Source organism: Onychomys torridus, chromosome 12, assembly GCF_903995425.1.
Source record: "Onychomys torridus chromosome 12, mOncTor1.1, whole genome shotgun sequence".
In the NCBI taxonomy this organism is placed as follows: domain Eukaryota; kingdom Metazoa; phylum Chordata; class Mammalia; order Rodentia; family Cricetidae; genus Onychomys; species Onychomys torridus.
The window spans coordinates 28,890,801-28,962,889 of record NC_050454.1 but is presented as its reverse complement, the minus strand read 5'-3'; the positions used below and the strand labels follow the sequence as shown (position 1 = coordinate 28,962,889).

Below are 72,089 nucleotides of genomic sequence, written 5' to 3'. Positions count from 1 at the left end.
TTAGCTTTACTGGGATCCTCAGTGGACATACATGATCTGGATGCAGGTAGGCAATTTCCACTCTCCTTCTTGTCCACCACTTCCATCTCTCCAGTTTCCTCTCCAGTTCTGTATAGAGCACTTGTAAGGGCCTGTCCTCTTCCTGCCTTCCCTCCTGCCCTGCCTCCTGCCTTCCCTCCATTCCTCAGGGACTCTGCCAAACCTTGCTTTGCTTCCTCACCCAATACATTTGTGTCAGCCTAATACCTCTAAAAATTCTCTACCCAGGATCCCCAGTGGCCACGGGAGGAAGAGGGAAGGGATGGAAAAGGGAATCTCAGGTGCTGAAAACAAGGTAGAAGAAATAGATACCTCAGTCAAAGAAAAGGTTAAATCTGAAAAAATTCAGGCACATAATATCCAAAAAATAATAGCAACAGAGAAAGGAGAAGAAACCAAGGTCAGAGGCACACAAAATATTTTCAATAAAATCATAGAAAATTTCCCTAACCTAAAGAAGGAAGTACTTATCAAGGTAGAAGAAGCATATAGAACACTAAATAGACTGAACCAGAAAAGAAAGTCCATTTGGCATATAATAATCAAAACATTGAACTTACATAATAAAAAAATATCAAAAGCTGCAATGGGAAAAGACTAAGAAACATGTAAAGCAGATAAATTAGAACAGTGGTTCTCATCCAGTAGATTATGACCCAAGGTCAAACAACCCTTTCACAGAGGTCGCCTAAGAGCATCTGAAAACACAGATGTTTATATTATGATTTACAACAGTAACAAAATTACAGTTATGAAATAGCAACAAAAATGATTTTATGATTGAGAGTCACTGCAATATAAGGAACTGTATAAAAAGGTCACAGCATTAAGAAGGTTGAGAACTGCCACTTTAGAACACCCGAATTCTCAATGGAGACTCTAAAAGCTGGAAGGGCCTGGACAAATGTTCTATAAACTCTAAGAAAACACAGATGCCAGTTCAAACTACTATAACTAGCAAAACTATCAATTGCAATGAACAGAGAAAGAAAATATTCCCTGCTAAAACCAAATTTAAATAGTATGTATTTACTAATCCAGGACTACAGAAGGTGCTAAAAGGAACATGTCATTTGAAGGGATTAACCATGCCCAAGAAAACACAAAGAATTTATTATTATCCTCAACAAGTAAATTAAAAGGAGGGGGATCAGGGCAGGGGAACCCATGGCTGATGTATAAAATTTAAAACACATAATAATAAAGAAAAAAAGTTCCACCTCAAAAAAAAAGGAGGGGGATCCCCACTATAACAACAAACAATAGGAATAAATAAACACTGCTCATTGACTTAACAACATTGCCCCCAATTCCTCTCAGAAGAGCACAGCCTAACATTAGATTAGACAACAGTAACAGAATTCATCTTTCTGCTGTATCCAAGAAACACATCTTAACTTCAAGGATAGACATCACCTCAGGGTGAAAGGATGGAAAAAGATATTCCAAGCAAATGGACACAAGAAGGAAGCAGGTATAGCCATTTTAATACTAGACAAAATACTCTTCAAACCCAAGCTGTCAGAAGAATACTACATATTCATCAAAGAAAAAAGGTTCAAAGAGGATATTGTAATTCTAAATAGACCTAAACCCCTAGCAAAATACAAGCAGTCATTAAAAGTCTCCTAAACCAAGAAAAGAAAAAGAAAAAAGCCCAAGGCCAGATGGTTTTAGTGCAGAATTCTATCAGACTTTCAATGAAGAGTTAACACCAATACTCCTCAAATTATTTCACCAAACAGAAACAGAAGGAACACTGCCTAATTCATTTTTTATGAGGCCACAGTTATTCAGATACACAAACCTCCTAAAGACCCAACAAAGAAAGAGAATTACAGATCAATTTTCCTTATGAACACAGATGCAAAAATACTCAATAAAACACTTGCAAACTGAATCCAAGGATACATCAAAATGATTGTTTACCATCACTACTTGGTCTTCATGCCAGAGATGGAGGAATGATTCAACAATGTAAATCAATAAATGTAATCTACCACATAAACAGACTAAAAGACAAAAACCACATGATCATCTAATTAGATGCAGAAAAGGCCTTTGACAAAATCCCAAAACCCTTTCATGATAAGAGTCCTGGAAAGATTAGGGATACAAAAGACATATCTGTGGTAATATTGTGTTCCTCAAAATATTGTGCACCCTAATAAACTTATCTGGGGTCAGAGAACAGAACAGTTACTAGATATAGAGGCCAGAAAATGGTGGTACACATGCCCCTAATCCTAGCATTCCAGAGGCAGAGATCTGTCTGGATCTCTGTGAGTTCAAAGCCACACTGGAAACAGCCAGGTGTGGTAACAAGAGCTTTAATCCCAGGAAGTGAGGGCAGAAAGCAGAAAGTTATTTAAGGCATGAGGACCAGGAACTAGAGCCTGGTTAAGCTGTTAGGCTTTTAGCAGCAGTTCAGCTGAGATTCATTCAGATGAGGACTCAAGAGGCTTCCAGTCTGAGGAAACAGGATCAGCTGAGGAATCGACAAGGTGAGGTGGCTGTGGCTGGTTCTGTTTCTCTGATCTTTCAGTGTTCATCCCCAAAACCTGGCTCCGGGCTTGTTTTTTTATTAATAAGACTGTCTAAGTTCTGTGCTACACATATCTCAACATAATAAAGGTGTTTTGCAACAAGCCCACAGCTAAAATTAACCCAGAGAGAAACTCAGAGCAATTCCACTAAAATCAGGGATAAGACAAGGATGTCCACTCTCTCCACACCATTCAATATAGTACTTGATGTCTTAGCTAGAGCATAAGATAACTGAATGAGAGCAAGGGAATACAAATAGGAAACTAAGAAGTCAAAATATCTTTATTTGCAGAATATATGATTGTATATACAAATGGCCCAAAAACTTCACCAGGAAACCCCTACAGCTGATAAATACTTTCAACAAAGTAGCAAGGTACAAAATTAATACCCCAAAATATATAGGATTTTTATGTACAAATGCCAAACAGACTGAGAAAGAAATCAGGGAAATAATATCTTTCATTCTAGCCTCTAGTTACCTGGGGTAACTCTAGCAAAATAAAAAAAAAAAAAAGTATGATAAAAAGTTTAAGACATTGAAGAAGATAATAGAAGATGGAATGATTTCCCAAGGTCATGGATTGGTAGTATTAATATAGTAACAATGACCGTCCTACTAAAAGCAATCTACAAATTCAATGTAATTCCCATGAAAATTCCAACAAAATTCTTCACAGATCTTGAAAGGACAATTTTCAGCTTCATATGAAAACACACACACACACACACACACACACACACACACACACACACCCGCAAGCACACACACACGTACAAAAAGGATAGGTAAAATGATCCCAAATAACAAAAGAACTTCTAGAGGTATCACCATCCACATTCTCAAATTGTACTACAGAGCTATAGTAATAAAGACAGCATTGTACAGGGATAAAAACAGACATGTTGATTAGGGCCACTAAATTGAAGACCTAGACATAGTCAATTCACCTGTGGACACCTGTTTTTTGTTTGTTTGTTTGTTTGTTTGTTTGTTTGTTTGTTTTAAATAAAGAAGCCAGAAATACACATTGGAAAAAAGATAGGATGATCAAACTGGATGGCTTCATGTTGAAGAACCCAGATAGAGCCACACTTATCACCTAGCACTACATTCAACTCTAAATGGATCAAGGACCTCAACATAAGGCTAGATACTCTGAATCAGATAGAAGAGAAAATGGGGAATAGCTTTGAACTCATTTGCACAGCAAAAAGGCTTTCTCCTCATGAAATTGAAAAGCTTCTGTATGGCAAAGGACAGCATCATCTGGAAATAAATGGGAAAATGCTTTCCCTAACTAAGAACTGGGCATCAAGAAAACAAATAATTCAATAAAAAATTGGGTACATAACTGAACAGAGTTCTCAAAAGTTGAAATATTAATGATTGAGAAACATTAAAGAAATCTTCATCTTTAGTCATCAGGGAAACACAAAACTACTTTGAAATTTCATCTTATACCAGTTAGGATGGCCAAGATCAATAACACAAATAATAGCTCATGCTAGTGAGGATGTAAAATACGAGGAACACTCATCCATTCCTGGTGGCAGTGCAAACTTGTACAACTACCATAGAAATCAGTGTTATGGGTGCTCAGGAAGCTGGGAATAGATCTACTTTAAGACCCAGCTCTACCACTCTTGCACATATGCCTCAAGGTCTCTACATTCTACTATAGAGATACTTGCTCAACCAGAGTGGCTCAATTGCTGCTCTATTCATTATAGCCAGAAACTGGAAACACTGAAGATGTCCATCAATAGATGACTAGATCAGCAAAATGTGATACATTTACACAATAAAATATAATTCAGATGTTTAAAAAATATATAGCAAAATCTTGAAATTCACAGCTAGAAAAAAATCATCCCAAGTGCAGTAACCTAGACCCTAGAAGACAAATATGGTATGTATTCTCTTATATGTGGATGCTAGCTTTTGAGCCTTTGCTAAACATGCTACTATTTGAATAACCACAAAGGTTAGCTATAGGTTAAGGAACTATGTGAGAGGAAAGAATCTCCCAAGAAAGGGGAAATAGAACATGTAGAGAGAAACAGGAATGAGAGGATTAAATGGGAAAGGAGAAGGAAGAGGATTTAAGGGAGGGAATATGGGGAGGGACAGTGGTTCACAACCTTCCTAATGTGTGACCTTTTGACACAGTTCCTCATGTTGTGGTGACCTCCCAGCTATAAAATTATTTTCATTGTTACTTCATAGCTAATTTTGTTACAGTTACAAATCATCATAATGTAAATATCTGTTTTCTGATGGGTTGGGGAGGGTTGTGACCTATTGATTGAGAATTGCTGCTCTAAGGGCCATTTAAAGGCTTATACAGAGGCATACTATAGTAGAAACTTCTCAAAATAGATACATACATCATGGAAATCTGAATGGAATCACCAAATCATGAAGGAGACAAAGCCCCAAATAGACACTTCTTCCACCAAGTGAAATTTCCAGTGCTAGGATTAGGTTACATCTGAGTGTTTGGCCAATGGGGCCTTATAGAAACTGGTAAACAACTCAGAACATTGCTAAAGCTATTGGTAGCTCTCCATAAACTAATGGCAAGGCTCTATTGCTGAAGACAACACCTACATGACCCATTGAACATATAGAAGTCAAGCTATTGGCTACTTAGGGTCTTCACCCCTATTGAATAGTGTTCAAGGTACTAGAAGTTACCCTGCATGCTACCAGAGGAGAAAGGTAAACACCAACACTATTACAAACCCTTTGATCTGCAATGCTAACATCCTTGCTTGATATGGTGGTGCAGTAGTGGGCCAACTGTTGTAGGCATAACCAACCACTATCTGATTGGATTTAAGGCCCATTCCATGAGATGAAACCAATACCTGACACTGCTTGGGTTGCCAAGAAGCTGAGCTTAGAAAGGCAATGGACCTAGGGCAAAATCAAATATTATATTTTTTTTGCTAATGGAACATAGTGATAAAATGACTTTTAACAACAATCTGTTCTACCCATAGATCAGTTTCTCAGTCAGTTCTCATCAGAGAAGCTTTCTCCTTCAGTAGATGGGAACTGATAGAAAACAACAACTGAATTTTGTTCAGACAATGAGAGACCTTGAAACATCCAGTCCTAAATAGGATGTATCTATCAGATCCCTCCCCTCAGTGCTAAAGAAGAGGAGGTGGAAAACTTTTAAGAATCAGAGGGCATGGATTATACCAACAGTGTCCTCCAGACACAACAGATTGATGTACATAGGAACTCACATGCATTGGGCCTGCACAGGTCCAAACAAGACAGAGTTCCAGAACTGAGATGGGGAAGTAGACACAAGCTCCCATCCCCAACCAAAAAGCTATCTTGAATTAATGACCACTTACTACAAAAAAGTTGGTTTCTCTAACAGAGTCTCACTGGCATCCATACATAAGGGCAAGCGTCATGCCCAGAAGTAGATGGCCAACACAGAAAGAACTAAATGACATTTTGGAGATTCTTTTGTGTGTGTATGTGTGTGTGTGTGTGTGTGTGTGTGTGTGTCTAATATTGCTTTGTTTGAACATTTTAAGATTAAATTAAATTAATTAATTATTATCTTATTTGTTCTACTGATCTTTTGCTTGTGTGTTGTAATTTCTGATTTTGTGTTTTTATGGGTTGTGTGTGTGTGTGTGTGTGTGTGTGTGTGTGCATTTTTGTGTTCTTTCTTTGTTCCTTTTCTGTTTGTTTCTTTTTTAGTTTTTTTCATTTTGTTTCATCCTTGTTTGTCTTCCCTGTTTGTCTGTTTTCTTAGAGAGAGAAAGAAGGCTTGGAGTTGAAAGGGCTGGGAGGTCAGGAGGGTCATGGAGGAGACGAGGAAGAGGAAACCATAATCAGAATATATTACATGAAAATTTATTTTCAACAAAAATAATCCTGGAATATTATCATTAAAATGCTGTTGCTTTCCTTATTCATTGTGATATTATTGCCTTGTTGGATGATTAGTTACTTTCTCCCATCCCACAAGTTCTCTTGGTGTCATTGATTGTTTTCTTCAGCATGAAGAAGCTTCTTATTTTGATATAATTCCAATTGTCTACTTTGATTTTGTTGTCTATCCTTTTAGAGTCTTATCTAGAAAGGTCATTGTCTACACTGATGTCTTAATCTTATAGTACTTCCCTTGTTATCTTCTAGTAGTTTTGTAATTTTAGTTCTTCCTTTTAGGTTTTTGATCAATTGAAAGTTTATTTAAATCTTATATGTATTAGTGTCTTGCCTGAATGTATGTCTATGCACACATTTGTATGACTGGTGCCCACAGAGACCAGAAGAAGGCATCAGATACCCTGGACCTAGAACTGATTTTATAGATGGTTGTGAGCCCCCATTGGTACTGAGAATTAAACCCTGGGCCTTTGGAAGAACAGCTAGTGCTCTTAACCTCTGAGCTGTCTTTCTACCTCCATGTGCCTGTATTTTAAAATTTGGTCTAACCATTGGTGTCATTGGGAAGTGATAGAACCCTAAATTTAGATAGGGCCCAATGGGATTTCTTTAGGCCACTGACAACATGCTTTCAAAAACTGAGCAACTCTATCTCTTTCTCTCTCCTTTTGCCTTCTTGGCCAGGAGGCACATGATTTTATCCCACCATGATTTGCTACCACAAGCCCAAAGTGATGGGACCAAGTGAGAATAGACTGAGATTTCTAAACTATGATCCAAAGTAGTTTTTTCCCCATGTGTTGTTTATCTCAAGTACTTTATATAGTGATAGAAAAATGGCCAATAAATTTTTGTATGATGGTCTTGTGTCCTACAATTTTACTAGGTTTACTTACCATTTCTGTTACATTTTCTTGGTGGATTTATTAGGTTCCCTATGTATAAGATCATAGCATCTCTGAACAGGGATAATACTTTCCTATCTAAGTGCCTTCTATTTATTCTTCTTGCCTGATTCTTCTGGCTGAGACTTCTAATACTACATAGATAAAATGGTGACAGTAGATATACATGAAGTTCCATGAAGTCATGTATGGCATCTATTGATTTATACACTGTACCATTCTTATATCCCTATAATAAATCCGGCTTGATCATGGTATATGCTCCTTTTGTGTGCTAGTCTTTAGTTGAGAATTTTTAAATCTGTATTTACCAGGGATTCTGGTTTTTGATGGTTTTTCTACTTTTGGTTATATCTTTATCCTTATCTGATTTTCTTATCAAGGTAGAGGTGGCTTCATTGGATGAGTTTGAGAGAATTTCCTTCTTTTCAACTTTTTTTTTGGGGGGGGATTGTTTTAAAACTAGTGTTAATATTACTCTCATAGTTTAGCAAAATTATCAGTGAAAATATCTGGTCCCAGGGTTCTCTTTTTGTGGATACATTTTATTACTAACTTAATCTTGTAACTTGTTATTGGCCTGGTTGAGCTTTTAATATCTCCATAGTACAATTTTGTAAATATATGCATTAAGAAAGTTATTTCATTTAAAATTTCAAATTAGTTGACATGGAATTTGTTCATAACAGTACCTAACAACTCTATGTATTTTAGTGGTATCATTTATAATTATAATGTTATCTGCACAGTAGAATAATTCATATGACCTAGCAGGCTGAACGTCACAGAACAGGACACCCAGCTCCTTGATGAACCAAGATGTCCAAAGAGGACTCCACTGTTTCTTGGAGATGTCTCTGGGCATAGCTGCCAGGATGCTTTGAGGGACTGTAAGAGGTTAGGCAGAATCTCTTGTTGCAAGACCATGGTACTCAGAGTCTCCAGAGGGTAACATACAGTAGTGACTGGTGTTGGATAAGATACATTGGCTAGTCTGTTTCTCTGGGTCAGTGCAGTTGTGTGAATTCATTGCTGTTTTTCCAAATAGGCTCATGGACTGTTAGTTTCTCCAATAACAATGTATCATCCCAGATAATGCTCAGAAGGTAAAGGCAGTTGGGAATTAGGATGATACACAGAAGGAACAATAGAGCTGACAACTGTTATCCTGTGTGTTTGTAGGCATAGGAAAGAGCTCCTAAATGAGAATTCATGTTGAAAAACAGGAAGATATATGGAGAGATGGGATCAGGGACTAAGACTAAAAAGCAGAGGATGTATCAGAAGTTGGGTTTCCTTGAGAGAAAAGATGGGGAATTTTATATTGTTTGAAAAAGGTGGCATATGATTTTGCAGTAGTAAGAGACTAGAAGCCACTACAAGAGAATCAGAATCATCTTTTGGCAATAAATTAGAACCCACTGGCAATGCATTGGCAGTCAAATGCCTCATTCATAAAAACCTCTTGTCCTTGATGCTCTTCACCACAGGTTGATCTCTCTTCTCTTACAGCTCCTTGCCTGAGTTTGTAACATCTTTACTGAGTCCAGAAAATTCCATAGCATCTCTAACTTTAGAATCAAATGGAACTGAACAAAGTTTGACTGGGTAGGTGCAATGGGAGACTTAATTTGTATGAATGAACATATCTGTGCGTCAAAAATAAGTAAAACTTACGTTTTTCTAAAGGTGAAAGCTTATACATAAAATTAAAGCTCTTATATTGCTCCTCTTAAAGTCTTAGCTGATTCAACAGTAAATTTATGGCATTGAAATACAAATAGTTTTATTGTAAAATGTCAGATTCATTATTTCTCAGCTATTTACTTTGAAGTTTTATCGGCTTATTTTTATAATCCTCTTGAAAGCAAGGGTTTACTGTTTGTTTGTTTTTTTTCTTCCTTTGAAATAAATAAGGAAACAAGATTTCCTGGAGAGTCAAATAGGCAGACAAACTCTTTTCTGGTAGAGTAGAAATTTCTCATGTTGTAAAATGACACTTCATTTGAAAGTGAGTATTTTCATTTTAATGTTGATACTAAAAGGAAACAGGATTTTTAAGGTAAATGTGCTTTTTCCATTAGAAACTGTCTATACACAACAGAAGGTGCACCCAACTAGCTATAAAATTCCAATGGCTCATATCTAATGTTTGTAGCTTCAAATTAAATGGTACTTGTACTATTACCAAACACATGAATGCCTCTTTACTCTGGTAAAAGATAATAGGACTTCCTGTGGCATTTTGCTGAGATTGGACGAGAGATTGCTTTCTTCTGTACTTTGTTATTAGAAAAAGAAGAAAAGGTTCGGCTATTTTTCTTCACTGATTATTTTAATTCGGTGTCACTTCTAAATACCTGGAGACACTTGAAGACTCATTTCAAGGTAATTTAAATGCACTGCTTAATTAACAGTGGAGAGGTAGGGGATTCAGAACAGCTAGGAGGAGGCACTCAGAAGTTAGAAGTGTAGATCCTCTCATTGTTGTGCCTTTTCATCCGTCTCCTGTTGACATTGAACTATTTTGTTCCTCACATACCTGTTAGATCGGTACTGCAGCTCTAGGCATCGAATCCATGCTTAGAAGGTAGAGACTGGAAGGAAAGTAACAAGTTACAGGAGCTGTCCTCCTAATGGATTTCTTTTCAATCTCATTGTTTAAATGGTGGTGGTGGTTGTTTTTCAGTTGGATTTCAGAAGTTTACTAGGGGACAGAGCAGTGAAAGAGATTGAACATACTTTCCACTGTACTTTATTACTTCCCTTAGACTCATAGTTATAAGTAGGAAAGGGTGGGCCTGTGGGCATTGTGGTCAAAGTGCCATATTCAAGCGTCAGAGGATAAACATAATTCAGATGACTTCCAATTTTCAAGGAACTTGAGAATTTCTGGCTGGCTTGCACTTCCCACCACTGTCCCAGCATCCCTTCAGTGTGGCCACCAGCTTATATTCGCCTTTCCAAACATTGGAGGACTCCAAGTCCTGCCTTGAACGAGACATGGCCACCTCAGTTGTCTTTCCTGAGCATCTCAGTTCTTGATTTAGCTGGAAGTGGTCACACCCTGCATAGGACTGAGCAGAGGAATTCTACCAGCACAGAAGAGATGGCAGTGGTGCTTTTCACATTGTCATTATATACTTTACCCATCCTACACTAGTAAGTTGCCTTTGAATGGTTTCCTGTTTACATTCTTAGTCACAAGCTGGCTCCTTTTGTTAACCATTAGAATTATACCGGTGTACCCTTTCTAAAATATAGGTCTGACCTCATGATTAGCTCCTATGTGTTTAGTATGAGTTCTAAGAATAATCATGATACATTCCTTCCACATCTTTCCTGCATTTTCTCTCCCATGTAGCTGCTTGGTAGCATCACTTAAGATTTATGTTTCAATGAGGCTGCAGCTTAGCTCCGTTTTCTGTTATAATATCTAACCTCCCCCTACTTTCTCTGTTTTTCCTTCTGGGTCAGTTTCTCCTTGTTCTTCAAAACGGATGTTTTGGAAGCCTTTTCTAAGTACCCTACCCCAGCAGGCTCCAGCACTTACTGGCACCTCATGAGAGCTCTTACTGCTGTTCATGTTTCTACATTGTGATTTATTTGTTTCATAATCCACCTGTCTTTTGGTACTAGACTGAACTTTTCAAGATTAAGCACTGTCTGGCTCATCCATGTAGAGTTTATGACCCATAGGTGATGTTCAGCTTGTATAGTTTTAGTGGTCAAACAGATATCAAATTTGCTGCGTGACAAAAACTTAGTCCTGTTTCTTATGAGGTCAGGATAAATCTGAGGTACTTGTTCATGTGTCTTAGAATCTTAACATTTTCTGACTCTAACTCAGGAATAGATTCTGTATACAATTCAGGGCTGCAGACACAGAGCTTTATAAACAAAAGTTATTTGGCAGAATTGACCCTGAGTGCTACAGAAATCTCACTGGCACAAAGCAAACATGATAACCACTGTACTTTAGAAGTGATTCACCGAGCTATGCCAGTAGTTTTTCTTTGCTTATATACCAGGCAGTCAGGTTAGCAGCAGCATTAAATCCTAAGGACAGGAAGTCACTAATCTAGGTGTCCATAGGCAGGATGCTTGCTGGAAGCAGTCTATTACAGAGCTTCACTAGATAGAAGCTCTAAGTCATATACACAGCTAGGAATGAGTCTTTTCAAGATTGGTTTGAGCCTGCTCTGTCCCTCAAATCTTTGATTTTGATATTCAGTTACAGTTCACTCAGCCTCAATATGGAGATAGAAGGAGGGGTTTTCTACTTCCTGATTTGAAGGAAGGAGACAGTGATTAAGACAGGAATAATTAAACTCACATTGGGAAATGTGGTGCATTGGATCTATCACTAAGCATTCCATAGGTGTCTTTGTATGTAATGCTTTTGACCAGCATAGGATGACATTCTAATGTCAGAACTGGGTGATAATTGCAACAAATCACGCGAAGCATCCTATGTCAAGTGTGGCCTGATTCCTCAGCTTCCACATAATGATGAGCTCCCTCCTGTGATACTTTATTTGTAGGATTTGGGACTGTTCATTGCTTCAGTTGAAATCCTTAAATCTACATTATCAGACCCAGAAAGTAGTTGATTTTGTTTTTAAAAAATGTTATGTAGTAAATTAAATTCTCAATTTTGTAATCTTATAGGATTCCACTTGTGGTTTTGGTTTCTGGGGAAGGGAGAAGGCACGCTTTGTTTTGAATATGGGAACCGCTGTTTGATGTTTTTCTGAGTCTCCTCTCTTATACTACCCAAGCCTATAGTGTAATATCCCTTGTCTTCAATGCTGGTTCCTCGAAAATGGCCAGGGATCTTCGCCTTCCAGAGACTATCCACTTCTGAGATTCTGTAGTTTGCTTTCATTCTTTTGCCATTATCCATCTTTATACTTCATCCAAGAACAGAGTTTCAAATTCTTCTTTTTTTTGTAACCTGCGTTTATTTAGCCTTTCTTAAGCGTACATCTTATTCGGCTTCCTTGCTGCAGAAATACTGTTTGTTCTTGTCGTCCTATGGAATTAACATCCCGTTACATACCATTCTGTTAAATTATTCACTGAGCGTGAGGGAGCAGAAACGCAAAGAAAGGAGACCTTGGCTTTACCCACATATTTAGTGTGCCATTGGCATTATCGACATGTTTTAAAGAGGGAGAGGTCACTCTTTTTAACTCTGAGGCTTCACATTTGTACACACTCAACACTTCTCCTAATGGAGTCTTCAATTGTTTCCCGCTTTTACATGCCTGACAAGGTGCCTGCTGTCTACTTTGTTACCAGCTGTGATTTCCTTTGTCTATTTTTCTTCCTGTGATTTTACAGCATCTGTGCTTGCTGCAAACAAACAGAAGGGAAGGAAGGAAGGAAGGAAGGAAGGAAGGAAGGAAGGAAGGAAGGAAGGAAGGAAGGAAGGAAGGAAGGAAGAAAGAAGCCAAAACCCACTCTGTCTGACTATATTCCTTCTTGCGCAGAACACTACTGTGAAGGGTTTTATAATTGACCTTCCCCCATCCCCTCCCCCACCAAGCAGCATTTTCATGCATGATTAGACTCTAAACTGGAAAATGGTCCTTGAAGGCATAGAGCCACATCTGAAGCAGGCTTTATTTCCAGAGACCCAACCTTACCTGAGAGGGAATGTATGAGCAAGTGTTCAGAGGGATCCCATGTGTGCCCTGTAAGGAAGTGAGGATGTAAAGGTGCAAATGCAGCTCAGCAGGGGTGTGACCAGGTAAAGGCTCAGGCTTCACCCTGGAAAGCTCTGGACTGCAGAAGGGGTTTTTGCATGAAACCTGCCACTGCTGTAGGCAGTGGAGACGTGATCCAATTCCCTGCTACTGCTTCTGCCACACAGTCACCACAGTCACAGGCTTCTGAAGAAATTTGCAGTTACCCGAACAGGAAGTAACTAACAGCTGGAGAATTCACATCCGAAAGCTAAATTGATTAAAGCAATTGTAGGGGACCTGTGCAGGTCATTAATTGTCTCCTAATTAGAAAAAGATCAGAAATTAAATGAGTACCTGTCCTAGTTTAGGGGTTCTATTGCTGTGATAAAACATCATAACCAAAAGCAAGTTGGGGAGGAGAGGGTTTATTTGATCCTCATCAACTCCAGTCACAGATAGTTAACTGTGAATGAAGATAATCAAGGTGGACCCTGGAGGCAGGACCGGAGGCAGAGACCAAAGAAGATGCAGCTTCCTGGTTTTCTCAGCTTGCTTTCCTATATAACCCACCCAGGTAGTACCACTCACATTGAACTGGGCCCTTGTACATTAATCACCAGTCAAAAAATGCACCACGAGCCTATCTGGTGGTGTATGTTTTCTCAACTGATGTTCCTCTTCCCAAACAATTCTAGTTTGTGTCAAGATGTCAAACAAACAAGCAAGGAAGAATGATTTTTTTTTTTAAAGGTATGTTTATTGTACTCAATTTACCAGTCACAGTTGGTATTAATTGTTACTTGGGTCCTTAACTTATTGGAGGGTGATTAAGAAAAAAAAAAAGCGCAGGTCCCAGCTCAGCTGCCACATTTCTAAGTGTCATCATCAAACCCCAGCTCACTTACAAAGACCAATTTCAGGAGTCCTCCACTGGACTCTCCACAGGGGGAGCTGCAGCAAAATCAGTGTAGACCTGACTCAGAAAGACTCACAGACATCTCGGTGCCCACCTTCTATAATAATGCAAAGTGCTCACAGTTAAGAGTCCGTACAGTAGGGGCAGAGTGATGGCTCAGGGGTTAAGAGCACAGACTGCTTTTCCAGAAGACCCAAGTTTGATTCCCAGAACACATGTCAGCCACCTCACAACCACCACCTATAATTCCAGCTCTAAGGGAATTCAACATCGCTGGATTCTGTGGGCAGCAGTACCAACATATGTCCGCATGCACGACAGACAGACAGACAGACAGACACACGAGTAAACCATATGGTTTACTATACAGTAAACAATAGATAGCATCTTGTTTCCTTAGTAGCTATCTCAAGAAGTCAGGTATACAAACAGAAAGAAAACTGGAGTTCCTTTGGCCCTAGGAAAATTTTGACCCGTGTACTCTTCCTGCAATTCTAGGTGCTGTGGTCCTTAGAGCTTTCAACTGAGCAAGTGGCTGTTCACTTTTCTGGTTACCAAGAAGACAACTGTCATCTTGCATCTACTTTCTGTTCTTGTTTCATTCCCCCTTGTTGCTCTACAAATATGCCTCTCCATCTTCCCCAGAATGCATCAGCGTGGACTCTTAGCCTGGGTCTCCAAAGCAAAACAAAATAGACATCTCAACCAATAGATCCTAAGGCAATAATGGTACCCCCTAGAGATTCAGACTTTCAGTGTAATGTATGAATCCCCTATGTGGTGGAGTTCTGCTGTAAAAACAACATCAGGGGAGATATTTGCATAGAGAGAAGGCAATCCAGAGTCCTCTTCTTTTGTTCTTAATTCTGTCTAAACAAAGTCAATACTATTAAAATCTAAGTAGATGCTAAGGAGAAATCCCCAGGATGCTCCAAAGAATTTTCCTTCTGTTTCCATTTATTTTACAAATTGGCTCAGTGCCATGGACCCTATGGAGAGACAATGACATTTTTAAAAATGCAGAGGAGAAGGAGGCATCTTGGAATCTGCTTTTCCTCAAAGGAACTCAGAAGGTTGACTGGCCACGAGATGCATGAGGTACAGCTCTTTTCCACAACAGAGCTGCTGACTTGTCCAGCTGGCTGGAGACCAGTACTGGCTTCGTGTCACCAGCGGGTTCAAGACTCTGGTCTGCCCCCAAGTGATGTGTGGCATCACTATCATCTGGTGCTGACAGCTTCTACTGCTTCGGTCTGTAGCTGTTAGGATGGGCACAAGGCTAACTGTTCTCTCACCCTTATGTCACAGCTGTGGAAAATAGCCTCTGCTTTCTCCTCTGTCTGATTGCCTTTAGCATCTGGATTCCTTTTGCTCATGCTCTTTCCAGAGGCTGGTTTCTGCTTTTCTCCCTCACATCTGGAATCTAGCCAGAGTATACCAGAACAAGCTGTTACTAACATGTGAACCCTTTTGTAAGCGTGCTGATTGCGGCTTGGACAACCAGTTTTATCCAAGGTAGAAGCTTTCTGCTGCTTTGAGGGGGAAAAAATAAATGTCTAAAAATAAAACCTAGGCATAAAAATAGGGCCAAATACTCATTAACTGCCTCACTTCACTGAATGCTGAAACTATTTCTATAGTGTTAAATCAAGCTTTTATGTACTTTATTCGTGGTACTTTATCTTAGATGATGATAAGTAGGTTACTGTAATTAGTCATTTTATTCAAAATACATGAATTAAATTGTCTCCAGGACCCAATTTTCAGCTCATGCTTATGCTGACCCTTGGACTGCTTATGCTGACCCTTGGACTGGAGTACTTGTGTCCATGAGTCTTTGAGAATCTGCATTTTTGGCTGCTGTGGGGGGAGGCTGAAGAAGGACTCCAGCACTGAGTGCTTACTGTGCAGGGGGAAGAATTTAAACCTTAGTCTTGGTAGTTGGATTTAATTAGGATAATGTCACTTACGTATTTTAAGAATCTGATTCTTGACTGTTGTGTTGACAGTGAACTATAAGGAGGCAAGGACAGACAAGGATTATCATCCAGGTGTCTAGTTTTAGTTTCCACTTAAGAGACAGTAGTGCTTTGGTGCAGCAGGATGTTGAGGGAGTGGGAAAGAAGTAGACAGCAGACAAGTCAGTGGACTTGATATGGGGCTTGAAGAACTGGAAGAAACAAGCTTAATTTTTTTTCCCTTTGCTTAAACAACTGGAAGAATTTGAGATCAGTTCTTGGGATGAATACTTGAGGAAACCCATGATAATTCTTACCGTTTAGTTTTATTGAGAGAGGAGTACAAAATAATGAAAAGGTGTGCATACCCCAGGCTCACGAAGACTTTGTGAAGTCTGCAGAAGAGCACCAGGTTAAAAGACTTCGGCTCAGTGGAAAAGTTCCAGAATCCTTGGTTCCCACAGCACGCAGATCATGGAATAAAGGAACTCGCATACAGAGGCAGTGGTAGAGGGAGAAGAAAGGCTGGAACACTCCCTGCTTCTACACAATCAGGACAAGCAGAGAAGAAGCAGAAGACGACCAAGGGGTCCAACAGAAGGAAGAGCAGGGAGAACAGTACCTTGAAGCCAGAGCAGAGTCTTTTGGGGGGTGAGGTGGGGTGGGGTGGGGTGGGGGTAGGGGGTGGTGTGAGGGGTTTGGGGAGTAGTGCCAGCAGTCATCTGTGCCAATGGCACTCTGGGACTGAGTAAGACAATGAATGGTGTCCGATGGGAGTTTTTGATGACAGTGACAAAGGCCAATTTTGATATGGCCTACAAAGAGAAAGCCAGCATAGATTAAGCAGAGCCTGAAAAGGGAAAAATGAAGATGGTTACTTAGGGGACTTTTATGATGATTATGAAGGGAGAAATAGGTAGATTCATATACATACTTATATACAGGCAAAACACATATAGGTAAAATAAAATAAATCTTTAAAAATATGAGCTTATTAGTTACTAATATTCCCATTCATAGATTGTCATTGTGATATAGTGTCTATTAATACCGTGTACATGTAAATACATTTGTAAGAAGAAATACATCTTATTTTAATAATTAGTACTCTTTTTTAAGCTTTCATTTTGCCAACTATTCTAGCTTTTGCTCTGAAGGGATGGAAAGTAGTAGATAACAGCTTAGTCCTGTGGCAAATGTTGACCCTGTTAATATTTTAACATTGGTTTTTGTCTTTACTGCTCTTCTGAGTTTTGTGTAGCTATATTTTAATAAAAAATGAACAAGTTTAACAGAAAACGAACACATTTTAATAGAAAAATCAGAAATTGATTCAAGTTGAGGAAACTCTTTGCAAAAGTTGCAAATTCAATTATTTCCTTCTAGCCTTTAAAATGTAAAATTGAAACTATAAATTATTATGCTACTGGGTTTTGTTTTGATGGAGGAGTCTAATTTAAATTTTTAGAATAATTCTAATCATTCTAAGATTTTATATCTTATGGCACATTTAAAGCACATTCTCAATTGTAGAACTGCCAAATGATTCTTCAAAATCTTCTAGTGATTTTAAAACAAATTATATGCTATTCTTAAAGACACTGTTTCTCAAAGAGGAAAAATTAACGATAATCCCATCATTCAAGAAAATCAGTTCTATTTTATGTGAAACTATGTTGTATGTGGACAAGTGACTAATCATCTATATTAGTCACTTGTCTGTAGCTGTAATAACACACCATGACCAGAAGCAGCATGGAAGAAGGATCATATTTGGGCTTACAGTTCCAGAGGGATAAGTATCCGTCATGGTGGGGAATCATGATAGCAAGTGGCAGGCACAGTAGCAGGAACAGAAAGCTAAGAGATCATGTCTTTAACCACAAGAACAAGTGGGGGCTGGAGGCTGGAAGTGAGGCCAGACTATAAACTCTCAAAGTCCATACCCTACCCAGTGACATACTTTCTCTACCTTTAGCAAGGCTACACCAAGTAAACCTCCCCAAACAGGACCACTAACTGGGGACTAAGTGTTCAAAAGCCTGAGACTACGGGCAACATTCCTCTTTCAAACCACAGACTATGTGTTCTCCCCCACCCCCATTTTAACAGCAGCCTTGTGGTGTGCACTAAGGTTGGTGTCATGCTTTAGCTGTTTTTATTTGTGATTATAAATAATGCCACAGTTATCGCTGGCATTTAATATTGAATTGAATTTGGTTTTAGTATATTTTACTACAAAAACAATGTATTCACACTGTTGAAAGCTTTATAAATAACAGCTATTGTCTAGACAGCCACTGCAGGATCACTGCCAAATCCCTATTCATTCAACAGCCATTTATCAGCGACTAACATACGGCACACCCGGCTCTGGACATGCAGTCCATCCTTTAGCTTTAACGTTGTAATGTAGATTTAGTGACGGATCCTGCTAGTGTCCTGTATGCAAAAAAGGTGTGTGCTTCAAACAAACAAAGAACACACAGAAGCATGGTGTTTAAAGTTGGATTATAATTGGGTTTTCTCCTGTGCTGCAGGAAGAAGTTCAATGCCAGTGAACTTCTATAATATTGTGTAATGGCTACAATAAATTATTTGTGTGAGTGTATAATAACTTCATCTCCCAGAGTCAGACCCTGTAGTTCTTTCCAATCGCCTTCTGCAGTTACAGTCCATAATGTGAACGTTTCCTTCTCTTCAACAGCACAGTTAACATGACCTCCACAAGACATGAAGGCACGGGAACTGCTGTGTTTCTTCCTCGCTGTCACACTGGACCCTTGTGGATCTCGAGGTAACTTCTCTTTGTGATACCAGTGTTAGTTATTTGTACCACTTGAGATTCATAGTAGCACAAAAAGTAAATTGGCTATAGATTGTACATGCCTTATCCAAACTGCTCCAAAATCTACAACATTTTGAGCACTGACATGACACCACAGTTGGGGTATTCCATAGCTGACCTCATGTGACAGGTGCCAGTGAAAACACAGATGGAAAAAAATTACCCTTAGGTTGTGTGTATAACATGCACACGTACTGTGAGTGGTACATTAATTGGGGCCCTTCCCCTCGGTCATCTTACAACGTATGTTCAAATATTCTGAATTTGCAAAAGTCCAAACCAGCTCTAGTTTCAGCTATGGAGACTAAAGCTGTATCTCTGCACACTGGGGACTTTCCTGGGTAATCAGTTTGTGTCTTAGCAGAAACAGCAGCCCACAAGTATACACGAATGTTAAAAAAATCACATTTTCTTTTATGTGCTCCATTTCAAGCTCTCTCTAATGTGTTATCTACTACCAACATCACTAGAAAGGAGCATTTATTTGACTGATAGAGTTTCAGAGTGGAAGTTTGGTACCCAAGCTTGACAGACTTCCAAAGTTCTATCATTGACATTTTTTTTTAACCATCATTAACATTTTCATTTTAGAGAATGCCATGTAGATAAACTGTTTTCATAAGCGTTGAATCTTAGAAGGTTTATCACACACAGATAAAAAAAAAGCCATCAATAATTAGCATCATAGTAGAAGTACACAAAAGATTTGCATATTGAATCAACTTGTGCTATGGAAGGTAAATTCAGAACCTCCAGTTCAATACAGTAATGGGGCTACCACACTGGCCAAAAATGAAATGTTAGTACCTCTTATAGATTTAGAGAATGGTCTCAGTTACACATACATTCTGTGTAAGTGTATCATGTATTCTTTCTTTCTTTCTCTCTCTCTCTCTCTCTCTCTCTCTCCATATATATATTAATATATTAGCAAAATACTTATTCTTTTTTGTGAAAATAATTTTTATACAATATATTTTGACCATGGATCCCTCCTCTCATCTCTTCTTGGATCCTCCCCACCTTCTCACGCATCTGCATCCAACTCCATGTCTTCTTTCCTTCTCTTTATAAAACAAACAGGAAAAACAAACAAACCAGTAATAATAATAATAATAATAATAATAATAATAATAAATTTTGAAAAAGCAAAGAAAAACATATGAGAAACACATACACACACCTGCACACACACACACACACACACACACACACACACACACACACACACACTCACCATTGAAAACATAAAATCAGAAACCACAACATATAAGCAAAAGTCCTGTAAGTTTAAGGAAAATGTTCAAACAAAGCAATATAAGACAAAAACAAAATACCTCCAAAAATACCATTGAGTTCTCTTCGTGCCAGTCATGTGTTGCTGGACATGGGGCCTGCCTGGAATGTGGTTTATATATCCAGTGAGATTCCACTGGAGAAAACTAATTTTTCCTTTGACAGTGTTGTCACCTGGACATAGTTTTTTGGTTAAGGATGGGAGCTCGTGTCCATTCCCCACTCTCAGCATTTGGACACTATCCAGGTTGGACCTGTGCAGGTCTTGTGGATCCTGATAAAACTGTTATTTAGTCAGGGCAAATGGATATAGAGGGGTTTTTGTTTGTTTGTTCATATTATAAATTATTTACTTACTTATGTTTTGATGTGCATTGGTGTTCTGCCTGTGTGTATACCTGTGTAAGGGTTTTGGGTACCCTGGAACTGGAGTCACAGACAGTTGTGAGCCACCATGTGGGTAGTGAGAATTGAACCCAGGTCCTCTGGAAAGAGCAGCCAGTGCTCTTAACCTCTGAGCCATCTCTCCAGCCCTGCAGAGGGGGTTTTTAAATAGCAAGATCATCCAGTTGCCAGGCTCTGCACACAAATATGGTGCCAACAGCTTTTACAGGTCACTTTGCACACATGAAGCATATAAACCTTTAACCTTTGTAAATATATAAGATGTAGATACATAGCTTTACAGCTGAAAGTCACAGGTACATAGCTCATCCAATGTACAAAAAACACTTTAAAATAGCTGCTTACAAAGCAGTCATTTAAAAGGCTATAACCCAAACAGATTCTTGAGTGAATCTTTACTTTTTTGTTTTATTTATTTTTAAATATTTAAATATTTTAAATATTTTTAAATATTTTTATTGATTCCTTGAGAATTTCACACAATGCACTGTGATCATATTCACCCCTCCAGCTCCTCCCATACCTAAGCTTTTCCACTTCCTTACTCACCCAACTTGTAGATGAGGGTCAAGTGATATACTGATGTGTGGTTATAGCAACATGTGATTAGGAGTTGTCCTGGTGCTGTGTTCATTGAGCTGAATAATATTTGATTATATTAATTTTCATTACACAGCTATCAGGAGATAGACATCTAGGTTGCTTCAATTTCCTGGCTATTGTGAATAAAGAAGCAATGAATATTGAAGAACAGATATCTCTGGAGTAAGATACAGCGACCTTTGAACATCTGTACAGACATGGCCGAGCTGAAACATGTGGTAGATCTATTTCTAGCTTTTTGAGGAATCTCCACACCAGTTTCCATAATGGCTGTATCAGTTTTTGCTCCTAGCAGTGGTGAATAAATGTTCCCCTTATCCATGTCAGCATTTCCCATGTCTCTCTCTCTCTCTCTCTCTCTCTCTCTCTCTCTCTCTCTCTCTCTCTCTCTCTCCTTTTAATCTTGGCTGTTCTGATTGGAGTAAACGAAAGTCTCAAAGTAGTTTTAATTTACATTTTCCTGATGGTAAAAGATGCTGAACACTTTTAAAAAGTGTTTCTCACTTTAGAAGAAGTTTGTATTTCATCTTTTAAGAACTCTGTGTTCAGTGTCATGCCCCATTTTAACATTTCAGTGTTTATCTTCTTGAGGTTTCATTTCTTTGATTTATTTGTATATTGTAGACACCAACCCTCTGTAAAGATTTTGTAGGCTGTCTCTTCCCTCCCTCACTGATGGTGTCCTTTGCTGTACAGCAGGTTTTGGGTTTTGTGCGGTCCTGTTGGTCAGTTCCTGCAATGAAGCAGTCGAGGGGTACGGCAGCACAGCTGTAGATGCAGCAGACACTTCTTTTCTTCCCCACTACCCCATGTCTTTTTCTTAGCACAATGCCGCATCTCTCGCATTTGCCTCAGAGACTCTACTACTCTCTGAGAAAGAATAATAAAGCATAGCCAGAGAGAAACATCACAGGGGATCAGACGAAGGGAAAAGGCGAAACAGAGTAAAGCCAGTGCCCAATTGTTGAATCTCAGGCAGTGGTGACAAAAATCCAAAAGGATTTACTCCAATGTCCACAATAGAAGGTCCTTTCTCATCTTAATACCTTAGAATTCAGAGAAGAAAATACTGTTTTCAATGCCATGATGCAGTTAAGTATATTTTCATTAGAAAACCTGAACTTATGCTAAGTAGTTTTGACTTTTGAAATCTCACATTCACAAAAAAACAACACCAAAATCTGATAAGTCAAGAGGATTAGAATTTTACATTTTTGTCCAGAATAATATTTCCTCAATCTCATTTGTCTGACTCATGGAGTATTGTGAATGTGGTTCTATTATGATTTGAATGGGAATGGTCCCTCAAGCCTTACATGTTAAATATTTGGCTTCTAGATACTAGTGTTAGTTTGGAAGGTTCTGGAAACTTAGGAGGTAGAGACTGTAACACATTATATTGGAAAATTGTCATGTGCACATGTGAGGAGGTGCAGAAAAGGAACCACTGGAAAAGCTGCTCCGTAGAATGGTTGGGGGATAGTATTGTGAATAAAAGAGAGAAAACATCCAGAGGCATATGCAAGAGTCCAGAGCAGAGCAAAATGAGAAGCAGACTGAACATGGTCAGGACTATCTATAAGAGAAGAGAGAACAGCAGGAGAGAATAGTGGAGGAGACAGTGAGGTAACAAGAGACAGACAGAGAGCAAGGAGATAGCAAGAGAGAGAATAAAAGGGTGTCTGGGTATAAGGAGGATGAGTAGCTGGGGACTTGTGGGGAAGGTCCAGGAGGCTACCACTGACTTTGAATTGTATAGCAAGTAGTTGTGAGTAGGGACTGAGGGAGCCTGGAGGCCAGCATGAGTTTTGATATGCAACCACATGTACATGTCAATAGAGAGCCATATGTCCCTTTTGCTAGGGGTAAGGGAAATGACTCCTTTTGGAAGATGGGAACGGGTTTCACAAGTTCCTGAGGAATGCTGGCTTTCATCTAACTACTAGAAATCCTTCTACAGTTCAGTGTGAGAGCATTTCTCGATGTGTGAATGTCCTGAGACCTAACAACATGCTACTTAAACTTTTTGAAAGCAGGTACTGAGACTGTGGAGCCCCACCTTGTATAAGACTCAAGCATGGTTTTAGCATGTATTCTCTAAAACATTGCCCTGAGTCAGGATGGCCACTTGGCTCTCTGTAACAGGGAAGACTGGTGAGGAGCAAACAGATAAATACATTAAAAACATTGTGTTCTTGAGAACAGATAGAAGCCAAACTATTCCTTACAGACATTACTATTGTTTATCCCATGATATAAAAATGCCTCCTGTGGGAACAGGAAGCTAGAAGTTTATCAATGGGGAGACTCTCAGTTGGGAACTCCAGCAGTGATTTGATGGTGTTACCTTTGTTTACTCTCTCACTCAGGTTGCTCTAGTTCTCTCTGCTTGATGCCCCTGATGGATGGTGTTTTGCTCTCTGTCTTCCGAGTCTATCTACCTGCTGCTTGATTTTTGTTCCTTTTCTTTTGTCTGCTATGTGCTTAATAAAGTCACCTAATTGAAACTAAAAGTACAGCTATTGCAGGTCATTCTCTAGACCACACTGAAGAGGGTCTTACCTGGAGGAAGCAGGTCTTTGTGGATATCCCTGGGAGCTATACCTTGCTTTTGTCTCCTCTCTTTTACTCTGTCTCCTGTGCCATCATGATGTTCTGCCTCACTCCAGACCTGGAAACAGTAGAGTCCTCCAGGATGGACCGAACCCTCTGATAAATGAGTTCAAATAAATATTTCCTCCCTAGGTTGTTTTTATCAGCTGCCTTCTCACAAAGATGAAGAATCACTAGTGCATGTTCTAAAGCTGAAGTCAATATGTCAATCATTTCTCCTCTTGCTCTCCTGCCCTCGTCCTCTTGGGTTGAGAAGACTACCTTCCAGATTACTAACAGACTGTTGAACCTAGAATTGCCTTTTTTTTTTCAGAGCTGAGGACTGAACCCAGGGTCTTGCACTTGCTAGGCAAGCACTCTACCACTGAGCTAAATCCCCAACTCCCAGAATTGCCTTCTAAATTCTCCATACACTTATTGACTCAGCAAAACTAATTTCTCCCCAGATGCAGGGCCTTCTGGCTCTAGCAAGCTTCCAAAACTATTAATATCACAGTAGGTATAAAGGTGACTTCTTTCCAGTCCACTCTTTCCGGTCCTCTGGCAGCGATTTGGAGAGAGAAGGACTGTTGTTGGTCACATGGGTTACTAACTAATATCCTTAAGCCTTGGGCAGCTGCCAATCTCAGTTACTTTGACTCAATTCAACTGAGTGGGAAGATAGTCTATCACAGTGTCAGGTCTTGTTGCCAATGACTAGCAAACCAGGCTCTTTGAGATATGGGCAGGCTATTCTTCTAGGAGGTTCACTCAGGCAGTCCTGATATAAGCCCTGACAAGCACCTGCCTCTAACCCTCTTCATTTTGTCTCTCCTCCCCATGTTAGACCTATTCTTCCCAGCCTTCTTCAGTTACCACAATAGTAATAATGAGCAACTCATTATTGGAAGATATGATGAAGATGTAATTCTCCCTTGCCTGTTTACGAGCGAGTCTGAAATTGTAATTCACTGGGAAATTCAAGATAACATTGTTCACAGTTACTTCAATGGCATGGACCAGTTTGAAAGACAGTATCCTAGATTCGCAAACAGGACATCCCTCTTTCATAGTGAAATTCACAATGGGAATGCCTCTCTAACTGTCAGAAGACTAAGCCTTCTGGATGAAGGAATTTATACCTGCTATGTGGGAACAAGAAGTAGATCTACTGTGAACAAAGTGGTGCTAAAAGTGGGAGGTAAGTGTATACGTACATTTTAGTAAGGCATAATGATGTAATTTGATATAATTCTGAAATAGCATCTTCTGAGCTTAATATACTAAGATCTTCCTTTCAAGTCAGTTCCTACAAATCTTCCCCATTATTTCAATGTATAATATCATAGACAGTGCCCAATGCATAATATCTCATAGTATGGGTATGCTATGATTGGTATAACCATTCCCCCCTGCTGGTGGATGTTCAGGGTTTCTGTTGTTTTCCATCTGTTGTGATGAATGTCTTTATAGTTACATAAGATGATGACAAATTATCTGAACTAAAAGTACCAGAAGCAAGATTTTAATATTCCAATGACATTAGCAGCATAAGGACATTCATTTCTCTAGTACTTTTATCAACACTTGTAGCATGAACCTTCAAAGATCTTATTAATGAAAACAAACCTGGAGCCAGTTATTGGGGTGAATGCTGGAAGATCAGAGAAGCAGAATAAGCCACAGCTTCCTCACCTTGCCAACTTCTCAGCTGATCCTGTTTCCTTAAACTGGAAGCTTCTGAGTCCTCATCCAAATGGATCTCAGCCGAACTGTGCTGCTCAAAGCCTAAAAGCTTAACCAGCTCTAGTTCCTGGTTTTCATGCCTTATATACCTTTCTGCTTTCTGCCATCACTTCCTGGGATTAAAGGTATGAGTCACCATACCTGGCTGTTTCCAGTGTGGCTTTGAACTCACAGAGATCTGGCTGGATCTCCACCTTAGGAATGCTAGGATTAAAGGCATGTGTGCCACCATTTTCTGGTCTCTATATCTAGTGGCTGTTCAGTTCTGACCCCAGATAAGTTTATTAGGGTGCACAATATTTTGGGGAACACAATATCACCACAACACTGAATATCATCAGTCTTAAACATCTCTTCCAGCATGGTGGTAAGAAATACTCAACTAAATTTAAACTGTCTTTTGTAATAAAATAGAACTTACTATTGATATTGCATGATTTTATCTTTTCTGCAGTAACTATCATATAACCCTAGCCATACTATATGATTAATGTACTCATGGTTGCCAATTGTTAAGTTTATGGTTAATTAAACTAGAATCCAATTAAAACTTGATAAATAATCGAAATAATCTCATGGCCTATTTATAATCATACTACCAAGAGTTCTTGTTGATACGGCATGATAATGTTGAGTGTGCTTATCATTGACATGGTATGTTAGACAATATTCTTCATTTCATAGTCAATTTCACTGCTATTATGAATTTATTGTTAGTTCAGTTGTATTTTATTATTTTAAATACATATACTATTTTCATTTACACAGGTGTGCAATGTATTTTATCATATCCAATCCCCATTTACTGTTTCTAACTTCTTTCGGGTCTATAGTCCCTTCCCAACTCGTGTCCATTCCATTTTTTTTTTCCTTTTTAAATAACCTACTTTATCTAATAAGCATTTCCCATATATGTATGAGTATGGGGCCATCTTCTAGACTATGGCCAACCTACTAGGGGTCATACTCCTAAAGAAAATTATCCCTTCCCTGGCAGCATCAACTGTCAGTAGCTCCTCAGCCAGACATGTAGGGTCATGTGCCTTGCCTTTCCTGTGGTAGAATGTTGACTGGCTTGAGTTTTGCCGGTCTTTTGTGCAGGCAACCATGTAAGTTCATGAATGCAATTGTTCTGTCATGTCCAAAAGACACTATTTTGCCACAGTCCTCCCCAACCTCTAACTTTTACAGACTTCATTCCCCTTCGTCCACAGTGTTCATTGAGCCTTGGGAGGAGGGTTGTGACATAGGTGTCTCATTTATGGCTGGGCATAGTTTGTAAGACATAATGCTGCTACAGAGCATAGTGTGGTGACATGTACTTATAATTCTAGTACTAGGGAGGCTGAAAAAATAGGATTGATGGCTTGAGGTGAGACTGTACTCCATGAAAAGAACCTGTTTCAAATGAAACAAAGTAATTATAAAGCACATATGTAAGTGATTGTATATATAATACAGAACTGCTTTCATATGCACCAGGAAATCACAGATATCATATGACTTATTCTATTGCAATATTTGCTGTAGAATAGTGGGCTGGAAGAGAAATCACACTTCTCTTCCAGCCCACTATTGAGTATGAGTGTATGTGCATGTGTGAACACCTAGGGTATTCTCTGTAATAGAGTGATGTGCAGTAGGCACAGCATTGCATGCTTTGGGAGGATATCTTCTAATATATTTTTAAAATTTAATTCTTATGCTTTCTTCCTATGATTTAACTGTCTTATATGTTGACTCATAATTGTATGTTAGAAAGACAACACTCAAATAGGCTGAGTTCGTAGAGAGTATCGCATGAATTCTACAGATTTTGACCCTATTTTCTTGCTCAGTGAGGCCATTAAATTTATCATAAAAGGTTGTAGAGAACATTATTTGTTGTGTATCCATGTCAATTCATTCTATTCTTCCCAGACAACAATACCCAATCTTAAACTTCTTCAGTTTTAGTTTGGATGGAATTTTTCTTTAAGTAACTGAGAGGTCTTGTTCATAAAATTTAGCCATTATTGCATAGGTAGTGATAAAGAAACTAATGGCTACAATTCTTTATAACTCACTGTGTTTCATGCAGCTTTCCACACACCTTTAATGAAATATGAAAAAAAGAACACAGAAAGCTTTCTAGTATGCAGTATCCTGAGTGTTTATCCTCTTCCACGTATCACATGGAAAATGGACAATGCAGATGTCTCTGAAGGCAGTACAGAAGTAACTGGGTCTCCAGGTCCTTTTTGTGTTAAAAGTACACTGAATATTACGGGATCAAATTCATCTTTTGAGTGTGTTATTGAAAATTCACTTCTCAATCAGACATGGAGAGGACAGTGGACATTGGCAGGTAGGTTCCATTGGACTTTCTGTGTAGAGGTGCTATGTCAGAGGCTGGGATAGATATACAAGGAAACAAGAAAGAAAACCCAACTGCAGATGGAATAATTTGGCTGCATTGATTCTGAGCATCGTTTTGTATTCATAAAATTGAAGTACCTACCTTATTAGGTGTTTATACTCTGAGTGAAAACACTGGAGATCTGCCCATGAATGTCTCTTTATCTATCTATGGTTCCTCCTCCAAACGGGATTTCCCGCCTGCACAGAAATATGTGTCTTTTCGCAGATCACAACCCCTGATTCTCTCCAGTTAAAAGATTTATTTTTACTATTATTATTGCTGTGTTTTAAGCACTGATCTTTAAAAATACTTTTATTTTATTTATTGGGGGAAACATAATGCTATGTTGTGCATGTGGAAGTCAGAGAATAATTTGTGGGAGTGGGTTCTCTCCTTCCACTATGGAGATTCCAGGAATTGAACTCAAGTTGCCAGACTCTGCAGCAGGTGCAGTGTTCCAGAGTGATTCTTCAGGTTGGAGGAGTTAAAATCCAGGAGCTTTCCTCCCTGGAAGACCCCATTCCAGCACAATGCGAAGGTCTAATATAACCTTAGGGAAAAATTTTAAAATAGAAACAGGACAGCTTTTCTCATATGAAACTCTACAATACAAATATCAGAAAGTTTTCCCCACAGACATAAATACTGCAGTTTGTGTTCCTTCCTAATCTTAAGTGTAATTTAGAAAATTCATCCGTCAGTTTGGTCTTCACTAGTTTCCTTTTTGTTTCTGTTGTTAGGTAGTCATTGGATGACTCAAAGTGAGTCCATCTCACTCTGGTGTAGAGTCAGCAGCAATTTCTCTCTGCAAAATCAAGACTTCCATGTTAATTGGTCCAAAGGAGAAAATGTCTTGGATTGGCATCTGAACTCTGCACAGAACAGAACTGCTAATGACCGCCGATTCTCACAGAATAAAGAGCTGAGAAGTCACAGTGCCTTCCCCATAACATTGAAGTATCTTAATCCTTCAGACAGTGGGGAATACTTGTGCAATGTCTCTTCAACTGAGCATACATTACTTACCGTCCACAGGCTACATGTAGGTAAGCTGCAAATAGGGCAGGCTAATGGTGTTTGGGCGTTGCAACAAAGGTTTGTTAAAACTTTTCATAATAGGTGACGTGCCATCTTTTGATCAAAGTTACTCTCAGAAGTTTGCTTTTTCATTGTTTCTGTGATTTGAAATGAAAGGAGATGTGTACATTTTGGTGGCTCTAAGATAAATACCTTCAACTCCCCATTCACTGCTGTGTCACTTTAGGGTCTTTGTTAAGGAGCTGAGGCAGTAGGAATAGGGGAAGTTAGAATTGGGTACTGCTGGATTCTGGGAAACCTGGTGATGTCTGTTAATCTGGTAGAAACAAAAGGTATTTGAAGCACCAAGCAATTGTCTGGTTCTGTTCACTTTTCACTATACTCAGTTGCCAAAATTTTTTGTTTACATGGAATGTTCCTAGTCCACAGACCAGAGAGTTGGGGAATGTGTGCCATGAAGTTGGCTTTCTGGAGAGGTGCCTGGCCTCACCACCCTTACTCTATCACCCTGGCATAGAGGAAACTCTAATAGCTCTCTTTTATCCCTTAATAAGGATATTTGAGATTGTGAAAATTATTATGTGTTTCATGAATTTTTAGCTGTCTGTGTGTTATGTAGTTTCCAAAGAAAGCTTCTATGCTGACTGACAAAACTCCTTTTCATGATATAGAATGAAAAATATGGATGCATATAAAGTTCCTACTTTTCTCCCCAATAAGAGTGTTAGTTTTATGTAAAATGCAGTGATGCCAAAATTCTATTTTTAAAACCGTTGCCTCATATTGGATTTATTTCGGAGTATAGAAAAACAAATCCAGAAGCATCTGCCTGAAGACTACACATGCCCCATCTCCTTAAGATTTAGTTTTCAGTTCACCCACAGTGAAGCATTGGGGCAATTCCAGCTCTGGAAAAGGGTTTCTTTTCTTTTTTTTTCATAACCTTTCATCCTCAAATTCATCCTGTCCAGTGGGCAGGCAGGTAAAGAGTTTTCTCACATGCCCCAAGATGAGGCTTGTAGCAAGAGTATCCCAGCAAGGAAGAGACCAGAATGAGCAGTCAAGGTACTAGGCATGAATTCTTCACTGAGGTTTGGTTTCTTAGTTCCTTTTCTTTGCTATGACAAAACACCATGACCAAGGCAACTCATGAAAGAAAGCATTTATTCTGGGCTGACAGTTCCAGAGGGTTATAGCCCATGGCCATTATGGCAGGGAGCATAGCAATAGGCAGGCCAGTGTGATGCTGAAGCAGTAGTTGAGAGCTTACATCTGATCCACAAGCAAGAAGCAGAGATAGAGAGGAGAGACAGACAGACAGACAGACAGACAGACAGACACACACACACACACACACACACACACACACACAGAGAGAGAGAGAGAGAGACAGAGACAGAGACAGAGACAGAGAGGAGACACAGACACACACAGACAGAGAGGACACACACACACACACACACAGAGAGAGAGAGAGAGAGAGAGAGAGAGAGAGAGAGAGAGAGAGAGAGAACTTAGCTAACTGGGAATGGCATGAGCTTTTGAAACTTCAAAGCCTACCCCCAGAGACACACCTCCTTCAACAAAGCCACACTTCCTAGTCCTTCTCAACTAGTTCCTTCAAGGATCAAGCAATCAAATATATGAGCCTATGGAGGGCATTCTCATTAAAACCACCATATTGTACTCCCTAGCCTCCATAGGCTTTTGGTCATATTGCAGTGCATTCACTCTAATTTCAAAAGTCCTCATAGTCTTTCAGTTTCAAGACTATTGAAAAGTCCAGCCTCTCCTAAGACTCAAGATGTTCTCTTAACTACTACCCACTATAAAGTCAAGACTGAAACCTAACAGGTCAAACACCAAATCCTTTAACTCCATGTCTGATGTCAAGGGCTTAGATGGCTTTGCCCTTCCAGCTTTTCTGACTGCAAAACACTTCATTCTTTTGAGATGGTTCTGTTCTCTGTGTGTAGCAATCCTTGGCTCTTTCATTTCCAGCATTGTGGGGTCTTTAATACAATCCAGGCTTCACCTTCAGAGCTTTGCCCAATGGCCTTCCCAGGCCACCAAGCAGGGAGTCCCCTGCTATATGTCTGGTTTCAGTAGTTCTCCTTTTTAAAGTTTTTTATTAATTTATTCTCTCATATATTACATTGTGACCACAGTTTCCCCTCCTTCCTCTCCTAGTCCCTCATCTCTTCCTCTCCTTCTCCGTTTCCCTTCAGAAAAGGACAGGCCTCTCAGAAATATCAACCAAATATTGCATATCAATTTGCAGTAAGATTAGGCACCTCCCCTCATATTAAGGCTGGATGAGGCACTCCAGTAGGAGGAAAAGGGTCCCCAAAGCAGGTAAAAGCATCAGAAACAGTCCCTGCTCCCTGTGTTATAGGCCCCATAAAACTATCAAGTTATACAACTATTGCATATGCAGAGAGCCTAGGTCAGTTCCATGCAGGCTCCCTGGTGGTTGGTTCAGTTTCTGTAAGCTCCTATCAGTCCAGGTTTATTAATTCTGTGTTGTTTTTTTCCAGAGCTGAGGACCGAACCCAGGGCCTTGTGCTTGCTAGGCAAGCACTCTACCACTGAGCTAAATCCCCAAGTCCAATTCTGTGGGGTTTTGTGGGGTTTCCTTGACTGCTCTGGCTGCTACAATCCTTTCTCCCCCTCTTCTGAAGGATTCACTGAGTTCTGTCTAATCTTTGGCTTTGGGTGTCTACATCTGTTTCCATCAATTGCAGATGGAGCCTCTCTGATGGGAATTATTCCAGGTTCCTGTCTATAAGTATAGCAGAATATCATCAGGAAACATTTCATTTACTTTTTCCTCCCTTGGGCTTGTTTAGTTTTATCCTAGGTCTCTGGGATGTCCAGCCTCTGGTTTCTCCAAGCAGTGTCAGGGGTGGGCTCCCTCTTATGGCATGGGTCTCAAGTGGGATCAGTCATTGACTGGTCACTCTCACAATTTCTGTGCCACCCTTACCCCAGCACATCTTGCTAGCAGGACAAATTGTAGGTTGAAGGTTTTGTAACTGGCTTGGAGTCCCAACCTCTCCATTTGAAGACTTGCCTGGTTATATGAGATGGTCAGCTCAGACTCCATATCCCCCATTACTAGGAGTCTTAAATTCGGTCACCCTAATAGATTCTTAGGAGTTTTCATTGCACTAGGTTTCCTACCTTGCCCCTGGATTGCCCACAAGTTCCAGTTGTCTCTCCAGTACTCTGTCTCTCTCTATCACCCCTCCACATGATCCCTCCTATTCCCATCCCCACCTGCCCCAAATCCACCCACAATATCTGTTCTATATCCCCTTCCCAGGGAGGGAGATTCACGCAACTGTCCCTGAGTTCTCCTTGTTACTTAGCCTTTCTGGGTCTGTGAATTGTAGCATGATTATCCTTTATTGTATAGTTAATATCCACTTATAAATACATGACATGTTTGTCTTTCTGGGTCTGGGTTACCTCAATAAGATGGTTTTTCTAGTCCATTCATTTGCCTGCAGAATTTATGATTTTTTTTTTAAAGCTGAGTAATAATCCATTGTGTAAATGGATTTTCTTTATCCATTCTTTGTTGAGGGACATCTGGGTTGTTTCCAGTTTCTAGCTATGATGAATAAAACTGCTATGGACAAAGCTGAGCAAGTGTCTTTGTGGTAGGACGGAATCTCTTTTGAGTATATGCCCAGGAGTGATATAGCTGGGTCTTAAGGTAGATTGATTTCCAGTTTAAAAACTGTCATATTTATTTCCAGTGTGGCTGTACAAGTTTGTGTTTCCACCACAATGGGGGAGTGTTCCCTGCTGTGGGATGGTCTTTTTGTGCACTGTAAATATGTGTTGCTTTCATTGGTTGATAAGTAAAGCTGATTGGTCAATGGTGAGACAGAATAAGGTCAGGCAGTACTATCAAACTGAAGGACAGAGTCAGGGCAGCTGCCAGCCAGCTGCTGGAGAAACAAGATGTATTAGAACACAAGTAAAGCCATGAGACATGTGGCAAAATATAGATTAATAGAAATGGGTTAATTTAAGTTGTAAGAGCTTGTTAGAAGCAAGCCTGATTCATCAGCCAAACATCTATAGTTAATATAAGCCTCTGAGTGATTATTTGGAAACAGCTGCAGGACAAGGTGAGACAGAGAAAAGCCTCCATTTACAGTTCCCCTTGCTCCACATCCTCACATGCATGAGCTGCCACTAGTGTTTTTGGTCTTAGCCATTCTGACTAGAGTAAGATGGAATCACAGAGTTGTTTTGGTTTTCATTTCCCTGAAGGTTAAGGATGTTGGACAATTCTTTAAGTATATCTCAGCCATTTGAGATTCTTCTGTTGAGAATTCTGTTTAGATCTGTGCCTAATTTTTAATTGGATTTTTTTTATGTCAGTTTCTTGAGCTCTTTATATATTTTGGAGATCAACCCTCTGTCAGATATGCAGTTAGTGAAGATCTTTTCCCATTCTATAGGCTGCCATTTTTACCCTGTTGCCACTGTCTGTTGTTTTTTGTTTTTGCTCTTTTGGGGAGCCCACCACCCAACTCCCAAATAAATCACACTTAGAGGCTTATTCTTAATTATGAATGCCTGGCCTTAGCTTGGCTTGTTAGGCAGCTTTTCTTAACTTAAAATTATCCCATCCATCTTTTGCCTGTAGGCTGTTCCTTTTCTCTATGTTTGTATACCATTCTTTCTTTCTCCATTATTGGTGTGTGGCTAGGTGGCTGGCCCCTGGAGTCCTCTTCCTTCTCTTTCTTCTTCTATCTATCCTCTCTGCCTGCCAGCTCCACTTATTTCTCTCTCCTGCATCACCATTGACTGTTCAGCTCTTTATTAGACTATCAGGTGTTTTAAACAGACAAAGAAACACAGCTTCGCAGAGTTAAACAAATCCAATATAAACAAAAGTAACACACCTTAAAATAATATTCTACAACAAGTGCCTTTGCCTTACAGAAGCTTCTCAGTTTTGGGGTAACCCATTTATTAATTGTTGATCTCATTGTCTGTGATACTGGTATTCTATTCAGGAAGTAGTCTCCTGTGCCAATGTGTTCAAGGCTATTTCCCACTTTATCTTTTACTAGGTTCAGTGTAACTGGATTTATGTTGAGGTCTTTGATCCACTTGGACTTGAGTTTTGTGCAGAGTGATAGATAGGGATCTATTTGCATTCTTCTATATGCCAACATCCAGTTATGCCAGCATCATTTGTTGAAGATGCTTTCTTTTTTCCCTTGTATAATAGGTGTTTGGATTTATGTCTGGGTCTTTGATTTGATTCCATTGATCAACCTGTCTCTTTTTATGCCAATACCATGAGGATTTTATTACTATACCTCTATTGTAGAGCTTGAAATCAGGGATGGTGATACCTATGGAAGTTCTTTTGTTGTACTTGATTGTTTCAGCTATCCTGAGTGTTTTTGTTTTCCATATGAAGTTTAATATTGTTCTTTCAAGGTCTGTAAAGATTTGTGTTGGAAATTCTACTGATCCACGAGCATGGTATATCTTTCCATCTTTGGGTATCTTCTTCAATTTCTTTCTTCAAAGACTTGAAGTTCTTGTTATACAGGTATTTCACTTGCTTGGATAGAGTTACCCTAAGATATTTTGTATTATTTGTGGCTATTGTGAAGGGTATTGTTTCCCTGATTACTTTCTCAGCTCATTCGTCCTTTGTATATAGGAGGGCTACTGATTTTTTGTTTAAGTTAATCTTGTATCTAGTCACTTTGCTGAAGGTGTTTATCAGCTTTAGGAATTCCCTGCTAGAACTTTTGGTGTTGTTTAAGTGTACTATTATATCATCTGCAAATAGTGATACTTTGACTTTTTCCTTTCTGGTTTGCATCCTTTCTATCTCCTTCAGTTGTCTTATGGCTCTAGCTAGTACTATATTGAATATATATAGAGTGGACAGCCTTGTCTTGTTTCTGATTTTAGTGGAATTGCTTTCAGTTTCTCTCCATTTAATTTGATGGCTTTTTTATGTTTAGGTATATTCCTTGTATCCCTGATCTCGCCAATATTTTTATCATGACAGGGTGTTGGATTTTGTCAAAGGCCTTTTCAGCATCTAATGAGATGATAATGTGGTTTTTTTTTCCTTTCAATTTGTTTATATGGTTGATTATATTGTCATATTTCTGTATGTTGAACCATCCCTACATCTCTGAAATGAAGCCTACTTGATCATGGTGGATAATCTTTTTGATATGTTCTTGAATTCAGTTTAGGAGTATTTTATTGAATGTTTCTGCATTAATGTTCATGAGGGAAAATGGTCTGTAATTCTCTTTCTTTGTTAAATCTTTAGGTGATTTGGGTATCAGGGTAACTGTGGTCTCATAAAATTAATTTGGTACTGGTCCTTCTGTTTTTCTTTTGTGGAATAATTTGAGGAATAATGGTATTAGCTCTACTTTGGAGGTCTAGTAAAGTTTTGCACTAAAAAAAGCTGGCCCTGGGCTCTTTTTGTTTGGGAGACTTTTAATGACTGCTTCTATTTCTTTAGTGGCTATAGGTCTATTTGAAGAATTCATCTGATCTTGGTTTAACTCTGGTAAGCTGTATCTATCAAGAAAATTGTCCATTTCTTTTAGGTTTTCTGATTTTGCAGAGTACAGGTTTTTGAAATATGACTGAATGATTCTTTGGATTTCTTCAGTGTTTCTTGATATGCCCCTCTTTTTGTTTCTGATTTGTTAATTTGCATATTCTCTCTCTGTTGGTTTGGAGAAGGGTTGAGCTGTCTTCTTGATTTTCTCAAAGAACCAACTCTTTGTTTCATTGATTCTTTGTATTGTTTCTACTTTATTGATTTCAGCCCTCAGTTTGATTATTTCTTGCCTTCTACTCCTTTTGGGTGTGTTTGCCCCTTTTTGTTCTAGAGCTTTCAGGTGTGCTGTTAAGTTGCTAGTGTGAGATTACTCTAATTTCTTTATAGACACTTAGTGCTATGAACTTTCCTCTTATCACTGCTTTCATTATGTCCCATAAGTTTGGGTATGTTGTGCATTCATATTCATTGAAGTCTAGGAAGGCTTTCATTTCTTCCTTTATTTCTGTCTTGATCCAGTAGTTGTTCAGTAGGGAGTTGTTCAGTTCCCATGAGTCTGTAGGCTTTCTGTTGTTTCTATTGTTGTTGAAGTCCAGCTTTAGTCTGTGGTTGTCTGATATGATAACAGGGGGTTATTTTAGTTTTCTTGTATCTGTTGAGACTTTATCTGTGACTGAGTATGTGGTCTATTTTGGAGAAAGTTCCATGAGGTGCTGAGAAGAAGGTATGTATATTCTTTTGTGTTTGGGTGAGATGTTCTGTAGATATCTGTTAGGTCCATTTGAGTCATAATGTCTGTTAGCTCCATAATTTTTCTGTTTAGTTTTTGTTTGAATGACCTGTCCATTGGTAAGAATTGGGTATTGAAGTCTCCCACTATCAATGTATTGGTTTCATTGTGTGATTTAAGCTTTAATAATATTTCTTTTACAATGTGGGTGCCTTTGTGTTTGAGGCATAGATGTTCAGAATTGAGATATCATCTTGGAGAATTTTTTCTTTGATGACTATGAAGTGTCCTTCCCCATCTCTTTTGATTAATTTTGATTGGAAGTCTATTTTGATAGATAGCATAACAGCTATACCAGCTTGATTCTTGGATCTGTTTGCATGGAAAATGTTTTTACAACCCTTACCTCTGAGGTAATGTCTGTCTTTGGTGTTGAGGTCTGTTTCTTGTATGCAGTAGAAGGATGGATCCTGTTTCTGCATCCATTTTGTTAGTATGTGCCTTTTTATTGTGGAATTGAGTCCATTGATATTGAAAGATATCAATGAGCAATGATTGTTAATTCTTGTTACTTTGTTTTTGTTGTTGGTGGTGACTGTACACACATGCATGCTTGTGCTTCCCTTCTTTTGGTTTTCCTGGTGTGAGATTATTTATTGTCTGTGTTTTTGTGGGTATAGTTAACCTCCTTGGGTTAGAGTTTTCCTTCTACAACCTTCTGTAGGGTTGGATTTGTGGATAGATGTTGTTTACATATGGTTTTGTCCTAGGATATCTTGTTTTCTCCATCTATGGTGTTTTTTTTATGGTAAGTTTTTCTGGATACAGAAATCCGAGCTGGAATCTGTGTTCCCTATAGTCTGCAGCACATCTGTCCAGGCTCTTTTGGCTTTTAGAGTCTCCAATGAGAAGTTGGGTGTAATTCTGATAGGTCTGCCTTTGTATGTTACTTGGCTTTTCCCCTTGCAGCTTTTAGTATTCTTTCTTTGTTCTGAATATTTAATGTTTTGATTATTATGTGATGACAGAACTTCATCTTCTATTTTCATCTATTTGGTATTCTGTAAGTGTCTTGTACTTTTATAGGCATTTCCTTTAGTTAAGGAAAATTTTCTTCTTTGGTTTTTGTTGAAAATATTTTCTGGGCCTTAGAGCTAGGACTCTTCTTCTTCCAGTCTTTTATTTTTAGTTTTGGTCTTTTTGTAGTGCCCCAATTTTCCTGGATGTTTGTGCCAGGGACTTGTTAGATTTAACATTATCTATATAATACATCCATTTCTTCCATGGTATCTTCAACGGCTGAGATTCTCTCTTCCATCTCTTGTATTCTGTTGGTGATGCTTGCATCTGTTGTTCCTATTCACATACCTAGATTTTCCATTTCCAGAATTCTCCCAGCTTATGTTTTCTTTATTGCTTCTATTACCATTTTCAGGTAATAGAAGTTTTATTCACTTCCTTCTGTGGCTGAAGTTTTCATGGTCCTGGCTGACCCACAGTCAGAAAAATCTCTCACCTGCCAGTCCCACAGCCAAGTAAACACACAGAGACTTATATTATTTATAAACTGTATGGCTGTGGAAGGCTTCTTGCTAGCTGCTCTAATGCCTCCTACTGTTTGGTAAGACATGGATTGTAATGTTAGCTGGAGCTGACATTAGTAACCCCAAACCCCAAGTTTTTCCCTTTACCAATCATGCTTCCTTTAGAGAAATTGCATTAATCCTAGTCCAGGCCAGCATGTGGGAAGTCCAGGTTCCTCCAGGTATTCCTGAAGAGCACAAATTGTGATTGCCCCAAGCCTTTATCTCATCACCAGAAACATACTATCTTTGTTCTCTTAGAACTGTCTTCTCTAGGCCAATGTGCAAACTTCTCTTGCCCAGGGATCTGAGGAGAACCACAGGCTAACAAAAGTTTCCATTCTTAATCAGTCCTTTGTAAAAATGTGCTAATTTCCTGATGTAATATAAAATAATAGAAAATTATATGCAGGGTTGAGTCCTTGACTTTGAGTTTCCAGACTCTTTTCTCTCCCAATTTTCACCTTTACCTAGACCCAAATTGGTTGACATTATAGTGACCATAACTTTTGTAACAGAGAGGCTGAGAATAGACATGTTTATACTAATGGTTTATTGTACAAAGCTTTTTCTTTTGGGCCACAAACCAGCTTCCAAATCCTGACATGGAGACTTTTTATTAGTTATGAATGCTCGGCCTTGCTTAGGCTCATTTCTGGCTAGCTCTTTTAATTTAATCTGTTTCTCTTTATCTACATTTTGCCTTGGAGCTTTTTACCTTCTTCCTTTCTGTATATCTTACTTTCCTGCTGTCACTGTGTCTGGCTGGCTGGTGGCTGCCTGGGTTTTGCATGTCCCTTTTTGTCCTCATTCTCTTTTTCCCTTCTTCTCTCTCTTCTACTTGAGCCTGGATATATCCTCCTACTTATTCTCTCTGACCACCAGCCCCACTTATCCTTTCTCTGCTTAGCTACTGGCTGTTGAGCGCTTTATTAGACCAATCAGGAGCCTTCGGCAGACAAGGTGAAACAAATGCAGCACATCTTTACATAATTAAACACACATCCTTACACCTTTAAGCAAATGCAGCATAAACAAATGTAATACACCTTTTTACAGTTAAAGTAATATTCCACAATAGTTTATTTCTACTATTAACTTTTTAAGGTTTTTTTTTTTTTTTTTTTTTTAGGGTTTTTTTTTCACTCTGTGAAATGTTCTCCATACTAATTCTTCCCTCTTTGCAGGCATAAACAATCTTAAAAATAGTAAACATGCTGTACTGGCACTAACCTACTAACCTACTCACATTTATTTCACTTGTTAAGTTTCCTTCAGCTCACAGCCTTTGTTACTTTGTTTTATTTAGTACCAAGTCAAGTTTCACAGCATCTTGGAATTTGTGTCTCACTTTCACTGCTGATGGTGCTAGCAATATGCTACTGTATATGGATAAGAAAATCTACTGACTCTGAAGGTAATATGGAGAATTTGGCTTTGCTCATGGGTGTTCCCAGCTCTCAGTATTAATGATGCAGGAAAGTACTCAACTAGACTGTGGGCTGCAGATGTAAACATATTATTTTTCTGCAAGTCATTCTACAACTTATCAAAATCCATTAACATTTTTTATTTTTGCATTTTCACCTACTATTCTGCTTCCTAAAATTTGTTCCAAGCAAGTAGTCAGAGGTACATTAAGTTATACATAAGCACAACCACTGGAGCTTATTGTTAATATTCCCAAGTTTTTACTATTTTAATTACTAGTAGAGAAGATGGTTTAATTAAACATAGGTGCTTTAAAAAAATTCAAAACATTATTAAAATAATATACCGAATGATCTGATCATCTTGTACTGAAAAATATCTGGAAAGGAATAAATCTAAGCTTTAAAAAGTTGTCTTTGCAGTGATTAGATCATGGACTTCCCCATCCTCCCACTTCTTGCAGGTAATTCCTTCCTGTCCCCAGGCTCTGTTGTCTGTTGCACAGACTTCATCCTATGTTCAGTCCTTTCAAAAATTGCCATAATCTTGAGTTATTTTTTTAAATCCTTGACACATCGAACATATTTTCCTTAATTTCTGTGAAACAAACTTGTATTGCCCAACAATCATTTAAAACAATGCCTTAAGATACTGTGATCACCAGTCCTTAGAATTCTGCATTGAAATGTACATTAGTGATCAGAACTTGACCCAGAAGGAATCTGTACAAACTAGGAATTATATTGTTTCCACATTCCAGGAAATGTGAATCCAGGAAGGTGCTCAAGTGCAGAGCAGGCTCAGGAAGCAGGTCTGTGTGATTGCATGCTATCTTCCTGCCCATGAGTGTCTACAGCAACACTGTATACCTAAAAGAACTTCCACACTCCATCCTGCCCTCAAGAAAGCCCTGGGTATCCTGAAGGTTCAGATAACTCTCACGTCCCATACATGTTTCTTTCAAGTAGAGAATTTTGGCTATTGAAAAATCATTATTGAGACTGAGGTTTTCAGGGTGACATCATGGGATCATTTCACCAATTTGACCTTGTGATCATTCAGTCTCATAGGCAGGCTGGCCTCCTTGCTTGTTACACTTGCCACTTAATTGACTAGAAATAGTCAGAGATGGTTGCATCTCAAGTAGTCTAACATTTCCAGATTCATCTTCTATACTAAGATAATGATCCTCTGGTTGGATTAAATTCAAATTATAGGACATGGGGTGTCACATGTTGTTTAACAATGACAGTGTCTACCTTGGAAGTCTGCCCACGTCCAACTCTATAGCAAAACACACAGAACACTCAGAACTTACAAAGTTAGCATAGAAGATAATTCATTCAGCCCCCAACCCCCAGCTATCCACATCTAAATCAGAAACAAACTTATACTTGAGGTGGCAAGGAGAGAGAAGAGTTCCCCAATCCTAGAATGGAGAGTCACAATAAATCACTCCCATATATAGTGAGAAGACACAGCCAAAGAAGAGTCTTCAGAGAAGGAGATTGGGGGATGAACACTTACTTAACTCTTTCTTATCTCTGATCTCCAACCAAACTAGGAACCAGAAGAAACAGATTCTCTGATGAAGGAAACCAATACATCCAGGTTTCTCCATCAGAGGAAGAAGTGCATCATGGTTCTGATGAAGTAATGGAGCACAATTCAGGTCAGGGTGTATTCCTCTTGGTTATGAAGAGAAAATGTTCTATACTATTGTGTGATATTTGATTGTACTGTGACACCCCAAGACTGTTAATAAAGTTAACCTTGAATTGGGGGACGTAGCCAGCGACTAGCTGAGTGGAATTAGCCACAGAGAAACCAGGAATTTACATAGAGAAGATTAAAAGGAAAGAAAGGGAAGGAATAGAGTTTGGTGCTATTTTTGGTTTTGGGATGAGTCTCTTGCTGTGTCTCTGGCAAAAAGCAAGGTCAGCTGGTTGGTTGCTTCTCAGCTTCTCCAATTTAGCAGGTTTTTACCCCCACATCTGACTTCTGAGTCTTTGTTGGTATATAGAACAATAGAGACTTAATTTAAACCTACATATTGGGGCTGCAGCAATGGTTAAATATCAATAAATTCTTGTGTACCTGCTAAGCTGACAGAAAAAAACATCATTACACTTCTGTAGTTAGATGTAATGAAAACATATTTGGAGTTCTTATAGTAAATCCCATAAAATCTAACCTGTCTTCAGATTCCTGGTTGTTGTTTAATATGCTATGGTTCATATGCTTTGATTTTTAAGTCAGTTTTCTATTGTTCAAAATGCCCTTGCTCTAGGCTATGTTCAGATGGTCCAGAGTTTTCAGCAAGGCTGAGAAAGAAGGGCTTCCCTGACAAATGACATTCTATTCTTGTCCCCTAACGGCCACTCTCAGCCCTTCCTTGGCCAGGACATTTCCTTTCTTAGTAGTTGGAGGAAACTTAGCCAACAACTCTAATGAGCCAAGAATTGCTGATTGGTTGACTTGTATTTATTTTCCCCTTTGGAGCCCTTGAATCAATCATAGAAACGTATGGCTACTTTGGATGCCATATTTCTACAGTGAATGCATTTTTAATATTGTTTGTTAAAATAAGATATGAAAACAGAAGTAACCAAGGTGACTCTCATGATTACAAAAGAGGAAAGAGGGAGAATGTGAATTCTTACAAACAGAATTTTATTTTGTTCTCTTTCTTACAGAAATGTGTGTTGTCGTTATTGATGAGAGTGATAACCCCAGTGGACACAACGGACACAAAGCATCATCTTATTCATCAAACCATTCCTGATGCAAAGGTAATATGAAAGGAAGGAAGGAAAGAAAGAAGGAAGGGGCTTATGGAACTGAACCCAAAAATCCCAACATTCATGAGATAGTCATAGGAGGCTCAGGAGCTTGAAGCCAGCCTGAGTTATGTAGCCAGATGATGTCTCAAAGAACAACAACAACAAACCAAAAACCAAAAAACAAAGCCATTTCTACCACCACCAACAAAGAACTGAATTTTTTACTAACTTAGATATCATCATACAAATCTTGTGGGTGGGGAAAGGCAAGAAGATTTGCAGGATAATATGATGGAAAAATACAACTAGGCTTTTCTCAAAGAATGAGACCTTCCTATTTAACTAGCTCTTCTTGGTCTCCTGCTCTTATTTGTGAACATATCCAGTGGTACTGTGCACCTGGACACTCACCAGAGTGTGCTCAATGTGATTGTCCTAATAAGTGTGGGATTGTGCCAAAACAGAAAGGAACAGACTTGTATAAAACTAGACCATGTGGCAAGTAGACCATGGCTTTCATCTGGATCCAGATGTCTGGCCGTCCATATTTTCCAGATATTACTAGGTCCCTGGATGACTAGTATTTCACACACAATGTATAGTTTGGTTCATTTTGCTACATCAGTTTTTACAGTTTTGTGTGTTCCTCTAATCTGAATATAAGTAAGGCATAGAACTGGGTTAGGCTTGTTTTTAAAACTTTTAAAACTCAGGAACATCTAGAAGGGAGATTAAAGTTGACACTGACATGGCTTGGGCTGTGTCACTATTCATTTTACAACATCTCATGGATCTATGATCACAAATATAAGTGATGGCTTGAACCTCCTCATCCCCACTTTTCCTACAAAACCCACTAACACCATTAAGTGTTTAAGATAAAAAGTGTTAATTCTGGCTTGAACAACAGACACTGATTCATTTTCTTGATTCTAGTCTCCTTCAGAAAAGGCAGCCAGAAAGTGAAATCCTGTACTTGACTTACAGAAGACATCCTCTACTTGACTTACTCTGTTTGTCTGAAGATTTACTTGACTAACGTCATCCCACCTTTGCTCACTGCCATCCCAGGCGATGGCTTGTCAGATTTGACAGTTCCACTGTTGTGAAGACAGTCATTTACTTCCCATGCATGGGTTTGAATGTGGCCCTAAAGCTCATGTATTAGAAACATTGTGTAATAGTGTTGAGGACTTTACCAACATTATGGAAGTAAATTAATTACTAGAAAACTGGTTTGTTCTGAAAGTACACTCTTGACCTGTCTTGATTTTTAAATTTTTGCCAAGGGATGTTGTGCCAAAAAGGCTCTAACCAGAAAATAACACCTTAATACTGGAATTCCTAGCTTATAGAATTATAATAATTCAATTTATTTTCTTTATAAATCACTCATTGAACAGCCACACCAACAAATGACATCCAGAACTGTATTGACTCTTCAAGATATAAACATCAGTCACTGATCTACTACCTTCAATAAGACGATGGGTACCTGTGTGCAAAGGATGAACTCCACTTAGGAAGTAATTGTCTTATTAATGAACATCACTGTTCCTGCTAGGCTAGGAGGTTACTGTGCATTTCTACCAAGAGCTCAGCAGGCCTGTATGATTAAAGGCTGCTTCAAGATCTGATGAGAGCAGGTGGGAGCAGGACTATCCTTAGTGGAACTGTAAAGAGCCATGCATGACCTGGAAACAAGACAACCAATGTGATACAGTATTATTCCCTAGTCTTTGGCAATGGCTGTTTGAGCATAACTGATTAGTGTTGGGATGATGAGTTACAGGATCCTGGAGAGGAAGGATGTCAGCATTTCCAAGACTACTTAGGGAAAGAGATCTTATCATGACTAGAACTGACCTGTCTGGTGGGAGTTACAACTGGCAACACCAGGCTGGAATAGCTGCTAATGGATGGCCATGAAGACGATTTGAGGAAGACTTCTGGCTCAGCTGCCCTATTGTTCATCAGTCTTCTAACAGGTTAAGAGTTCCATGTAACTGTTCTGCACGGAGAGAATGTAGAGCCTGGCTGGCTTGATCTGTTGCCTTCATTTTAATAATCAACTTAGAGTGATGTTAGTACTTGGAAGTTTGTTGATATGATATAACTGAGCTTTTTTCCCCCTTAAGTAATAAAGTTTTTGAGACTGTAATTCATAGGGAAAAAAGTGTGGTGTGATTGCCACCTAGCTAATCTTCTCTACCAACTGATCTTGGTATCTATTGTATTTGTATACTTTGTATGTAGTTTTGGTAACTTTTTGCATAATGTGCAAGATATTCATAAACATTAATGTGTGAAATATTCCAATGTAAATAAAAACTTCACTAAGATAATATTATAATTGAGTCAGTTATAATATCTCTGTTACCTAGTGAGGCAGTAGTTAAGATTAGCATATGAAAAACACAGGTTGGCAAAGAGTCAGGAACCTCCCTAGTCAGGGCCAACTGTAGCTGGAGTTATCTCCAGTCCCTCCTGGGCCAGCAGACACTCAGTCTCAAACACCCAGATACTTATAGTATTTAAACTGCTGGGCCAGCAGCCATTCAGACTCAAATAAACACACAGACACTTACATTATTTAAACTGTTTGGCCTGAAGGCTCAGGCTTCTTGCCATCTAGTTCTTATATCTTAAATTAACCTATTTCTATTAATCTATAAGTTGCCAAGTGGCTCGTGGCTTACTGATATCTTTTTTTTTTTTTTTTTGGTGGAGCTGAGGATCAAACCCAGGGCCTTGCGCTTGCTAGGCAAGCGCTCTACCACTGAACTAAATCCCCAACCCTCACCTTTTTTTTTTTTTTTTTTTTTTTTTGGTTTTGGTTTTTTGAGACAGGGTTTCTCTATGTAGCCCTGGCTGTCCTGGAACTCACTCTGTAGACCAGGCTGGCCTTGAACTCATAGAGATCCACTTGCTTCTGCCTGCCAGTGCTGGGATTAAAGGCACATGCCACCAGCACCTAGCTGGCTTACTGATAACTTAACATCTTCTCATTGTATTGGCTGACAGCATCTCCCTGACTCAGATTTTCACTTCCCAGACTTCTCCTCTCTCTTTGTCACGCCTATACTTCCTGCCCGGCTACTGGCCAATCAGCACTTTATTTATCAGTCAATCATCCACAGCAGCCAACTAAGACTCACTGTCAAGCTGATGTAATGGCACTTCATTGCCCAAGAATAACCTATGGATCAACATAATACTAAAATACATCCCTGGGCAGAGACTTAAAATGCTGATTAGACATATGAAGTTGCAAGTTGAACACATCACAGAACCAGCATGCATAGAAAAGTTAGCATTATTGCAAATAGACTGAAAAGCTTATGCTAAACTATGAAAATGTTCAGAGTCCTGGGCTGGGGGCGGGGGGATAGCTCAGTATTTAAGAGCACTGGCTGCTCTTGCAGAAGACCCAGGTTTGGTTACCAGCACTCACATGGTAGGTCACAACTATCTATAACTCCAGTTCCAGAAGATTTGACACCCTCTTCTGACTTCCATGGGCACAAGGCATGCACGTGGTGCATATACATATATGCAGGCAAAATATTCAGATACATAAAACAAAACAAAGCAAAATAAACCTTAGAAAATAAAGTGCAGAGTGAACAAAGCTGCTGGACTCCCTCCTTGTTACCACCTTGGCTCTCTTCTTGGAAGCATATTCTCAATAAACTAACTCTGTTTTAGCTACACCTGTACTTCTTGCTCAATCCTTTGTGGATATAAGGGCCCAAAACCCCTATAGTTGTGCCCTCCGAGCCTGACATTAACCAGTAATGTCAGTTGGTAAGCTTGCCAGGAGGTAAGATTTGTGTTTCTAATCTCTTAAATTTCCAACTCATTTTGGGGTGATTGATAGGAGCTGCTTCAAACTGTGCGCAGGGGGAGGGGAACATTCAAGGGCTATTAGGGTACCAGCCTCTTGAAAATCACTTGACAAGATTATCTGGTCATGTGCCAAGGTTGGAAGTTGGTCCTCACCAAGGTACCCCATAGAACAGCAAACTGTCCTTCCCCTGTATCAGCTCCCTGATAAGGACTCACAATGGCAAAGGAGCCTTGAATCCTTGCCTCATCTCTTTCCCCAAATGGTCTCCTCCCCAGCCATCCTTTCCTTCCTTCACTTCTTCCCTTCTTATTCACCTCCCTTCACATCCTCCCATGCAGAGAGCTGGTGGGACGGGGAGGGGGCTGTTTGGGTGCTCATGAATAGTCAGACACTGAGGAGTCAAGTCACAGCCCCCAGGTGAGTGGTGCCAGGAAACCCTGGCATTGGGAATCTGACCTGCTGGCTCAGATGTGATCAATGTGCCGTGAATGTGTACAGCAACCCTAGGTCTGGGGCTATCCAGCCCAGACTTACTCTACTGAGTCCTGATAGTTCCCTGGGCTCCCCGCTCCTCCCCACGCCCCCAGCTGCTGGAGCCTCCCATGCCTCCACGCATCCTCAGCCTCTTCGGGACTCCTTGTTGAATTTGCTCCCTGAGTCCCTCCTGTTTCTCTGTGTCACCACACTCTCTACTCTCATTTGTGTCCCTGCTCGTTTGCTATATGCCGTGCTAGCTGCAGAAGCAGGGTATAGTCTCCCATGAGGTCCATGAAAAAGACTGCCCATTTCAAACCCGAAGGGCAATGCGGACAAAGAGACCAGAGCCGTTTGTGGGACAAGCCTCTTCTCCGATGGGCCTAGCCACTTGAGCCTTTTTTAGAGCTTCAAAAGAGACATTTTGTTTCACCCAAGCAGAAAGAAATAACCTGAGAGATCCCTCTAGCAAGGGCTTGCGTCCCAATCTTGTGAAAGTTACTGCAGAACATGGTCCCTGGACAGATAACATCAGGCTCTGGACTTCCAACATTCTAAATTCTCCATAGGCATTGAAGGTGTGCTTTCTTTTAATGTTGAAATTCTAATTATGTCATTTCCTCCCTTTCCTTTCTCTCTTTTCAAATCCTCCTATAGCCCCCACCTTGCTCTCTTTCAAACCCATGACCTCTTTTTCATTGGTGTTACAGATGTATGGGTATATGCATATATATTCTTAAATACAACCTGCCCAGTCTGTATAAGGTTATGTGTATGTATGTGTTCAGGGCTGACCTTTTGGTACTGGATAATCAGTCTATGTTCTCTTTCCTGCAGAAGACTATTTCTCCCACTTTTAGTGTTCCTTAGTCGCCTGCTGTCCTTTGTGTAGGGCTGAGGCCTTCTGGTCTTTCCCATACTCACTTCTATTGGCCACATCTATTGGTGTCTCACTCTTGTTCAGCTTATGTGTAAGCAGTCATGTTGACGAGACTTTATGGGTATTTTCTGACATTCCTAGGAGACACAGTCTCATGGCAAACTCCCTGGTCCTCTGGTCATTCAGTCAGCCTTTGTAGACACAGCTTCTTTACAGGAATCCCCTTTCACGGTGGAGAGAGCTCTACTTGGTTCTGATGGCTTGTTGTATTTCTAAGGGGAAAGATGATCTGGGTGACATGTAAAGGAGTGATTCGTTCAAACCCTATTGACCATTTTCCCACAGCACAGACACACCCAGATCATGAACCCACCACTTGGGATTTTACAGCACCCCAGGAGATGCCACAGATTATTTGTACAGACTCCTCACAGGGATGAAAATTATACTAAGATATCTGTTAACTGTGGTAGGATCAGAGAGGTTACTTAAGGAAGGGGGTATTTCTCAACAGGCTAATTGAGCTCTTGACAATATTAAGGTTACCCGAGCTGCCCTTCCCTATGCCTTTTATCTTCTGAACAGGAAAAGATATTAACCTAAATCTACTTAACAAGCTTCACCTCTTGACCCCCTTGGCTTTCACTGGGACTCTTTCTTACACCTCAAAGATACAAAGATGCAAACTTTTCTACTCTATTTAACTAATTGCACATGCTGATTTAATGTCATTCTGTCATATATGTTCATAATTGCTCCCACATAATTGTTTTTAGGTATGATTTTAGCCTGGGCCAAAACTCAGTCTGCCTCCAAAATTGCTGAAACTTGAGTTGTAAAATCTGTGATAGTTAAATCTTCCTTTCCATATTTTAACTTACTTTATGATGAAATTACTGTTCGTGGCATGTGTCATTTGAGATGTGCATAAAGGTAAATGTTTTAAGGGTGGTTTTCATTATGTTAATTTATTTCTTTTGTGGGGTAGGCATGCAAGTGCCACGGTGCAAGTGTTGAGGTCAGAGAACAGCTTTCTGAAGGGAGTTGATTTCTCTCCTTCTATCATGTGAGTCTCAGGCATTGAACTCAAGTTTTCAGGCTTGGCAGCAAGCACCCTTACCTGTGGAGCCATATTCCATGCTCTATGATGGTTTTTAAATTTATCATTATGAATAGAAGCTATCATTGCCTGTCTTCCTTCACTTGCTTGCTACAGCTTTTGTTTTGTGTGTGTGTGTGGGGGGGGGATGTACAAAAACAAAAACCAGATTTTTTTCTTAAGACCTTATCTTAACCACTTTTAGATGAAAAAAAAAAAAAATGGTTGTTTTAAGACAAAATCATTACTGCCTGCTCAGTGTGATTTGAGTCTTACAAATGATATTACATGGACTTGATCCTAATATGTTTAAATATCATTGAAATTCAGTTCTCTTTTACAACATATTGAAAGCAATGGTTTGGGCCTCATGATTCATCATGCTAATATGTACAGGTAACCAGATACCCTTTAAGGGAAGGAGATGAACACAAAATGAAATCAGAGACACCAGACTTTTAGTCTCCCTTTTATTAGAGGCAGGATAGAAAGATCTCTAGGAGTGTTAGTGTGTGTGTTATCTGTGTTTGAGGTGTAGCTCTCTGTGTTTTCATTGGAATATAGACTTTTTATTAAGAAAAAAACGTATTTTCTAAAGACACATAAAGTAGATAGGAACCATCAAGAAAGAGAAGTAGAGAGTTATAGGTAAAGTGTATTTTTGGTAAGTAAGGTTAAAGGTAAGAAGGCAATAATTTTAGATGAGAATGGATTTTACATGGTAGTTTTGACCTAGGTAAAGGATTGTTCTAGAAGGGAAATAGAAAAAAAGGGAAGACAAAACTGGAACACTTACTCACGTTGAAGGTCCAAGTCAAGTCACAAAAGGGTTTATGAAATTGTAAAACTCAAAGATTAGATAGACACATGGTTAGGCTTACTATAATTAATGTTAATTAAAAATTCCAAGTGTCAGAGTTTTGCTGGGCATTCACTTCATGAGTCAGTCTGCCCAGACATTCGGAGGGAGCTGCAAAGGGATGCAGGGGCACTCCAGACACTTCAATTCTTAGCAGCAGAGATCAAACAGAGACAATTCCACATGCCCCAGGGAAGTAATCACGAGCTAAAGAACAAGCCAGATTGATAGCCTCAACCGTGGGAAATAATTTATTTAACCAGACTAATAAAGTACCTGCTACTGCAGAGAAACCCCAGGCAGAAGTTTTTAAAGGGTAATGCCTCCCATAGCTATGGGAAACCCAGACACTGGAAAAAAAACTACACTCAACAGAGTTCTTAGAATATGTGGCTTTCCCCATTCTGAAAAAAAAAAAAAAAAAAAAAAGACTGTCCGTCTGAGGGGAGGACAGACCTTCAGACACAATGATGGATACTCCTTAGGACAAAGCTGTCTTAGGTTCCATATTGAAAGCTAGATTCCAATGAGTGTGTAAATAACAACTAAGGTGCTTTGGATAACTTTTGATATGACATAAAAATGTGAATGGGGCCTCACTCAATGCTTTATTTGACAAGCCAGACCCCTTATTAAATGAACTTATTAAAACACTGTTAGAAATGGCCCCAAGCTGAAGGAGTCATTGTTGCCTGGCTCACCTTGCACCATATATGCCCTAAGAACAAGGCGTAACATTGGGAGTCCTCACCTAAAAGTTTCCAACACTCTCAGCTGACTTTTTCCTCCACTCTCCAGCATGCAGATAATTGGGACACTTATAAGCTATGGCAGCTAAGTAGCAAGGCCAGTAGAAGAAAAGACAAAAATGGCTTTGATAATTGTCCCAAATAAAACTTAAGCGCATTTTACATAGGAACACAGGAACGGGAGACAATGGGCCACACAGCAAGGATATAAACTGACTGAAAATGCCTAGTGGACTCAGGGGAACAAAAAATTCTATTGCAAAAACAAAAAAAAATTATTAAGGAACCACATAACTCATGTTACCTTCACATTTAGACATGAAGTGTCCTATTCACTTGTGGCTTTTTATAAAAGCAAAACAAAGCAAAAAAAAGTCTACAATTTTTAAAAAAAGGGTAAAAGGCAAAAGCCTGTCGATTCTGTCTCCATAATTTACTTTGAGGTAGAAATCAGTCACTACTTTTCTTTAATACAGTATAAAGACAGACACATTCTGGAGAAAAGATGAACAACTCAGTTTTACTCAAATGTACCCCTGTCAAGGACATTAACATCTTTTGATGTTTCATGATGCTTTCTCAAGATGGATAGAGGTCTTTGCTTCCAAATGGATAGAGACCTACCCCTCCCGGATTGAAAGAACTCAAATAATTATTCTCTAGAATAAAATCTCTCCTGTAGGAGTCCCCACAGCTTCCAGAACATCTTGAAGACAAAGCTGCTTGTACCCATTCTAAGGGCTAATCTTGCTTGCTTGGTTGACACATCAGGGAAGAGGAAAGTTCAATTAAGGATTACTCCATGAGACTGGCCAATGTGCATGTTTGTGGGACCATTTTCCTGATTGTTCATTGACATAGGAAGTCTAGCCCACTTTGGGCATGGCTATTCCTAGGCAGGTGGGCTTGGACTATATAAGAATGATAGCTGAGCAAGCCAGGGAAAGCAAGCCAGTAAGTAAACAGAATGCCTTTGTGTTCTCTGCTTCAGTTCTTATTTCCAGGTTCCTGCCTTGGCTTCCTAGATGCCCCATCCCCATAGCTCAAAACTCTGCTTCTGTATCCCATGCTTTGAGGACATTCTAGAGGATCAACTTGGACCTGTCTAGGCCAACACTGGCCATTACTGTCCTACCTCAAAATTGGTTCAACAGAGGCACGTGGCAAAGTCTAGTTAATGAGGCAGGAGTAATATTACTCCTGTGGGAGTCTAGGTAGGCATTCCTTTTTAAATGTTAAAAAGACACGGACAGTGTAGGAGCCCGTTTTCAGGTTCCTTGTGGCTTTACCCAGCAGGTCCACATGGAGGATGATTAGGGCCACAGGCCTGAGTGCAGGTGTCTGAGATGGTCTGCACTTGGCTGTGCTGGGGGAGGAGGTCTTTTGCTCTACCCCTTGGTGTCTCTATAAATACCCTGGGGCTAAGACAGTCAGGGCTCCCTGGAAAAGGTTCCAGGCCCTCTCAAGGCTATTGTTTGTTTTCTATCTGTGTGTCTTCACAATCTAAACCCTATCTAATATTTCCTGCTGCTCACACTCAAGAAAACTCTGGAGAGCTGTGGGGTTGGTGGGTAAACACCCCACAAGACAGATATTGTATTAGGAGAGAAGTCTGAGAACTACCATGGTCCCTGTACAGCGACGAGAGACACAAATCTAGAGACCAAAGGCCCACACGTGGAAGTTGTTAGATAAGGATGACCTTTTTGTTTTCTGACGGTGCTAAGCCCCTGAATTAATCTCAGAGGCTCCAGTGTGAGTGGGACTGGGTAGATCAGCAGAACTCCTGAGAATGATAGAGAATAGGATCTGAAGTTGAGATCAGCCACACACGGCTGGGGATGCCATGTCTAACGTGACTATAGGTCAGCTAAGCAATGGCCATGGAGTGAGACATGGAGTTAGAATGGGGACAGTCAATAAGGAGCTAACCAGAAACCCTGTCCATTATGTATGACCTCCAGGACAAAGCTAGGAGTGATTAGCAGGGGTCTGGGTGCTATGGAGCTGCAAACCTGTCTGTCTTGGACTCGGCAAAGCTGAAGGGAACTGGCAGGTTGTAGCAGAAGCTATCAATCTTGACAGTAGTCACTGATCTTCGCCAGCTCCAGTTTTTGGCCTCTGGTTATACTGTGTGAGCGATCACAGTGCCATTTACTGACCTTCTGAGTAAGAAATGAACATCTGCTCCTGCACATTTGCCTAATCAGTTGTGAATTTTTCTAGTGGCCAGCTCCCACGTAGAACCCTGAAGGGAGGAATTCCAGGATGTGTCCCTCCTGTTTAGCAAGGCTCTAGCAATACAAAGCCTACATATGGCTCGCCACTGTCTTAAGTGAAAGAGTTTACCTTAGCAGTTCAAGTCCACAGGAGCCTCCACATGTGTCATTTAGGAAGGTCTTAATTGCACATTTGACAGGCCTAACTGGGGCAATGTCTGCATCATAGTGCTTAGCCACCAGAGCTAAAAATAGAGTAATGGATGAAGGCAGTGGTTGAGCAGAGTCAGCTAACTTCAGTAACTGCTTACCAGCCTGCCCTGCCCTAGGCCCCATGGAACATAATTAGCCTAAAGATGTCTTCTATGATTCTTATTCATATATTATATATTAAAGGCAATAGGGATTAAAAGAGTTATCCTCCTAGCATCTGAGTTTAAGTAGTTCTTGTATCTTTTTAATCTTGTGTGTTAAATGTTAGAAGGAAGTTTACTTTCATTTGAAAATAAAAAACCTCTAGTCACTATGAAAGCATTCCGTTTAATTTTTTCATTTCTTTAATCACCTTGTTCAAGTGCCTTCCAAGTTACAATAAACATGGCTTTTTAAAGTATTTCTTTCAAATGCAATTGAAGTTCTGATTTGTAGATTAGCATCTGCCTTTTACTTCTCTGGTTAATCTTTATAAAAAGAAACTCCTTATTCTTCTGGAACCTGGAAAACAGAATGTACGTCAGTGTGTCCTGTAAAATTCCAGTGACTCTGAGTAGCCCCAGACCCATGGAAGCCCTTTCCACAGGAAGACAGGCCTTAGCAGCTCTCCATGGGCTTCAAAGGGAGGTGGGGACTGGAGGCAATTTTCTGTCTTGCAGATCAGGCCCTAGTGATTCACCCCCAAGGAAATGGTCTGTCATTCTCCATCTCTGCCTCTCTTGCCCACAGGGGGAAAAGATTCTGCAACCACTTACCAGTTTGCTCCTGACACACAATTGCATCAGGAAACCCTTTCCCCATCTTTATGACAGTTGAAGAATTTTAAGCTTTTCTTCTGTGAATGGGGAGCAATTAGTCATCACACTGCCCAGCTAGGTTTTCCTGTTCATCCCCCGCCAGGAGCAATTTCTACTTCACTTGTTTTTGTTCACTCATGAACACAACCATGACAAGGTGAAATGCATGGGTGTATTGTGGAGACCCTGCGACCTCCTGCAGCTCAGTACAATTGCAGCACACAGGAGGTGCCTCCCTTAGCAAATCATTTATATGGTCTTGCTGGGCAGCCTCTGCACAGGACACCCTCAGTCAGTGGGGTAACCCTTCTCTGACTGAGGCTAACCTTCAAGCCACTCCCCTAGAGCTCTCCAATTGAGGCTTAACCTTGAGACAGCTGTTCAGGCAGCAATGAGAACTCTCTGGAGTTCAAGCTTTTCTTAGATTGCAGTGTCTTCCATGTAGCCAACTTCTAGCCTCCTTCAAGAAAACCATTTAAGTTTTCTTCAGGAAATATTTATTATGGGCAATCCTATCAACCTACCTTGTAGAACTACTAGTGAGCCATTTATCATAAATAAGAAGGCTAGGTACCCACAAACTTTAGAAAATGAAAGGAGGGTGCCATCTGTACTGGGGACTATCGTAACCTCTTTACAGCCACTTTCTGAAGAGCAGCTAATAACTCATTTTCCAATCTCTTTGAACTGACTTTTCCTAAATCCAAATCTCATTTAAAAACTGGGTTCTGGGGGAAAACCTCAGTAAGGAAGCTGAGGTCCCACTGGCCCTGCCCAGCATTTAGTTCAAAGTTCTGTGTCATTTCCTCACTTTGGCCAGAAAATGAGGGCATTAGTGTCTCCCTCTGCACTGGAATAGCCAGTTAATGAACCACAGAGCTGGAGCAAGATCCATTCTCTGTGCTTGGGGGAGTATTTGGGATAGAAAGTGGAGACCTATAACCCAGAACGCTCCCCTCCTTGCTCTGAGTCATTGCCTCCATGCTAAGCACCTTCCTTCTAGTTCTCCACTGATACGGACAAAGTTATGTTCTTGGGTGCCATGGAAAGTATTCATTTGGAATTTCAAACACATCCATTTGTGCTTTACAAGTTTTGTTTGCTGCATAGACTCCTGAACAATCCACACATATGAACTGAGGGTCCAACCTGGACTCAAGCATTTGAAAAAAACAAAACAAAACAAAAAAAACTGCTTCCTTCTCAAATACTTAGCACTTCAGTACTGCCTGAATTGTACAAATATGGAAATATTGTCATTGGATTTGTCTCTGTTGTTCTTTTTAAGAAGAAAGAGAAGACAAAAATTTGTTACACTGGTCTTTGGGATGTTCTGAGCCCTAGGCCAACACATTTCAAAGGTTAGAATCCCTGAATATCTATTGCATTCTTCCAAATTCTTTTGCTTTAGCTTTGAGTTTATTGACTTGAGATTCTGCTGTCTCTGCCCTCTCCTTGACTTCATTCAGTCCATGTGGCTGCATATAATACTTAGAAACATATTGACTGACTTTTGTGTCTTATAAAAATAAAAAAAAAATACTAAAACAAAATCAGTCTCTATATAGATTTTGTTGTTGTTTTCTCTGACATGAAATAGTTGAATATATGAAAGGAATAATCAAGACGTTTGAGTACTGAATGAAAAATAATCAAGTTTGGTTATGCTCCCATCATGTGTAACAGACACACAAGGTCCATTTTGACAGCTGTTAATTCCTGGGATCTCAGATGTGGTTGGTAGTTTTCACCAACTGTATGTCATTGTCTAGTGTTCATAGGTTTGCCATGTGCTGTAATAGCCACAGCTGCTTATTTTATCCTTAGTTCAATATCTCATTCTCCTTCTGGGCAGAGGGGACCGAACTTAAAAGTGACATGAATCAATAGGTATTCATTAGACATCGTGATGTTTTAGTTCAAATCATTTAATCAATTCAAAACATCTTATTAGATAATATCTTCAGACACAAACACACATATACATGTCCATGGTGATTATTAGTTATATTCTATGAATCTACAAGGCTGTGGCATAAGAATAACATCTATATTTCAATGCTGGTGGTTTTGTCAACAGCTGTATCCAGGCTAATCTGGAAAAAGTAATACAAACTGTATATTTATCTAAGATTTGATTACAAGGGTACTCTGGTATGACAACTATATCCAGAATGCGCCAACCCTACTTTTTCTTGGCAAACGTCTTGCAGATGTGTTTGGTTGTACTCCCAAGGTCATGGGAGAGTGCTCTGGCTTCCGTTATAGAAAACTGTATCTTTCTCTCCTTCCCTCCCTCCCTCCCTCCATTCTTCCCTCCCTCCCTCCCTCCCTCCCTACCCCTCTCTCTTTAATTATGAGCCATAATTCTTATTTGAGCAAAATCAGAGAATGGGCAGACATGAGGCCAACCTGGTCCCTTCTGCCAAGCTGCTTGCCTAGCTCAGGGTATCAGCCAACAACAACAGCTGGGAAATCCATGACATTGCAACTGCCTCTGGAAGTTTCTGCTACCTCGGCTTGCTGCTGTGACTTTATGTTTTCAGCTGAACTTCGACCATCAGAGTCTGAATTCTGCTCATATGTTCCTTGTCTGCCTCTGCCTGAAATACAGAGATAAGCATGTGAGGGTCGTTTGAAGGATATTGTGTTCTATACTGGGTATAGCTTTGTGAGTATTGGAAATAAATTACACTTCATCTCAAAGTTATGATTTATAATACTTAACTCTACTTGCTCGAAATTTTGGAAAATTATTAATTGTAGTTCTGAGTAACAACAGAGTCATTTTGTTGGTCCATAACAGCCACCTACCAGCTGGAAGTCAAAAGCCCTAAGGTTTAATGTGATCTTCTATCTTCCAACCCAACCAAGTTACGCTAACCTAAATTTTCTCAGTAGAGGCAAAATCCATTAGTAAGTCATTACAAAAGCCACATGTGCAAAAGAAGAAGCCAAACATCCTCTCGGAACACACCACTTAGACTTTTTAACTGAGTTTCAGTTTCAAATAATGAGCTATAGAAAATGCGTATTTCCTGGAATCCTTGTGTGAACATCAGCAGAGGTTGAGGACGGTTCTGTAAGTTCTGTGGACCTTGGTGTGTCTGTTCTCACTGCTTTAATTATAGTTCAGACTTGGGCTGGAGGAAGGGAATCTGGTGGGCCAGGTTTTCTCAACTGTGTTCTGTGGAGCCCATGTTATTTTGAGAAAGGAGAGAAATGGCATGCAAGAAGATAGGTCCATTCACCCCTCCCCCTGTGATATGCTGTCGTTTCGATCATTCCAATTCCAAGCTATTTAACTCCCCAAATGAAGAAAATATCCCAATTCACTGCAGCTTGAGAAACTGATTTCAGATCTACCCACCCCCCCTGATGTTCACATGTTGTTACTGGCTCCACCTGCTGGTAAACTTGTGTTACTTGCTCAAAATACATGAGACAATCCTAAAAGGTGACCACTTTATATTGATTCACAGTTCTAGAGAGTGCAATCCATGATTCATTGACCATTTCTTTTTAGTACTAAAGTGAAGCAGTACATCGTGGTGGGAGCATGTGATAAAAGGGTCTCATCTCATGGCAGTCAAGAAATGAGTACTTGTGTGCATGGAGCAAAGGACCAACAGAGCTTGAGAGAAAGGAATTCAGGAAGGACCAGGGTCCAAGTATCCCTCTGATAATATTATCATACACAAACGCACGTATCCATGTACATGTCAAGGCTTCAGTTCTCACTGTTGCATGCATCATGCTATCAGCAACTTCTATCAGCTTTTCGTATTCCACCCTTTACTGTTACCTTTCTAAACTTAACTTGAAATCTAAGTGGAAGCCTTCATGACTCCATATCTTTGACATTAAGCACGTTGCAAAAGCAGTATTACATGGATGGCACCCAGGCCTGTCACCAGGGTGAGTTTTACCAGGGCACACTTGACCATAACCATGACTGTAGTCACTTCTGAGTGTTCTGATGTCCATATTCCAGGGGAAAGTAATCCAAGGAAACTACTTCATCATCATCATCATCATCATCATCATCATCATCATCATCTCTGTGCTAGCTGAGGCCCAAAGACTCACCTTTCAAAGGAGAGTCTAGAAGCAAGTTTATATGGCCACACCTTTGACCCCACGATGAGCAAGAGCTTGTCAGGTCTTCAGATGCTCTTGGGGAATCCTTCTTGCAATCAGGGTGCAAAGTGTTTGGCTCCCTTTTAACAGCATTGATCTCCTTAACAACTCTAACTCTGTTAGCACCTTTGAACCCACTTCCTTTTGTGCCAAATGGTGTTTTTCAGATATCTCCACTCTGCTTTGCTCCAATTTATCATGATAAATGTGGCTAAAGTGGCCAACAGTATTCCTGCCACTGCCCGAATGCCTTGCTGTCTTGAAATTTCCATTGCCGGATTAATTTGTCACCTTCAAAGCTCAGCCTCCCATAAGGGCAGGGCAGGGATGAAAAATGCATCTGGAATATTTACCACAGTGAGACATGTCATGTGAATTGTTGGCCAGAATATGACGAGGATGGCCTCTGGTTCGGTTTCCAAATGAGTCCTTACTTTATCTGAAATCTTTGGAGCAAAAACCTTATGTTTTGAAATCCTATCAGCATGATGGCCTCCTAAGCCTTCATGTGACTCATCCCTGAACAGAAGTAGCTCTCTAAGCTTGCTTATTCTGCTTCTCCAAAACTGTATGTCCCTCCTCCCCAAACCAGTTCTAAAGGTTTCCATATCACATCACTGGACAGAGTCAGTTGCGACCCAGTTTCTTGGGGTTTGTTTTCTGTGTCAGCAAGGTTTGTTAGCACGTAACAAAATATCCGAGATCATCAGATTAAAAGAAGAAAGGTCTGTGTTATATATGGATTTATTGATTGCTTGATTGATTCACTTCTCACAGTTTCAGGAATTTTCTGACTTAATCAATCAGCCCGGTTGCTTTTAGGCATGTGATAAGGCAAGAGCGTCACAGTGAGTCAACTGGGGAGAAACTGCTCACCCTACTGCATCTAGGAGAGGAAGAGAGCACAGAGGCACAGAAACAGAAGTCTCTGGGTCCCAATGTTCCTTTCAACCACTCACTCACCATAACCAGACTTCTTCCATTAGGCCCTTCATCTTCAAAGGTCTTGGTGTCTCCCAGTAGCACTGAATCAGTAAGCAAGCCTTCCTGCTTGATGGATATTTAAGATACTATTAAAGAACTCCATTTTGCATCTTCTTCTTTGATCCCTGGCTCTTTCTACCAGACCCCTCTGCAAACCTTCCCACTGAACCAGGCCCATAGCCCTATATTTATCCACATATCCCTCCTCTGTAGGTTTGGCCAAGTTATTTCTACCACCCAGAAACCCATTCCACCTTAAAGTTTATTCTGATGGTAAACAATTAAGTATTAATTTTAAAGTTGCTGAGTCATGAGTAGACATATGAGTTATCCTAGGGATTGGGAGCCGGCAGGGCTATGCTTTGAATAATTCTTTGCTTTTCTTGCCTATCCCTCTACCTCTCTGGCTTATGCAATTTGAAAATTCATAATTGTGTATTTATAAGAAGCTCTAATGTCAATACAGGATTAATTTCTAATCATAGTTTACCAGGGCTGCTGATATTAATGATGCTCCTCTCACTTGGGAAGGCAAAGCCATTGATATTAGGGTCACATCTTAATCTGAGGTATGACACAACTGTGACACCCACAGTTGTGTGCTACGGGTCCCTTCCAGAAAAGAACTTGCCGTTTAGCTATGACAAGTGCAGGTACCTGACAGCTTCCACCTGCAGTGCCTTTGGGATCTGCCACGGCATTGGCAATGCGGCGACATAGTTCTCAGCCTGCCTCTCTGCAGTAACTGGGCTTACAGAAGTACTATGGTAGTTCATACCCACTCCGCTCAGCAGGGGGCTCTTTTTCTGTACCCTTAGTTCTGGAGACTAGCTCAGAGCATCTCTCCAGCGTGTGAATCTTTCCACCCAATCCCTCTTTTCACACTTTCTTTGTTCTGGGTCAGCCTGACGCTGGAGCCTCAGGATCTCTCTGCATCATTTCTGTTTGCACTTTACTTTCATGGATGTTACCTTAAAAATTCTCTCTGTTTCTTTCTCCCTTTCCCTCTTTCCCTCCCTCTGTGTGTGTGTGTGTGTGTGTGTGTGTGTGTGTGTGTGTATGTGTGTGTGCTTTTCATGTGTGTGTAATCCTATGTATAGATGTTTCCCTGCCCAAGTAGGCATATGTGAGACTGGATGGTGATGATGATGTCAGGGTATCTTCTTTAGTTGCTTCTCCATGTCTTTTAAAAAAACTTTAAAGTACTGTGTGTACATGCATGTGTGTGATATCTGCATATGTGGGTACGTGTATCATAGCATGTATATGGTTGTCAGAAGATTTCCTTTGTGAGGGAAATTCTCTCTTTCCGCTTTCATATGAATTCCAGAGATAGAATTCTGGTCTCCAGGCACATGTGGCAAGTACCTTTACCCCTTGAGCCATGTTCTCTGCTTTTGTATAGTCTTTTGAGTAGGGTCTCTCATTGCAATTGAAATCCACCATTTCAGCTAGATTGCTTGGCCAGTGAGTGCCTAGGATCAGCCTGTCTCTGTCTTCCAGAACTGGCCTTATAGGAGCAAGAAGTCTGGACTGCCTTTTGCTTGGGACCTAGGGATTCAAACTTGGGTCTCTGTGCTTATGCAACACTCATTTTACCCACTAAGCAATCTAACTGGACTCTTAATACATCTCATGTACTTCTAAGTCATCCTGGCATCTCCTTACTGAAGAGCTTACTCAGTACAGTGAGTTAACCCATATTTGTTTCCCTTTACCTAAATATGAAGATAGTATGTTTTGGAATGTATTTGGAAAATGTAAATAGCTTGTGGACCCATGTTTATGATTCAACAGGAAAGCCATGTTTGTGTTCTTCTCAAAGCAGCAGCCACAGCTGAAAAGCAGCACAGGACACACAGGAGAGGAGAGTGGACACAGGAGAGTGGACACAGAGGAGAGTGGACATGCAGGAGAGTGGACACACAGGAGAGTGGACATGCAGGGGAGTAGACTCACAGGAGATCGGACACACAGGAGAGGAGAGTGGACACAGAGGAGAGTGGACACAGGAGAGTGGACACACAGGATAGTGGACACAGAGGAGAGGAGAGTGGACACAGAGGAGAGTGGACACAGGAGAGTGGACAAAGAGGAGAGTGGACACACAGGAGAGTGGACACACAGGAGAGGAGAGTGGATACACAGGAGAGTGGACACACAGGAGAGTGGACACACAAGAGAGTGGACACGCAGGAGAGGAGAGTGGACACACAGGAGAGTGGACACACAGGAGAGTGGACTCACAGAACTGCCATCTCTTTCAGGACACATACAAGTTGCTAATCTTTTGTTGCTTTATAGCAGTTTTTCTTGGTCTCCGAGAAAAATAGGAAGACAAATTTCCAAGCTGGAAAAATACATACAGAAAGAAAGATGTGTCAATGTGGAGAAGTCCTAGAACTACTGTGAAGTGAGCTCACTCTTGGTACCCTTTACAGGTTATGACCACAGACTCTTAATGAAGAATGTCACTAAGAAAAGAAACCCATCTTTGTGTTCTTCTGAAGCTGGAATTTTTCCCCTAAGGGATACCTGTGAATGGTTGTCACAAAACACCCTGCCTTACAATCCAAGATGCATTTTGATGTTAGAAAGGGATAGACTGAACTGACATAGCATTGACCTTGAACAGTTCTAAAAATGGTTGCAAATATCAAGAAATATGACCCATCTATGAGGATGTAGATCAATAACCACAGCACTCAAAGTGTTATATTATAAGGCAAGATAATATGATTTGGATCTGGAGTGGTCTCCACCAACTCATATTTTTAAATGCTCAGGTCCAGCTTGTACACTGTTTCAAAGGCTGTGGATTATTTAGTGGAGTCTGGCTGGATGATTGTCACTAGGGGTGGGACCTTGGAGGTTCTACCTACTCTTCTGTTTAGCCATGTTTTCTCTGATTCTTCTCTGTTACCTTGTGAGCAAGATGCTGTGTAAGCTTTTGCCACCATAAACTGAGCTGCATCCTGACCACTGTCAGGAATTTTCATCTCTGTGTTACAAAAGTTGACTAAAACACAGGAGAACTACACATCTGAGGCTAGCCTGGGCTATCACAGTGAGTTTGAGACCAGTTTGGACTATGTGGCAAAATCCTAAGAAACAAAATTAAACTAAACATGTACCAAAGAAGAGATGTGGATGCCCATGAATTTTAGCTTTCAAATGACAGGGTCTAGCCTAATACCTTATACAGGTAGGCATTCAATAGGTAGCTTCTGATTTGATGGTAGAAAATCATTTCAAGTTGAATGGCTCTACTCTAAGCATTATGCAGACTCTTGTATGTAATTAAGAAATGCACTTTCCATACAGCACATTATAAGCACCAAAGTTATGCAATGAAGAAACAGACGAGATGTAGTATAGGAAAATAATACATTCTTTGGGACAATACCCTGTCCTCCCAAATTATAGCTTTGTTGCTTTCTTTTTCTTCATAATGAATGTGTTTAAAGCCGAAAACAATAGGAATAATCAATGAGAAAATGAAAGAAAAACCCAAGCTCTATTAGCAAGCATCAATTCACTCTATCAGCATGGCGACTTCCTCAACCTCCAGAAGATAGAGTAGCAAGCTTTCATTTTCTCTGGCTGTTTACTTGCTTAGCTACACATATCATGGGCTCACTCCTCGATGGCTTTGATAGGCCCCATATGCTCTAAGTAAGTGTCAGACAGACTCATCTTAGAAAAAAGAACCACTTATCTGGTAATAAAAGCCATGCAAGTAGTTCATTTCATCTTAATTAGCCCAAGATGATGCTTTTGAAGTGTTCTACTTGCTTATCAACACCATGCCTCCTGCTGCATGGGGAGGGGGTTTTGACATCTCTAACAACTCAGTCTCAAGAACCAGAATCAGGACCCGCACATCCTGCCCCTGAACTGTCAAGGGACATATAACAGTGTATGCCTGCACAATTGTCCCTTTTCTTCTGCATAAGTGATGTGAGAGGAGTATGGCACTGACACCTGGCCTCTGTGCCCAACACTGCAATGTATGCACCTACTGTGTGCCATAGGGCTGCTAGCTATTAGCATGGGGACAAGAGAGTCCCTCTTTTTATCAGGAACTCCATTAGAAAGCAAAGGATGGGAGGTATAATGTTAAAATGTATATGGATCATTATATCATTTCTTTAGGGGTACATTGTTTACTTATTTCTGCTCATCTTTTTTTTCTGACTGTTTACTTAAGAGTAAGTCTGGTATACAGGCTACATCTAGATGGCCATAGAGATACCTCTCTTTCATATTTTCTATTTCTACCTGTTACCAGGAACAGAATCCTCAGTGGCCTGGAGTGTGTGTGGAGCCAGAAAACAAGAGTCAAAATGTCCCCAGTCTAATTAGTCAGCATCCTGTGCAGTCTGTTGGTGGCATAGCCACTCTGAGCCTCTCCTAGTCACTTCATTTACACATTGTTCTCACTCAGCCTCTCACAGGAAGGCATCTTTCTGAAAGTGCTGCAAACACTATGTGTGAAAAAATAAGGATGGTATAAATAGCTTTCCAATTCTTATTGCAACTCGCTGGCTCTCATTTTGTCCTCTGCAAGCTCAGGAAAAGGATGGAGCCAAACAGCAAGTGTAGGGGCCCGAGGATGCAGAGCCTGTGCCTGCTTCTCAGGGAGCTTAAAGGGTCAGAGAGAACTACAGGATTTCCAGGATATCATTTTTAGGCTGGAAGGAGTTCACTGCTACAGGTGGTGTCCAGCCACACCACAGAAAATGGCTTCCTGGAGTAGATGACAGATCAGCATTTTCATGCTGTGCTTCATCCTTCAGGCTTCCCTCAGGACCTCTGCATGGTACTGGAACTGAGAGTCCAGGCTGCTCTGCAGGTTTCAAGCCTGTAACAAACCATGACCTCAGGCTGTACACTGGTAACAAGGCTGCCATACATTTGCCAACTGGAAAAATCTACCCAAGGAATGAAATGGACTAGGAAAGGGTATGTCATTCTCTTTCTGTTAGGGTCTAACCAGGGCAATCTCTGTGGGAGAACTCCCTCACCAGAAGAGAGTCAGTTGAACTATGTGAGTTCATAAAATGGACTTTAAGACTCGAGGGAATGTGAGAGCTTAATTCAAAACCAAGGAGGTAAGCAGTCCTTCTTAAACTACAATATTGCAAAACCACACCCACATGCATGTCTAGTATGCATGGGTATCTCTAAGTCCAGACAGCAAGCTGCATGCAGCCGCATTGAGACTCCATTCCACATGACCTGATAAGCTTTCCCCACCCTGTTCAATTCATAATGTTTGAATCAGATCCTGAATCTCTACTAGACACATGGCACATGCAGACCTACAGCCATGCTTTGTTAGAAAGGCACAGCTGGAAACTTCCTGTGGCCTCATAGAGTTATACAAGCACAATGAATATAATAGTTACCCAATAATTTACTTCCTGTGCACCACGTTCCAGTGCTAAGGATGGAACATGAATAAAACAGACGCAAATCCCTCCCCTGAATAAATATACTTTCAAGTGAGGGGAAACAAACCAAATAAAGGGAAGTGTAGACTATGTTGGATAATGTCAACTGTTAGGAAGAAAATTAGTTAGGAAAAGAGGAAGAGCCTCTGTGGGAGAGGCTGTGGGCTGCTGTCTCTTCTGGGAGCCATTGTACAAGACATCCAGGCATGATTCCCTTTGTTCTCCTTGACTCAAATGTCACCTCTCCATAAGGCTTCCCTTGTCATCACTGTGGCTATTTGGATAGGTATGGTTCCCATAGACTCGTGGGTTTGAAGGCCCATAGGCAGTGGCACTATTAGGGGGTGCGGCCTTGTTGGAGGAAGTGTGGCACTGTGGGAGTGGGCTTTGAAGTCTCCTATATGCTCAAGCTATGGCCAGTGTTGATCAGTTTACTTCCTGTTACCTGCAGATAAAGATGTAGAACTCTCAGTTACCTCTCCAGCACCATGTTTGCCTGCATGCTGCCTTGCTTCTGACCATGACAATAATGGACGAAATCTGTGAAACTGTAAGGCAGCCCCAATTGGATGTTTTCCTTTATAAGAGATGCTATGGTCATAGTGTCTTTCACAGCAATAGAAACCCTAACTGAGACAAAAGTTGGCGCCAGGGACTGGTGATAGACCTGGCCATGATTTTTGTTTGGAGGAACATGATTTTGGGACTATGAATTAGAAAAACAGTTGACTGCTTTAAGTGGGGCTTAATGGGCCATCCTAGCAGGAACATGGAAGACAATGGTGCTGAGTTTGATTTGAACTGTGAGTGCTTGGATCAAGAAGTTTCTGAGGAGAAGAATGTTAGTGTGTTGCCTAGAGACAGGTCTCATGATATTTTGGTGAAGAATGTGGCTGCGTTTTGTTCTTGTTTGAAAAGTCTGCCTGAGGCTAAAGAGAGGAGTTTTGGATTAATTCCATTGGCAGAGAAAATTTCAAAACAGCCTAGTATAGCCTCTGTCATGTGATTATTAGTGTTAACTCTAATGAAGATTTATAATGAAAAAGAGAAAGCTAAGCAAGTAAAAATACAAAATGTGCAGATGGAGGAGAAAGGGGACACAGGAAGTGGAATGGAGCTAAATCTTGTAATCAAGGAGATAAATAAATTAAGAAATGGAATAAAGGGAGTGGGGAATCTCAGGACCAGATCCCACCTAGCTAAGCTTCCAACTTGTACAAAGGAATTAAAGAAAAGCTTAGAGCCAAGTGTGGTGGTACACACCTTTAATCCAAGCACTCAAGAGGCAGAGACTGGCAGATCTCTGAGTCTGAGGCCAGCCTGGTCTCCAGCTCCAATTTCAGGACAGCCAAGCTGAGGCAGTGAAGGAAGCCATCAGAAACAGAAAGATGGTGAAGACATAGTTGAATAAGAGAGCCATGTTCCAGCCCCAGCAAGAAGCAGAACATGGGCTCTACAGCCATGCAGTTCTGGCTTTAGAAGCAAGGATAGAAAGAAAAAAGGGACTATACAATCTCCCTCTATGACTAAGGAAAGTCACTAAGGCCAGGCACATGTCAGAGGTATCCCTGAATGGAGGCCTAGAGAGGTCATTGTATGAAGCTGCAAAGTTAAAGCCTGGATTGTCTTGGAGACCCAAAGATGTTAGAAATGCCTTGGGATACCTGCTGAGGAGATCTGCTAACAGGGAGTGGAACCAGTCCAAGAGAAAGAAGTGTGTTGCAGTCAACAAAGCTGAAAGGAGTTAGAGATCTGAAGAGTGCTTTGACATCAGATACACAGAGTTTGGAGTTTGCCTAGCTGGTTTTTGGCCTTCTTCAGTCCAGTATTTCCTCAACATTCCCCCTTTCCTCCATTTTGGAATGGTAATATATAATGTACCATATATGTTAGTAATATGTAATCTATTTTTTTGTTTTGATTTTATAGGTGATTACAGTTAAGAGACTGCATGATTTTCAGAAGAGACTTTGAACTTTGGGCTTTTAAACATTGCTGAGACTGTGATAGACTCTGGGGACTTTTGAAATTGGGCTATATGCATTTTGAATTATGTTATGACTACAAGCCTATAGAGGCCAGGGAATGGGATGTGGTGGTTTGAATAGGTATGGGCCACATAGACTTCCATATTTGAATGCCTATAGGGAGTGGCACTATTAGGAGGTGTGGCCTTGTTGGAGGAAGTGTGTCACTTTGGAGGTGAGCTTTAAGGTCTTATATGCTCAAGCTATGTCCCATGTGATGAGAGGTCTAAACTTCCTCCATTTTACAAGCTGGGTCTAAGTTTCAGTTTCTTAAACAAAGGGCTATAAAACAAACACCCTTACATTCAGGGGCAAGGGAGACCATGAACAAGGAACATTTTGTCAGCTCCACAATGTCTCAAGGACAGTTCCCACAACCCCCTTGACACTTACCCAAGTATGTCCAAAGACAAACCTCAGAGAGTTAAAAGTATACTAATATAACTGCTGCTTGCTTAACCAATTATGCTTGTGATGGCCTAACTGTTCCTGAAATCCCCCCAGCAAAAGGAGCCTGCATGCACTTCTCAGGGTTGTCGCCATTTTGTGTAGGTAAATGATCCCTGCATATGCTAGTAAATAAATGCTCCTTGCTCTTGCATTTGAGCTGAGATCTTCCTTCAGCATTTTCTTGGACCCTTACAGTGGGACACATTTGCTTCTGCTGCCTACAGATCAAGATATAGAACTCTCAGCTCCTTCTCCAGCACCATGTCAGTCTACATACTCCTGCCATGATGATAATGGACTAAACCTCTGAAACTGTAAGCCAGCCCCAATTAAATGTTTTCCTGTGGTCATGGTATCTCTTCACAGCAATAGAAATCCTAACTAGAACAGTCATTTTAGAACTGAAGCCTGGCACCCTGAGGCATGAGTAGGCCTCTTCAGGCTGACCCCCTTCCTCTTGTAACTACTCAAGAAAAACTATCCTCTTTGATTCCTCCAGGGAAGGTGTAACTGGGCAGTAAGGTCAGCAGGTGTGAAACTTCCTTATGGATAAGTCATAAAACCCTACTTTCTAGCCATTTTGGACATACACCTTCTAGGAAATTAATACATAGTTCTCTTTGTTGACACATTAATTGAGGTCTCTATGTATTACTTTAAAGGACTTGTTACAGGTGTATTGCTGAGGAGGTGGGCAGAGGAGGAAGTACTGAAAGAGACAACTGAAAAGGAGTCATTTGAAGATCAGGTAAAAACCTAGCACAAGGGAAACTTCCAGGAATCTATAAGAATGACCCCAGATAAGACTTTTAGCAATAGCAGATATGTTGCCTGAACTGGCCATCTCCTGTGACCAGATTGGTGCCTAGCCCAATTGTCTGATAGCAGAGAACCTTCATCTAACAACTGACAGAAACAGATACAGACCCACAGCCAAACATTAGGCAGAATTTGGGGAATCCTGATGAGAAAGAGGAAGGATTGAAGAAGTTGGAGGGAGTCAAGGACACCACAAGGAAACTCACAGAGTCAAATTACCTGGGCTCACAGGGGCTTACAGAGACTGAACTGACAAACAGGGAGTCTACATGGAACCAATCTAGGCACTCTGTATATATGTTACAGTTGTGTAGTTGGTCTTTTTGTGGGACTCCTCACAGTGGGAACAGGGGCTGTCTCTGACTCTTTTACTGGCTTTTGGGACCCTGTTCCTCATACTGAGTTACCTTGCCCAGCCTAAATACAAGAGGAGGTGCTTGGTCTTACTGCAACTTTATATGCCATGTTTTGTTGTTATCCATGGGAGATCTGCTCTTTTCTAAATAGAAATGGAGGAGGAGTGGAAGTGGGTGGAGCAAAGGGAAGGTAAAGGGGAGGGACTGGGAAGAGAGCAAAGAGGAGAAACTGTGGCCAAGCTGTAAAGTAAATAAATAAATAAATGTATTTTTTTTTAAATAAAAATGATTAAGCACCTCAGAGAGAATGATGCTTTACTAAACTGACAGGTCATGTAGCTTCACTTCTAAACTTCATACACCCCTAAAGTCTTCTTGTTGGAAATGTATTCTCTCAAATCATATGCTAATAATATTTATAAGAGTGGCCTAAGATTGGATGAGGTCAGAAGGGCGAGGCCACCATAATAGCAGTAGTGGCTTACTAAGAGGGAGGAGACCTGAGCTAACCCTTGTGCCGTGTCTCACCAGGCCATATTCCACTATAGTGTGCTACATTTATCATATACTGTGTGTAGTCACTGAATTTAATTCAAGCAAGTGTGATCTGGGTGTATTGGATGAAATTCCCAAACAATCAGTAAAAATATTATATTGGAAAAAAATATCTATTTTCAGGGTAAGCCTTCCTATGTACAAGCTCCCTGAAGACAAAGTTAACATCATTTCTATAAGCCTCTAGTGTTCAGCATGGAGTCCTTGTGGATCATGCATTTGTTTCTCTCTCTTGTCTTCAGTTTCTAGGAAATGGGCATTCTCTACAGACACAATGATAGGAGAAGAGACACAGGAGTCAGAATGGAAGGGTGAGCTTAGATAGAGTTGGCTGCCCTCCCTGGGAAGAGGCCAGGAACGGTGTGGTGAATGGGAAGAGAAGCCTTTTCTCTTAGCAATAAGAGAAAGGCACATTTTACCCAAGTCCTATTTGATACCCCAATGTCAAGCAAGAATAAACACATTATTGATGTCAGACTCTGAAAAATTCTGGCAGAGCTAGAAACAAGTGATGGTAGTAGAAGAGGGTTGTCTGGCATGACATCCCCATGATGCCAAGACCTTGAACTGGGGTTTTCAAGGCTAATTAAGCTGTACCCTGGATTCCAGTTTCTGGATTCACCCTTTGCTCCTCAGAATGGCAGTCTATACTACTTCATCCAGCCATTTCTGTAAGTCTTTAGCTGTCTGCTCCATATCCTTTCTCCCCCTTTCCAAATGGGCTTGCTGTCTTCTTTCTTCTTTGGTTCTTCAGGTATTAGAAAAAGAAGGAAAGAGACCAAGCCAGCCCAGTAGCCAACTGACTTTCTGCTGCAGAGCTTCGGTTCTTGGTCTGACTAGGTGCCATTTTTTTTTCTGTCTCTATCATTTCTTCTCACCATGTTCCCTTTCACCTCTGCTGCCCCTCAGTCTATAAACTACAAAGCAGTAGAGCCAGCAGTAGCCATGGGAGAGATGGGGGCTGAGTGGCAGGGAAAGAGATCAAAGACGAAGTACCACATAAACATTATGATACAAAACCTGTGTTGCAAGAAAGATGAATAACTGAGGCAATGGTTTTAATTGAATTAAAGTCCCAGAACACCATTTATCATTGAATTAAAAGAGAGGATGTCAGGTGATGTACGGGAATGGTGGGTGCTGAGCACTGCCTCCACAAATGATTTTCCCACCTTACTCCTATAATTCTGATTCACTTCTGGAAACACATTTAGGCTCCAGGAATTTGGCGGTAACAGATGTTCTCAGCCCCAGCACTCTGCAGGAGCAAAGCTAACTGTGAAGTCTGTTCTTAGCTTTGGATATGTAGACAAGAGCACCGTGCTTCATGAAAATCATTAAGAACTCTATCATGCTGGGGATATAGCTCAGTAGTAGAGGCTTTGCCTGGCATGCACCATATCTTGGGTTTAATTCAGGACCCAAATAAGAAACTGTACCATGAATGTCTTAGTGCATTTATTTAATGTTAGCACCATTCCTCTAACCCAACCTTCTCCATTTATCTGATCAAGTTGAGTTGGAGGTTAGCAGGCAGAGTGTTGGGACAAAGACTGAATGGTAGAGTCAGCTCCAGTTTCTGTGTGCTGCAGGAGAGGGAGAGCAGCAGGTTGGATAACTGGGCAGGGGAGGAAGTAGCTGTGCACCTTCCAACATTATTAAGAAAGTCATATAACACACAGCAAGGTCAAGCACACAGTGTCTTTGTATGTGTTTCTTCAGACATTTACCAGACAGGAAGAAAGATGAAACCTTTCTATTCTTTTTTTCCCTTTGTGGATTTTCATGTTATGTAGATTATCTTTCTCATGGTCAATAAACATCATTGGCTTTTCCCACACCTCATTTCCATCAGAGAGAAGTATGTGCCTAGATGAAAATTGATTGTGGCATGTGTACTCTTCTATGCCAGGAGAAGCTTAGATTTGATAGTGACCTGGTGGCTGGAATTCAGAGCAAAGACTTTATTTTATTCTCCCTGTGCCAAATAACTTGAGCAAACACAGATTAAAGCTCTCCACTTCCTTTGACTTTCAAAATGACTAATATAAAATCTAGCTAAAGGTCCTCTCTCCACAGTTCAACACTCTTTAACAAGCAGGTCAATGGCTGCCCCTCCCACAGCAGGGTCTGAGCTACTACATGTGTCTACACATGTGATGGACCACATGGAAGCATTTCTGGGAGAGTGGTGAGCAGAGTCTAAAACCAAGCTATGGATTTCTTCAGAAAGCTCTACCACCTGCAGCTCTTGGTCCTCTACATCGAAACTTGTTGTCTTTCATGTTGTCTTCACTAACTTTTTTATTTCTCAATGGTACTGTCTACTTGCTATGCTCTTTGACAGAATTGCAGCATCTTCCCATGGAGGGTGGCTGAAGGATGATACGTTCCCACAAGGGTACACTGAGACTGAGTTTAGTATCACTTAGTCAAAGGGCCGCTGTAATAGTCAGTGTTAATCTTCAACTTAATGAGATGAGATCTATTACTTTGCCTTTGGGTGTGCCAGTGAGCCATTATTTTAATTATATTAATTGAGATGATAAGATCTGCCCACTATGGGTGACGCCACTTTGCTGGGCAAGGGATCTAGGACTATGTAAAAAAAGACAGAGCCAGCTGAAAACTGGCATGTGCTTACTCACTTTCTGCTCTTGCTTATGGTAGCAATGTGTCTAACTGCTTCAAGCTACGGCTACCTTTACTTGCCTGCCCTGGTGGACTCTACCCCTTAACTGTGAGCCCAGACAAACCCATTTATCCCTTGAATTGCTTCTGTCAGGGTACCTGCTCAAAGCAACAGGAAAAGCAGCTAAGACAACCACCATCTAAAGCTTTACAAACTTAGTAGAGGGTCCATCAGCACCCAGAGCCATTTCTACCAGCCTGCTTTTGCTCCTAGCATAATAGCTTAGGGTGTATAACATGTGACTGAAGCATGGATTCTAAATTGTCATGATAAAACCACGAAAGGCCCCAGGAAGACAGGCATTTGCCACAAAACACAGAACTGTTTCTAGATATTAGTTATATTGACTCATACGTCGAAGTAGCTAAAAGCAAGGTCTAGACTTTTGCTTTCATAATATTTTGGTTTTAGCAGCTCAATTATTCCTTCTCATTGTCAGGGTAGGTTGGAAGAGCTAATTGGATTAATTTTTCAGGCTGAAAACAGGTCAGCTAACCTTCTCCTGACCATATGGGGAATCAATGGACTCCTTCCCAGCTACAGATGGGTCATGCCAAAGGCTCCCATTATTCCAGTGAACTACAGAAGGTAGGACTGAACAGTCTATGGATTCACCTCAGTGGCTCCCTTGTTGGTCTTTTCTTCTGCCTTTTGACACCTCTGCAATGTCTCTCCAGCTCCTTTCTGCATCTGAGCAACATCAGCCTCTGGTTTCTTCTTCTGGCTGAGGAGGCCTATGTTCTAAGGAAGGACAACATTCTGGTTAAGCAACCAAAAACCAGCAACACACAGACAAGCAGCTCTGGATGGGAGCAATTTATCACAGTCAGCCATGTACAGTTAGGCAAGATCTCCAGCTCCAGGTTGCTTAGCTGCCCAAACATATGCCAATGGAAGAGATTTTGCCTGCTTATGAGTGCGAGACAAAAGAGATGTCAGCCTGAATCACAAAGGGAAAATAAGTCCCACGTGACCTTCACTGCAAACATAGGTTTAGTTTTTAACTTATCAAGGAATGCTTTTTCAGTGTGATAGAAAGAAGTATCCCAGAGCAGAAGTTGGAGTCACCTGCAGCCACCTGGAGGATTCCAGCATGGTGCTGCAGGGAGAAAATGGATTCCCCTCTTTGCCTACCTGCTTTCCTGTCTTACCCTGCAGTGAGGAGGAGGAGAAGGAGGAGGTGGGAAACAGATGACATAAAGCTCAGCCCCAGCCCCTAGGACACCATTAAAGGTAGGCCTTTGTGATCTGCAGCCATGCTGCCCCAGTTTCTTCCTGATTGTCGCACGGGAGGCCGAGGCCCCTTTGCTGCATCTGCCCTGTGTTTGAAGCGAGGCTTTTGTGAGCAGCATGTGAAACCTTAGCACAAAGAGCGTGTGTAGAAAGCATGGGCTTCCCACTTTTCATTCTCCTTTCATTTCGTCCTTTCTCATCATCCTTTCACTTTCCTCCAGTTA

At 40.4% G+C, this 72,089-nt stretch overlaps 1 protein-coding gene across 1 annotated transcript; it reads left to right on the top strand.

Moving 5' to 3' along the window:
• The first annotated feature begins 18,716 nt into the window (after positions 1–18,716).
• Positions 18,717–42,015, top strand: Hhla2 (HERV-H LTR-associating 2). The gene is made up of 6 exons (XM_036203431.1): positions 18,717–18,780; positions 24,575–24,928; positions 27,554–27,820; positions 28,615–28,920; positions 39,109–39,216; positions 41,927–42,015. The coding sequence occupies exons 1-6, from the start codon at positions 18,717–18,719 to the stop codon at positions 42,013–42,015; spliced, it is 1,188 nt and encodes a 395-aa protein (XP_036059324.1).
• The last annotated feature ends 30,074 nt before the right edge of the window (positions 42,016–72,089 follow it).

Bases quoted from the DNA above. Each gene is read 5' to 3' on its own strand.
- Hhla2 (XM_036203431.1), top strand. From the start codon at position 18,717: ATGAAGGCACGGGAACTGCTGTGTTTCTTCCTCGCTGTCACACTGGAC. The intron at 24,929-27,553 runs GTAAGTGTATAC...TGTTTCATGCAG, and splicing joins AGTGGTGCTAAAAGTGGGAG to CTTTCCACACACCTTTAATG. The intron at 28,921-39,108 runs GTAAGCTGCAAA...TGTTTTATTTAG, and splicing joins CGTCCACAGGCTACATGTAG to TACCAAGTCAAGTTTCACAG.